Source organism: Catharus ustulatus, chromosome 15 (assembly GCF_009819885.2).
Source record: "Catharus ustulatus isolate bCatUst1 chromosome 15, bCatUst1.pri.v2, whole genome shotgun sequence".
Taxonomy (NCBI): Eukaryota; Metazoa; Chordata; class Aves; order Passeriformes; family Turdidae; genus Catharus; species Catharus ustulatus.
In genome coordinates, this window is record NC_046235.1 from 2,638,587 (window position 1) to 2,700,481 (window position 61,895).

General features: G+C 51.4%; 4 protein-coding genes across 5 annotated transcripts; 2 read left to right on the forward strand and 2 right to left on the reverse strand.

The window, feature by feature from the left end:
* Positions 1–15,385: 15,385 nt before the first annotated feature.
* On the reverse strand, positions 15,386–21,653 carry LOC117003317 (protocadherin-10-like). 2 transcript variants are annotated; one of them, XM_033073175.1, is made up of 5 exons: positions 21,025–21,653; positions 17,637–20,361; positions 16,481–16,539; positions 16,288–16,376; positions 15,386–16,081 (listed from the first exon to the last, which is right to left on the reverse strand). In XM_033073175.1, the coding sequence occupies exons 2-5, from the start codon at positions 20,109–20,111 to the stop codon at positions 15,834–15,836; spliced, it is 2,871 nt and encodes a 956-aa protein (XP_032929066.1). In that variant the 5' UTR covers positions 20,112–20,361; positions 21,025–21,653; the 3' UTR covers positions 15,386–15,833. The 2 variants fall into 2 exon arrangements, with proteins under 2 accessions (XP_032929066.1, XP_032929065.1); XM_033073174.1 differs by having other exon boundaries at positions 21,018–21,653.
* Positions 21,654–29,759: 8,106 nt separating this feature from the next.
* On the reverse strand, positions 29,760–39,875 carry LOC117003320 (zinc finger matrin-type protein 2). The gene is made up of 6 exons (XM_033073179.2): positions 39,773–39,875; positions 35,937–36,030; positions 34,968–35,091; positions 33,874–33,947; positions 32,024–32,169; positions 29,760–30,571 (listed from the first exon to the last, which is right to left on the reverse strand). The coding sequence occupies exons 1-6, from the start codon at positions 39,788–39,790 to the stop codon at positions 30,428–30,430; spliced, it is 600 nt and encodes a 199-aa protein (XP_032929070.1). The 5' UTR covers positions 39,791–39,875; the 3' UTR covers positions 29,760–30,427.
* A 17-nt stretch (positions 39,876–39,892) lies between these two features.
* On the forward strand, positions 39,893–45,410 carry LOC117003318 (histidine--tRNA ligase, cytoplasmic-like). The gene is made up of 12 exons (XM_033073177.2): positions 39,893–40,105; positions 40,185–40,304; positions 40,618–40,713; positions 41,481–41,606; positions 41,743–41,850; positions 42,297–42,395; positions 42,677–42,770; positions 42,907–43,034; positions 43,120–43,362; positions 44,015–44,131; positions 44,420–44,566; positions 44,764–45,410. The coding sequence occupies exons 1-12, from the start codon at positions 39,908–39,910 to the stop codon at positions 44,818–44,820; spliced, it is 1,533 nt and encodes a 510-aa protein (XP_032929068.1). The 5' UTR covers positions 39,893–39,907; the 3' UTR covers positions 44,821–45,410.
* A 91-nt stretch (positions 45,411–45,501) lies between these two features.
* LOC117003319 (histidine--tRNA ligase, cytoplasmic-like) lies at positions 45,502–57,721 on the forward strand. Its single transcript, XM_033073178.1, has 13 exons — positions 45,502–45,611; positions 46,196–46,285; positions 47,922–48,041; positions 48,195–48,290; positions 48,988–49,113; positions 51,063–51,170; positions 52,811–52,909; positions 53,908–54,001; positions 54,138–54,265; positions 54,351–54,593; positions 56,274–56,390; positions 56,699–56,845; positions 57,450–57,721. Exons 1-13 carry the CDS (start codon positions 45,534–45,536, stop codon positions 57,507–57,509), a joined length of 1,506 nt encoding a protein of 501 aa, XP_032929069.1. The 5' UTR covers positions 45,502–45,533; the 3' UTR covers positions 57,510–57,721.
* Positions 57,722–61,895: the final 4,174 nt, after the last annotated feature.

Genomic DNA, 61,895 nt, shown 5'->3' on the forward strand with positions numbered 1-61,895 from the left:
GCAGCACTAAAGACAAGGATAACTTCTGCTGTTACACCTGTAGCTTCTGTACACAAACCAAGGTTCAAAACATTATTAAATACGATTGTGCTACTGACCTGTTCGTGTTCCTGCTTCATTGATCTCCGCAGCTCCGCCGGTTCATATGGAAACTTGCTGCTGAAGGCAATCAGGCTTTCTGTGGATATAAATGTCGTCTTGATTCCTGATCCATCTCTGATGCCATTTTTGTCTGGGCTATGCCATCAATACAAAGATGAATTCTTCCTAGTGTGCTTTGTAACTTACCTGCATTTTCGTATCACAACCAGCAATAGGGTTTTCTCCCCGAGGAAGACATTCGGTTTATGTTTCATATCCCAAATCCTGGTGGAGTCAGGCTTTGAAGATAAAGAGTGGTCCTCCCCTCCAGTGCTTCTCTCGAGTGGAGCAGCCCACGATAAACAGCGAAAGGAGCCTCTGGCAGGCACTGCTGCTGCCGATGACACGGGTTTATTAAACCCATCAGCACATGCTTTTCTCATTCCTAATACACACACGGATTTCTTCTCTTCCTTGGATTAAGTTTGCAGATTCACACTCTCCTCACCACAAACCACAGCTAAACAGACACAGGCAAATCCATTCTATCAAGTAGAACAGCATTTGTTAAATTTTCCAGGTGCAGGCAACAGAATTGATCTTTTTGATAACAGAGGGCTGGCGAGAAAATCCTGCACAGCACAATTTTTGTCAGACATATTCACGAACTCGAGAGCTGCCTGGAGTTTTCGGGCAGTTTGTTTCAATTTCTGTAGCAAAAGGAAAGAATGGTTTGGGTACAGATCAGTGTCTTGGCTTGCAGATAAGAAGAGCTGCTCGGGATGATCTTCTATCAACAAATCAATCAAGCTTGCTCCATGTGAGCCCAGGATGAGACGGGTTTAAATAGGACGGATTTTAGCTTCTTTTTTTTTTTTTTTTTTTCTGTTTGTTCGGTTTTATTTTTTTTTTTGTGGTGAGTTTGTTTCGGTTGATTGGGTTTTTTTTCCTCCTCTACTTACCTGTTTGTTAAATTAAGTCACTTACCTGGAATAAGTAGGTCTTCTCTGGGAAATATTTCAATATTTCGTGCCGTGTTCATGGAGGTGAAAATGCAATGCCGATGTCAGCAAATTCCATCTACAAGTATCTTAAGAGTCGTACTAAGTTAGGATTGCTGTATGTAAAATGTAGAAGGATATTTTAAATCAGTAAAACAGCTGGTAATGAGGTGACAAGCACTGACGTCGAGGACATAGGACACGATGTCCTTTTATTTATCTGTCTTTATCATTTTCAAATCCACCAAGCAGCCTCGATAAATGGTCCCCAATGTCGGATATCTGAGCTTAGCTAGAAATAAAAATGGTTCTAAACGCAAAGACAGAGCCAAAGACTCCAAGATCACCTACAGGAAGAGTTGTTTCTTGATTATTCGGATCCAGTCCATGCGGGATTCTCACACTGATGAAATCCAAGCCATTACCTGAGTAGCAGTGGGTGACATTGGCGGTGACATTGGCAGATCCTCGGGTATTGTAGCATTGCATTACTACCACGGATGGACAATTAAGTGCTTTTTATACCACCTGCATCTATAAGGGGAGCCCACAAAGGTTCATAAGAAAAAGCTGAAATGATCCTGCAGAAACGAGTTGGTGGAAGGCTTGGTTTAGTAATTTCAACTTTGATCAGCCTCAGAGCATTCCCAGTGCTTCTGACTAAGCAGCGAGACCGAGACGTGAGGAGTGGTGATCCACAGCTGGGATCTGTAAAAAAAAAATCCGTTTAAACTATTCATTTTAACATCCTGAAAGTCCATCAAGTGTCTGAGCGTTATTTTGAGCCTCCCTCATTAGGCAGGAAGGGAAGAAAGCCTGGTTAAAGTCCTGAAAAATAATAACCACATGTTTCGACATCCCAAGTTCAGAGCATCCATCAGAGCTCACTGGACTCTGAGAAAAGCAAGTACAGCCCAGTGGCAAACACAAGTCAAAATGTTCACTTCTTATTGCTCTTTAAAGGGCAGAGAGACACACAGGCTTTTCGAGGGGTGTTTGGAATGCTCTATTTAGACCCGCGCTGAAATTAGATCACTACTCCAGTTACACTAGGAGACAAGAAATGGAGAATCGGCAAGAGAAGGAAAACCGCATCTCCAGCAGAATCGCTCCTGTCGCACAGGACACTTCCAGCTCCAGCACCCCAAGATGGGAAGTCCCGCAGAACAGATCCACATCAGCCTCAGGGCGACTGTCCCCATCCACAAGGATCCGGAAGGAAAAGCCCGTTCCCTCCAGAAGGGCAGACGAGTCCCGAACTGGCAGCGTCGGATTTGTCTTTGCGTCCTTCTCAGCTCTTTAGCGCAGTTCAGCGGGTAGAGCACGGCACAGAAAAGCCGGGTCTGGTTTCAAAGCATTCTGAGGCTTAAAGCCCTCCTACCATTCAAGAATACCCTAAGCACCGAGACAAGGACTGCTCACAGGGTCCTATCGGTCTTTTGCGAGGCATTCCTCCCCGGACAATGCGAGCGGGGGGTGAGGCAGGAGATGCAGTGGAGGCTAAGCGGCTGGAACCGCTTTAATCTTCGCTTCTGCACATCACCTCCAGCAGTCACTGAAGAGAAGGGGTCAGGCTCAGAAAGCAGGGAAGGCACAACAAAGCCGTCCCCTTCTCCCTCGCTGTCTTCGGGAAGCTGGCACAGCTGAAGTCCCGATCTTCTTCGGGAAGCTGCTGGCGATGCCGGCGACCGGACCCGCGGTCGGCCCGGAGCTGTCCCGCTCTCCCGGGGCTCCCAGCGCCTTGTCAGCTCCTCCATTGTCCCCTCCATGGCCCAGCTCCGGCTCGGCCGCGTTTCCACGCCTCAATCCGCGGAGGAACAGAAGAGCGACATCAGCCGGAAAGTGCGTTAATAAAATACAGAAACAAAAAGAAAATATATAAACAAAAAGAAAATAGAATTGAATAATAATAAACCATTAACAGCCTCTGCCAAGACTCTCCCAAGGCAGTGCATCCCCCCGGGTGCGCACGGAGCTCTCCCGGTGCCGGGGCGCTCCGAGGCCGGGCGGAGCTCTCTTCTCTCCGCCTCCCGTGTCCGCCCCGCCCGCCGGAAGCTCCCGGCGCCCTTCGCTCCATCGGCGGCGGCGGCAGCTCCGGGATCGGCGTCACCGGCGGGAGGTGGAGGTGGAGCCGTCGCTCCGAGCGGGTCCGGACTCTGCCTCATCCCCCGCTGGCAGCGGCTCTTCCCTCGCTGTCTATCTCCTGTCACTCGAGGTGTCATCCTCAAGCGCCCTTAATTTCAGCTAGAACTCCTCCGTGTGGGGTGTATGGAAGCCAGGATTTTCTCACGTGTTCGGAGTTTTAGGGATATGGTGGCTGCCTGCTGGCCGCTGCTGGATTCTCCCTCTAAGGGAAGGCACGGACTGCGGGCAGGCAGAGATGTCCTTCAGCAAGAAACAGTTTGGTGGCTTGTTCTGCCATGAGAGCTCATGCGATAAGCACTCCACGCTCCCAGCCTTGCTCAGTTAACATAAGTGGCATCCAGACATTGGCAGTAGCCCAGGGAGTCCCGAGCACCGGCACCGAGCCCTGGCCGCGGGCTGAAGGTGATTTGTTCTGCCGCCCCTTCGCTGCTCAGCGCGGGGAGCTGAGCTGAAAATCCTCCGAGAAAACACATGAAGACCCTTACAGGCGGAGGATAAAACGTGGAGAACAATATTTATGGACGGCAATTAGCACTGACCGGGAGGAAAAGCGGGAGAGATCGGGGTCCCCGCCCAGGGATGGGGAACACAAGGCAGCCCCTGGGAGCGGGGTTTGCCTGGAGCAGAATCCTTTGGAAAGGATCTCGACAAAGAGCTGAGTTCCCAGGCCGAGCCTATGAGTTTGAAGAGGTGATGCCCACGCTGGGCCTGGATCTCCGTTCTTTGCCTCTGGGGTGAAAGAACCTCCGTGTTGTCCCTCTCTGGAAAAGCCGTGCGGAGATCGGGCACTCCTGGAGCCCGGCCGGCCGATCCCGCTTCTTTTCATTTGCTAAATTCATTCCCCAGACACCATTAGAGCCACTCGGGAGCAGATGGTTCCCCTCCGTCCCGAGCTTCATCCCGGACAGATTGCATACAATTTATTAATAACCCAACAGATGCTCGGGCACTTTCCAGCTCCGATTATATTTCCTGATTGCTCAAATCCCGGCGGGGGGAGGGAGCTGTTCGTTTATCTTCCACCGGTCCTCTTTGTGCCTTACCAGCACCGACTCCACAAAGGGTGAAATTCTTATGTGTGTCCCCTAATTCCGGGTCTAAGTGTCTGATAACTAAACTAAAGCCGTGATGCTGCTCTGGGCTGTGGGGTCACCCAATTTTCCCCTGGCGCCCCAAGGACGGGGCTCTCCGGTGCTGCCGGTGCCCGACTCGCCAGTGTCCAGCAGGGAGTGACATGTCGTGACTCCCAGCAAAACATCAGGGACTTTAATTCCAAGGGTTGTGCTAATTGGGCCGTGAAGAGCCAGGTTCGCCCTCCCGGAGCTGCGGGGATTGCTGCATCCAGGTGAAATTAAAACATCATCATGAAAAAAATAATCGACACGAACTCCTCCCAGCCTTGGGCAGTTCGGTCAGCAGCACAGGCAGAGCTGAGAGCCGGTAACCTCTTCTCCCTCACCAACACAGGGTCATAAGAGAGGAGTATTTGTAATTTAAGGAGGGGGATGTACAAGGAGATATATAGGGCTTATGCCCTGTGAGACCCCTCCTGGAACAAGATAAAATGCTCTGAGCTCCAGAAAAAGCCATCACAGACCTTTCAGCAATGCTATGTTCAATTTTAATGTATAAAGTGGGCTTTTCTTTGCTCTGTAGGGAGAAGCACAAAAGCAGCAGGTTGTTTATCCTACTGAATAAACTAAATGCAGGTCTCTGAGGGATCTTATGCAAACCACTTACCTTGAAACACAACCCCACGGGAAAGTGAGCTATGGAGAGAGGCATAGTTAATGTTTTACATCTTCAAAGCAGCATCCGAGTGCCTGGCTCAGCACCAGCTACCATCAGGTATCATGGAAGGTAGAGGCTGTGGTTAATAAGGAATGCAGGAACCACTTTTAAAACATAGGTAAAAGGATATTTGGGGCTGGAGTTTATTGGAGTCTGAGGCAGGGGTTAACTCTAAAGGCTCAAGGCTAAAATTAAATCTTGAGGCTGAAGGTTAATTGCTAAAGGAAATGCATTTATTATTAGGATGCACGCCACTGTGTAGCTTTAAAATAAAAATAGGCAATCATTTCTGCTCAGTGGTAAAAGGCACTTCACTTTCTGTGAATGCAGGTGAGAGAGGCTCTCAGCAATAACAGCAGAAGAATATTAAAGTCTGTTACATTTTTCATAGCCCTTGACATTTGCAATATAATTCCACTTCCTTGCCTTCACCAAGCCAAACAGATTTAGTGCAGGGGGGAGTTTTCTTCATTTCAGCCTCTGTAAATAAAGTCAGAGAATTATGTGATTGCAGGAAAAATAGTTCCTTCCTCCTTGCTCTACACCAAGAGGGAAGAGAGGCATGAAATGATAGAAAGGGAAATCAGGGTATAAAAGTTCAGGGGGTTAAGATGGCCAGAGAAGAGATGCAAACAGGGGCTGTGGCTGTCAGAGACCGAGCTCTTTGCAGTTTCAGGCAATCCTTCTAATACCTTGCACCCAGAACCCACAACAATTTCATTTCTTATCCAGAGGTCCCCCTAATACCTCAGGTTCCCTGAAATGTCACCAGAAAGGAAGTGCAGGGAAATCCCAATGCTGGTACAAGTTTCCTGGTCAGATGGCAGTTTTTAAATCCAGTTTTTAATGCTTTGTCCATCCTTCTCTCTTGTTTCTATAATAACAACTACAAATATTATCCAGTGGCAGAAATTCTTGGAGTTGGTTAAATTAGACAAATCTCTACCCGTAGTTCTTTTCTTTCACTTTGCTGTACACCAGCTGTGCAGGTCCTGAAAGCCATCTCCTTTTTCTTTCACAGACCTTCCAAATACTTCCATCCTCAATGAGTTTTCCTAGGTCCCAGAAAAAAGCAGAGAATGAGAAAAACCTGCAACAGCAACAAATAATTTTCTGGATTGATCAATGTTCTTCAATCACTCAACATTTTCTGTCACTGACAAATTGTCACAACAATAAGTGAATCTTCTTAAGCCACACACACTTTTTAAGGGAATGTTGTAATGATGTGATCTGATGCTGATTTGCTTATTTCTGGTCCTGGCCTCCTCATTAATAAACTCAAGGAAAGGGAAATACAAGCACAACCAAAATAACAGTGTTGCAAAGTAGAACCCTGTGTCAAACCAAACTAAAATTATAAGGATTCACTTCCTACATTTTCCCCTTTGTTCCCTTTGTGAGTGAAAAACTCAGCTTTATTATTCAGCACTTGGAGGGAAGAAACATCCATAAAGACTAAATGGAAAGCATCCCCTGAAAGATCAGCAGGATAAGCTTGCAGGAGAGAACTCAATTGGGAACTTCAGCTCCAGAGAGAGGGTGTGTGGAAATGTTTGGGGAAGAGAGAAAGAGGTGGGGAACTGGGATTTGTGCAGCAGTTACTCCAAGTGGGAAAAAAAAGTTAATTATCTGCAGACTGCTTCTTCCTGTACAGATTTCTAAACAGGCAGAGGTAGTGATGTAGGGCCAGGCTCTGCAGGCTGTCCTTGTGCAGTTCGACAGGGAGACATTGAAGTTTTCTCTAAGGTACAAATCTGGTACAAACCCCTGTCTATATTCTAGACAGAAAGGATTGAATTATAAGTGATTGCAGAGACTTGGGCAGTTTGGAAAATTGCTGTGACCAGTTGGCCTTCTTCCACATCTTAAATCACACTGCAGTCTTAGCTAAAACTCCTCTCCTCTCCTCTCCTCTCCTCTCCTCTCCTCTCCTCTCCTCTCCTCTCCTCTCCTCTCCTCTCCTCTCCTCTCCGACCCTCTCCGACCCTCTCCGACCCTCTCCGACCCTCTCCATATTCCCAAAATTTCCACTGTTTAAACTCAGATGAATGGTCCTGGCAGTGTCACAGAGACACTTCCTTTTACTCAAGCTATACCAAAATTACAAAGCTGCCCTATATTTGGGGTGGGAGGCCAAAAATTTGGGTCAGTCAGCACAGCCTGATGGGTGTGCAATTAATTGGAGGCATGATTGGTGCAGGGCACATCCAGGCTTTGGGAAATTCCAGGGAAGCCTGGCTCCAAATGAGAGAAACAAAAAAGGGTTTGCTTGATAACTCTGCAGAATGTTACCCTGGGCTATGTGTTGTACACAAATGTGGTGCAAATATGGATATGTCCAAATTGCCTCATTTCTTGCTGTGGTCACAGCAATGTGTTTGGCTTTTTTGGGTTAATGAAAGCAAAAATCTGCATCACAGCACCAGAATAGTTGTGTTTAGAAGAGATCTCTGGGCAGTACTTTGTGCATCATGTTGTGTCCCCTGCCACTGCTCACAGCAGGTTCCTCAGGACTGAATCCAATCACTAATTTCACTGTTTGTTTCCTTGGGATCAGCTTTCAGCATTTGAAAGCTGAAAAAAAATGGATTTATTTGAAGGGTTTTGCTTGGTTTGTTTTGATGGAGATGTGTCCATATCATTCTTGTTTCAGAGGCCTTTCTGTGTACATGAGCTTAAAAATGTTCCCTGCCTTTGTCAAGCCTGCTGCTCTCTGCTCATCTTTAAGGCAACAACCAGCTGTATGTGTGCCAAAAGATTTTACTGGCAAAAAACCCATAAAGCAGCAAGCAATCCAGTTAAGCCAATGAATGACAGCACCACAGCCCCAGCCTAGAAAGCTCTGAGAGCTGCATCCAGCCTGATGCTTAATTTGCCTCCCAAATAAATAAATAAATCAAGCCTTAAGCACCCCGGGGTTCATCAGGGAAAACAAAAGCCAGTGCAGATTAGCAGATTCCTCACTAGTAACTGGGAGGAAAAGAAAAAAACCCAAAAAATTGGAGCCTGACTCACAGGCTCAGCCCTTGTAACAAATCCAGGCATTACTGTCCCCTATATTTTGCAAACTGCAGGATATCAGGGACTGCAAATTTCCATCAGCCACCTCAATCAGACTTGCAGCATGGAAAACTGTCCTTGGCCCCTCTTTTATTTTTTTTTTCTTCAACATTTTGGTCTCTTTTGGACAAAAGCACACTCAGGTCTGCCCCACAGGGCAGACCTCTCTCTGTCCAGGGTTTTAGTTCCAAAGGCCTCACTAGAAAGCTGCAGCTTGAGGGATTCTGCTGCTGCTTTATTTGTTCTGGAGAATATCAGACAATGCTATTTTCCCTATTTTTTTTGCTAATACAAATTTCTTGTCAGGCTTAGTCCACTGCCTCTTACCACTTCATGGCTTTTCCACTGAATCCCAGAAAGAAAGCAGACATACAATCCTAATGAAAAGCTCAGCATGTAAAGAGAGAATTTATATTTCAGTTCTTGCCTTTGCTATTGGGTTTACAAGTGATTGCTCATCAGAAACCAATTACCCCAGAAAGACTTGGGTTTGGGTCCCTACTGATGTTAGCAGGATGAATAGCCTCATTTACAGTCTCTCAACTGGAAAACAAAAAGTAATGATAACAAAAAAAAAAGTATTTTCTAATTCTCTCTGCCTCCATTGTAATTCACAAGAAAATTAAACTAATAACTCTCTCTGTGAGCGTGTTATGCAGATGCCAGGAGTCAGGGATAAATATATGAAACTATCCCAGGGAAAGTCCCCCGGGAAGGAACCTCTGAGCAGACAACTATTATGCCTTGCAACACTCAGAGCTTCTCCAGCAATGCAATCTGTGCAGAAAGGAGCCTGTTCCAATTTCCTCTCTTCTCCCTCCCCCAATGTTTGGTTGAATTCCACTTGCAGGCAGCAAAAATTTCCATGATTTTTTGCTGGGCTTATTTCCCACTCCATCTCCATTTCCCATTTGCATACAGAGGCCCCTTGATGAAAAAAAGTTCTCCATGCCCACAGAGTGGTTTTCCTTCTTAACACCTTCAGCAGCCAGGCTTGGGGGGGTGACACAAGGGTCCCCACTGTGCTGTGGCTCATCCCTGCAGCTCACATCCAAGTTTTTGGTTCATTTTAAAAAAAATGGTTTAAAGAAGGGATAGCATTTCAAAAAAGAATGTGTAATTTGCCTCTGCCCATCTCCAAGACAGAAAGAGCAGGGACAAATTTTTAGCTCCTCCCTTGCAAGACTGGGGGTGTCTTGCTGGTCCCTGTGATTCCCTGCATGGTTCCAGCCTGGATTTTGGATACCACAACCTGGGCACAGCAGGGCTCAGGGGGAACAAGCACAGCAGAGGGGATGGTCCTGTCCCAGCTGGGTGCTGGTGGGGCTGTGCCTCATGTGGGTGACATGGAGGGGACACCATTTCACCAGGGTTTGGGCAGTTTGCAGCCAAATCTTCGCGGATCTTTACGGATACACAGGAAAAGCAGAGCGAAATGGGGATACCTGGCAGTGATTGGCTCAGGCTTCTGCTCAAAGCAGGGTCAGATTTGAATGAAACACACTCAGAAGCTACAGCAGATATAAAATTTGGACCCAAAAAGAGGCAGAAAAAAGGCCAGAGGGTGGACCCTGCTATGACAGGAGGAGCCTGCTGGAGTCTGTGCAGACAGCAAAGGAGCACAACCATCAGGATGTGTGACATCTTATGGCAGTGAGGGGGTTAAATGGTTCATGTCATGCGGCACAAGGAGCAAGGGGGCTCTTGGAGAACATAGGAAAAGGATTGAGCCCCAGATGATCATCCTTTTGATGATCTCCTTACATTCTGGGGCAGCTGCCAGACTATTTTGCAGGGAGAGGTAAGAGGTGGTTTAGGTAAGCAAATTAATTACAGCTTTGTATTTTCTGGAAACTGGGGAAAAACGCTTTTGTTTTAGGAAATAATTTCAGGATTACATTCCTGAAGTTTGGTCTCTTAGGGGATACTCAAAGCAAATGGCAAATCTTTTCCTCTGGTCTCTGGTAAAATGCTAATGTCAGAGCTGCTGGGCATGTCTCCTCTAAATGATGTTAAAGGAAGATCAAGAAGGAAAGTGGGGACAAGATGGAATCTTACAGGTGGGATTCAACCCCTGATTAAACTCCTTACGTTTAGATCCCTGTGTGCATATGTTCCATCTGTAGTCTGGGGAGTTTTGGAGATTTAGTCAATAGAGACTGAACAACTGTGGAGCAAGAGCAGTGATAAATTAATCCTCGAGTCCCCAGCCTTCACTCTAGGCAGTATGAAAAAAATTCCTGTTAGCTAAAATACCAAGAAATATGGGCATGGGCTTAAAAGTAAACTCATCAAACCAGTGAGGCTCCCCTGTGATGCTACAGCCTGAGCTAACCTCTGAATTTCAGATTTTCTTGGGCTGAAAAAGTCCCTGTGTAGGGATCTGCATTATTGTCTGCACCATGCTGAACTCCAGGGCTTTTCAGAGGAACATTTGGATACAGAAATTGGGTGACTCACTGCAATAGAACAGAACAAATTCAGACAGCTCATCTTTTCTCTGGGTTCATGTAGCAGTTTAACCCCAATTTTTCTATTTCCCATGCAGCCTGCTATCAGAGAGGCTCTGCATCCTGGCCTATCAGAAATCCTACAAATGCTCATAATAATTTTCTTGATTGATTGTTGCTTTTCCTGCTTCTATTTCCTTTGTGTGATTTATTTTCTGTGCAGGCAAAATGTATGATAAGGCACTTCTGGAGCTATTTAATGATATTTTCTCTTGTAGGCATTATTGAAATGGACGGATTGGATGTGAAGACCTTAGTGAGCCCTCTGGGAATCTTCACTCTCTCTTAATTTCTTCTGATACATTTTTTTCACCTGTTGTTGCAGATATTCCTAGCAATAAATTAAAATAAATATCTCATCAGGAATGCCTGCAGATCCTCTGAATGTATTTCTGATAGTTGACTGCACAAATGTTTTATTTTTCAATCCGTTTAACATGAACTTGTTTGCCTTGCTTCCTGGAGAAGCACTCTGAATTCTGAATGCTGAAATAAAAACCCCTGCTATTGTTTAAAACATGCAAAAATGTATCATTTATTCAAATGTAAGATTTGTAAGTCATTGAATTTCATGGGAGACGAATCATTAGTCAAAGTGCAGGCTGCACTAGGGGTCATATTTAATTTATTTTCAAAGCCTTCATTCGTGCTTTTTGGTCCAGTGTGTCATAAGTTATTCAATACACAAAGGTGTCTACTTATGTCTCAAAGTAATTAAGCTGATTAAGTCATATTATCACTAACAAGAAGCATTAATTCCACTTGAGTGAATGCTGCAAAACAGAGCCAGTGACATTTCCACCACTTAAACTGAAAACACATTACAGGCTAACAGGGAAGCAAAAGCTTCCCTCAGCCCTGGCCTGTTCTTCCATCTGATCTCTGTGGAGGATCTGATGTTTTCAGAGCAGTGAAAAAGGAAAAGGTGCAAAGGAGCAGAGAAAATCAGCGCGTGACAATCATGCAGAGGTTTTTCAGTGTGGCAGAGGCAAAGTTATTATGATAGAAGTTAAAGGATATTTATTTCTGCAAAATATCTACCGAGATCAAAAAGAAGACAGGAGGAAGGGATCCAGCCAGGAACAGGCTGCTCTGTTGGTGGGTTCAGGGAGACATTTGAGAGACAGTTTGAAAAGAAGTCTGAATGGATCTTGACCCAGTCTTGAATAAATCAGGGTGTGTTTTAACATCATAGAGGAGAGGAGAGGGTCAGAGAGGATCGGAGAGGGTCGGAGAGGGTCGGAGAGGGTCGGAGAGGAGAGGAGAGGAGAGGAGAGGAGAGGAGAGGAGAGGAGAGGAGAGGAGAGGAGAGGAGAGGAGAGGAGAGGAGAGGAGAGGAGAGGAGAGGAGAGGAGAAAAAGAAATCCCTATCATCTTTGGAGGATCTAATTAACCACTGAGTGCCACGGACTGGGCTGGATCCGAGGTCCATGCAGAGGCTCCAACTAGTCCTCATGGATTTTGGCTCTGTCCTGCCCTCTGGGAGCTCAGACCCTCCTGTACCCGTGGCTGTACCAGCCTGACCCAGCTGTGTAGGGTGCTGTGTCCATGCTGAGGCTTGCTGGGGAGTTTGCTGGCTGCTTCTTGATTCTGTGCCTGGCAGACGGGAGTGGAACTGAGCATCAGCCCCTCTGGGTCTTTCCCTCTGGCCTCTTTTCTCCCTGCCTCTGGATCCGTTTTGTCTCTCTGGGATACATTTTCGAGTGGTTACAGAGATACAAGTGATGTTTCTGTCTGAGCAGTCTATTCAGCGGCAGCAGGAGCACAGCCCCCTGTTTGTGCTGGTGCCCAGAAGCTCTGTGTGCCTGCCTCGCATGGCCTGGAGCATTCTGCAGCCAACTGCACCACATGGCAGCTTTCCCACTGTCCTAGAAGCAAATCTCAAGCTGGCTGGCAGGTCCCTGAAAGCCAAATTTGCCTCTGGATCTCTGAGAGAGCTGGAACATGTGAGAGGGGCATCCAGAGAGTTTCTGCTGAGCAGATCTCCAAAGGAGCTCTCATGCCCAGTGCATTACCAGGCTACAGAAACCAGCTAATGCTCATCGGCTGTGCAGGAGTGTTAGCACAGGGAGAGTTGTAAAAATAACTAGTTGTAGGGCAAAGACCTTGCATTTTTAATGAGATCCTGTCCCTGTGGGAGATCTTCAAAGGAGATCTCATCTATTAGATGGACGATTCTGACCAGACGTGCCCTTTGAAGAGGGATAGTAATGTGGTTGAATTAGATTTATGCAAGTCCTCTCTCCCCTAAAGCAAGTCCCCTTTTATTGTCCTTTTTATCAATATGGTGATTGAAATGAAAGATTTAAAGTGAGCTCTTGTCTGTGCAGGTTTTCCTTCAACTGGGCAAAAGCAGATACTGGGGGAATGTGGGGTCTTGTGGGCTGAGTGCTGTGTTGCTCAAATCCCTTTTGGAAGATGCCTGAAGTGAACAGGCCAACCTGGGGGTCAGCAAGAAACACAGATGTGTGTGTGTGTGTGTGTATGTATCTCATCCCATGGGCTGATGGTCGGGGTAATGGAGAGAACATGGAGACAATTCAGTGGGCATCAGTGAGCCTTGGTAGTAGGGATTAAAGAATGACAAGGGAATACACTGGAGAGTGACAGGGAGGCAGCAAAACTGTCCCCTTGTTTGCTCAACCCTGTGATTTTCTGGAGACAGAGATGCAAAATGTCTCTGTCAAATGCCTGTGTTTTTTGGGGTGTCAACTTTGAGACCAATTTTCCTTTGGGAAGCCACACCTGGGAATGAGACAGAAAACACCACTTTTATGTTTTCGTTCAGCTCTTGGATGCCATGAAGCACAGGGTGTGCTGAGGGCTTTTGCTGTGTGAGTGGAGCACAGGGAGCAGCTCAGCCCTCCTGCAAGGGGCTCAGCTGAGCCCCCACGAGCTCTCTGCAGAGGGGCTGCAGTCCTCTCCCAGTGCTGACCAGCACCACCTAAAAATGCAGGGAGGATGCTGCCAGAGTTAATCCATGAGGGGGAGATGCTGGCTGCCCTGCAGGGAGCCAGGTCCATTTGATGCTTTTATTACTTCTTCAGGCTGTTATTAATCTTATTGTATCACTTTACATAATTCCCTTGTTCTTGTGAAGCAGTGGAACAGGCTAATGCTGTACAGAGGTCTCAGGCAGTAGCTGTTTGGGGTTCTTTTTTACCCTTAACACTCTCTGGAGACCCTTGAAGAATGCACTTGGCAGCATAAAATCCTTCCTCCTACCGTCTAATTGGGACAGGGAATATTTCATCTACCCGCAGTCAGGCAGATGTGAGCTGGGACTGAAGTCACCAGAAGCAGCCAGGTCCCTTTCATGTCCCAAGCACTGTCCTCCCGGGCCCCTGACTCCCACGAGGCCCCTTTGAGGGCTCTCTGTCCCCTGCTTCCACTCAAGAGCACATTGCCCACTTGCAGACAAGGACTTTTCTGGGTTAATCCCAAAAGCCGCATTGCAGCCTCCCCACGCCAGCCACCAAGCAAGTTCAGGGTATGAGAAGGACAAGCACAGCCTGGCCACCTCAGGGCTTCATCTGAAAGCCAAGTGCTTCCCACAACAAGCCAACAAATCCAGGCTTGCCTATGCCCAGGGAGCTGGTCCTTACACCTGGCACAGACCCAGGTTATCTCTGGCTCCTGAGGCAAACTGCTGGTTGCCTATCCAGGGAAAAGGGTAAATTAACCACAGAAAGCACCCTAAAAACCACGAGTTGTTCTGCCATTAGTGCCACACCCAGCCCCTCTCCCCAGCAGCTTGTGGATGCCCACACCACGGTGCAAATTCCCCTCTGCCCGAGTTGGAGCATGGAGCAAGGAGCTGTGTGACATCTCCAGCTCCCTCTGGACATCACCCCAAATTGCTCCTGAGTCCAGAGAAGGAGGGAAGGGGACCTTAAGCCCCCAGACTGCAGGTGAAGTGAATAAAATGAGTTCTCTGCATAAAAGCAGCTCTCTGCTCCAGAACTCAGAAGGACAGACACATTTTCTGGAGCTGGGAGTACAGCTCCAAGAGCTGTGCAGCAATCCCTGCTGTTGGGTGCAACTTGGGGACAGCCAGGAGCCAGGGTGAGCTATTAAAATACAATTTATTGGTACAAATCAGACATAGTGAAACAAACTCTGTTTAGAAAGAGCTGTCATGTTCTGCACAGATGGATTCAAAATGAACTGTCCCATGACCAGAGCAATTGGCAATGCTGACAGACAGACTGGTGGACAGGTGCAGGGTGCACAAGGTAGGGGAGAGACTGTTCTGGGACTGGAGTCCTGCCCTTGGGGGCTCCTGAACGCCAGCTAAAAGTTCTCAAAGAGAAAAAGGGCACATTTGGAGATGTTTGTCCTGTGCAGGTGGGGCCCCCAGTGCACCAGTCAGTGCAGGGGTTCCTCCAGGCATTCAGGACTTGGGGAAAACAGAGATCTGAGTGAGGGCAGGGGCTGGAGGGAAGAGAGTGTCACCTGTGCTGGGGTCACTCCAATGGTTGGAAACTGTTTTTCTTTCAGATGATGTTGCCTTGGGCTAGAGAGCTACCCAGCAGGGCCTCACCTTGTGCATCTCTCAGGTGCTTAAGCTAGCAGTTCTGGCCATCCAGCCTGTATGTGCACATGCTGTTCCTGGAACAAAGGCTGTCTCTGCCCTGGACCTGGGCTATGTCCAGCCCTGCAAATGTTGGGTCAGGGTTTGAAGAGAAGCACTCATGAGCTGGGTTTTGCACTCACTTCCCAGAGAAGACAGACACCAATTGCTGCTCTAGACATGCAACACATCCTGCTGGATCTCGGGGACAGCGATCACTGTCCCAGTGTGTAAGGTCAGGCTTGGTTGAGCCAGGCTTGGTCTGCACAGCTTTCCATGGGACAGAGATACAGGCATGCAGCTCAGTACATTCACACAGCCAGACAAGACAAAGAAGTGACAATGTTTACAGAGATGAATGGTCCCTAAGGGGACATGGGAATGGACAAACTCAAGGCAGATTTGCTTAAATCTGGTCATATGGACCTCAAACAGCACCTGCTGCCAATACAGCTCTGCAAGATGAGATGGGAGAAATTCCCCTCTCCACCACCCCCCAATCCCTGTAATTTTCAGTCTCTTCCTCCTTAAATTCTTCCCACGTGCTCTGTTGAGCCACTCTCCCAACAATGCCAAAAATCTTGAGTGGTCCATACATGGAGGTGTGTGCTGTGGGTGGACCTGGCAGCTGAAATAATGCAGAAGATTCCAAGGATAGAGCCATCCAGGCTATTTCAGGTCGTTGTTGATAACCACACTGTCATGCATGTCACAGTAAGTTGTCATCTTCTTCCTCTTGCCAAAGGTGGAGAAGCTGTTTTTGTTCTCCCGGCCTGGGAAGAGAGGTCCATCCTTGCTGGAAAGCAGAGTGGGGGTGCCTGGGATGTAAACGTTGTGCTGATAATCCAGGGCTGGGTACAAGGGGCTGTACTGGGGTGTCCAGATGCTGTTGGGACCTGCTGAAGCCTTCTGAAACTCTGGAGAAAAGATGAGCATAAGATTGGCTCGGGTCACATCCACATCCCAGGATGCAAGTCCTGTGTCACCAACCTCCATCCTGGTGCCTGGACACCCCTTCCACCCACAAAACTTCACCACTGCTAGGGACAGGGATGTGATGCCCCCCACTGCATCTCCAAAAGTGACCAGAGGGTCTTCCCAGCCCCAGTATCCCAATACTAACCAGAGACAGGGGTCACCAGTGTGCACAGCCTCTCATGTTCCTTCTGAAGGGCTCTACGGATTTCCCCCACATCTTCCAGGCTCTGGGAGCTAAAGAGAAGAGGCTGGATCAAAGCTGTGTGGGATATAACCTCCCCATTCCCATATCCCCTTTCCACCTGCTTCCTCTCTTCCCCCAGTGCTGGATTCTGTACCTTTTCAGGGCAGCTCTCTGTGTGCTTGGGGGCAGCCAGTCAGTGTTGGGCTGCTTGGCCTGGAAAACACAGGGAAGAACAAGGCTGGTTACTGGGACCCTCTGTCCATCAGCCCTGGGACCCTTTGTCAAAAACCCAGCCCTGCCAGCACAAGGCTGCAGCAGGCAGGGATGCAGCACCACATCTCCACTTTCCCTGGGCCCTTTACGGAGAAGCAAGCAGCAGAAAAAAATCCTGGTTTGGGGAAACTGAGAGAGTATTGAATCAGTAGTTCCCTTCTATTGGGGTGGTTTTGGGCTTGTCTTCTGCCTCTGGGAGTTTTCAGCCTGTCATTCTGGGGAGAGACAGGTGGTTTTCCTATTCCTGTTAATTTTCAAAAGCCTGTTTTGCATGTGCAGTGTTTACTTAGCCCAGGTCTGAGAGGCCAATTGATGAGAGATGCAGAAATTGGCTGCATGCTCAATGTCCCAGGAGGGTTGCAAAAACTGCAGGAAAATCTAATGAAGTGTCAGGGAAGAGAGTCCGGGGTGCAAGGAGACACGTGGAGAGACTCTCTTGGCAGAGAGAAGGGAAGGGCTGGTTTATTAAAAATCAAATGTAAGTGGATTAGACGCCTCATCACTCTCCATCCTTGTAATCGTGTTTTGGAGAGTCTTTCATTGGGAAAATTAGACATTCCTCACTTCAATACCTAACAAATGTTGACATCAAAATCCTGCCCCGAAGACCCCACTCCCTGCCTGCTGGCACAGCCTGCTGCAGAACAGCAGCCAGGCCCGGGACACTGCGGCCAGCACAGGGCAAGCAGAGCAGCAGCGATGCTCAGGCTGTCCCGGTGTGAATTCCTTACCCACGCGAAGGAGAAGCCACCCTCACCATCCCACCGCCCCAGGGCACTGGAGCATCTCTGCTGCCTCTAATGGGTACAAAAGACGGTGAGAAGGGATTTCCTCTCGCCTCAGCCGAGCCTGGCGCTCCCCCGGTAATTAGACCCGTCGGGAAGCTCGGTGGAGATCCCGCTGCCTGACGGCTCCTAATTCCCGCACTGATCAAAGGCTCCGGTTATTCCCTGCCAGAAGCCGTGCCTGGTTTCCCTCGTGGCAGAGGCTGAGGGAGGGGGCTGGGGGGACCTGCGGAGTGCTGGGCTTTATATTACCTCTTTGGAGACCTGGAGATGCTGGTCTGGTCGGGATCTCTTCCCGGGATCCTTCTCGTTGTTCCGTGGGGGACTGCAGGGTTTGAGGAACATGAAGTCGCTCTGAGCAGACTCAGGACCGAGGCAGACCTTGTAGCAGTAGCCTGGGGGGCCGCCCGCAGGCACATCAAGGCAGGTGGCAGCCGCGGTCCCTGCAGGGGGCTGTGCCGTCAGGTTGGAAGTCTTCAGGCCGTCAGAGGAGGGTCTGGACCCGGGACAGCAGTGGCAGCGAGGTGGCGAGCAGCTGTTCCCTTGGCGGGAGCGCCGCTCTCCGCGGCAGCGAATGGCTGTGAGGATGAGGATGGCGAGGAGGAAGGTGAAGGAGATGGAGCCCAGGGAGACGAGGAGATAGAGGGTGAGTGGGGAAGATGAGGAGACCTCTGGAGGGAGGCTGAACTCGCTGAAGTCAGAGAGAGTCTGGGGCATGGTCTCCACCACCGAAAGCAGGAGGGACACGGTGGCAGAGAGGGCTGGCTGCCCTCCATCCCGCACCTGCACCACCAGCTGCTGCCGGCTCGCGTCCTGCTCCAGAAAGGACCGCAGGGTGCGCAGCTCGCCCGTGTCGGGCGCCACGCTGAAGAGGGTGAAGTCAGTGGCCTGGAGGAGCTGGTAGGAGAGGCGAGAGTTCAGCCCCGCATCCGCGTCCACCGCCGACACCGTGCCCACGAGGTAGCCAGGCCTGGCCGATCGCGGCACCAGCTCGGTGGCGACGGAGCCGTTGCGTGGCATGGGGGAAACGATGACGGGGGCGTTGTCATTCTGGTCCAACACAAAGATGTGGACGGTGACGTTGGCACTGAGCGGGGGAAACCCCGCGTCCTGTGCTTGCACCTGGATCTGGAAGCTGCGGATCTGCTCATAGTCGAGGGAGCGCAGCGCGTACATGTGCCCGCTGTCTGAGTTGATGGACACGTAGGTGCCCACGGGCATGCCGTGGATGTGCCCATCGGCAATGGAATAGGACAGGTAGGCATTTTGCTGGCAGTCAGGGTCTAACGCACTGACGGAGCAGATGGAGGCACCCGGTGCGTTGTTCTCCATCACATAGACGCTGTAGGAGGGCTGGAGGAAGCGCGGAGCGTTGTCGTTCACGTCAGACACGGGGATGGTGAGGGTGCTGCGGGTCAGCAGGGCAGGCGAGCCCATGTCCCGCGCCGTGATGCTGACATTGTACTCAGGCACGACCTCCCGGTCCAGCGCTTGCGTGGTGACCAGCGTGTAGTAGTTCCGGAAGGAGGAGCGGAGCTCGAATGGCACATTGGGGCTAACCTCACAGCTCACACGCCCGTTGTCCCCAGAGTCCCGGTCCAGAACGCTGATGACAGCGATCACAGTGCCTGGCGGGGCATCCTCCAGCACGGGTGTGGACACAGAGGTGAGCGTCACCTCTGGCGCATTGTCATTGACATCAAGGAGGTGCACAAGCACCCTGCAGTGCACAGCCACAGCTGAGGGCCCGCGGTCCTTGGCTTGTACATAGAGCTCATGGGTGCTGGCCCGCTCGTAGTCCAGGCGGCCCTTCAGCAGCACCTGCCCGCTGCGGGGCTCTATGTGGAAGAGCTCTCGGACACGAGGCGGTGCGTGCCCACTGAAGGAGTACTCAATCTCCCCGTTGGGGCCCTCATCCAGGTCAGTGGCATTGAGCTGGATGACCAGAGTGCCAGCAGGAGCATCCTCAGGAAGGCTCACACCATAGGAGGGCTGGTCGAAGGCAGGCACGTTGTCGTTGGCGTCCAGCACCGTGACGAGGATGTGCGCTGTGCCCGAGCGCTCGGGGACGCCGCCGTCGAGAGCGGTGAGCAGCACCCGGTGCACGCGTTGCTGCTCACGGTCGAGGGCACGCTCCAGCACCAGCTCTGCAAATTTGCTGGCATCGCTGCGTGTCTGCACCTCGAGTGAGAAGAAGCCATTGGGGCTGAGGCGGTAGGTGTGCACAGAATTGGTCCCCACGTCAGGATCCTGGGCGCTCTCCAGTGGGAAGCGGGCGCCCAGCACTGCAGACTCGGCCACCTCCAGCACGTATTCTTGCCAAGGGAAGGTGGGTGCGTGGTCGTTGATGTCCAGCACCTCCACCTCGACACGGTAGAGCTCCAGAGGGCTCTCGACGAGGAGCTGCAGGTGGAGCAGGCAGGTCCCCCCGGCCTCGCACACCTCCTCCCGGTCAATCCGCTCGTTTACAAAGAGGATCCCGTTCTCCAGGTTCACCTCCAGGTGCTGCCTGGCCCCGGCCCGTGACACGATGCGGAATCTCCGCGCTGACAGGGTGGACACATCCAGTCCCAGGTCCTCACCCAGGTTGGCCACGAAGGCTCCGTGCTCCAGCTCCTCCGGCACGGCGTAGCGCAGCTGCCCCCGCGCCGGGGGCTCGGCCAACAGGAGGAAGAGGAGGGTGCGGAGGAAGAGCTGCCCCCGCCCGGAGCCTGCCCCGGCCCCCATGGCCCCGCGGCAATCCCGGGGACGAGGAGTCGCACCCGCGCCCCCGCCTCCTCCCTCGCCTTCGCTTGCCTCTTGCACTTTCAAAGAGTTTAGGGCTCCCGGGGGCGGCGGAGGAGGGCCTTGCCCGGAGCTACGGGGCCGAACCGCGGCCACCGGCAGTCGCTTAACCCTTTCTTTGCTGGCCCCCGCAAGGGGCTGCAATCCGGGTCCCGGGGACTCAGCAGAATCTGTTTACCGGAGCCGGACGCACCTGGGGAGGAGACCACCTTTGGGCAGATCCCGTTAACGGCGGTGGGAGCTCCAGCGAGACCGATCGCTGCCCGGGGCACCGGTATTACCCCACAGATGCTGCGTTCGTCCCCGCGGTAGATTAAGAGGAGCCCAGATCGCGGCTGCTGCCAAATCCCCCGGCCGCGTCCCCCGCCGTGCCGGTCCTAACCTTTACCAGATGGTTAAGCCCCTCCAGACTTGATTACATTTCCCTGCACACCGTTTTCCTTGTAATGCGGAGTTTTTAATTACAGGAGCAAGGGGATTACAGCCCTGGATAAAGCTGAGCCCATCAGCGCGGAGGCACAGAGACCCCCCCCCCCCCCCTTCTTTCCCTGCCTCCTTCCCACCCCCGACACCCCGCTTTTGCCCACAGCTCCGCGTCCCAAATCCCGCTCCCCCACCGGGCACCCCAGTGTCAGCCCCCTCGGGCTCTCGGAGCGCGATCCTGCCCAGATACCCCGGGATCTGCCTCCCCACACCCCCAGCGGTGCCCCCACCGCGGGCACAAACTTTCGGCCCCCCGCGGAAGGCGAGGGGGAGGCGGGAGCAGAGCGAGCTGCGGATCCCCCGCCGGCACCCAAAGCGCGACAGACGCCGGCCCCTGCGCCCCCCTTCCCCTCCCAGCCCCGGTACCGCTCACGGTCCCTCCGCTGGCCGATCCGTTCTCCCCGCAGACCCGTCTCCAGCCGCCGCCGCGCCCGGGCAGCTCCGTGAGTCGCCTCCCACCGTCGCCGTCCCCCGGGGCGCTCGGTAACGGGACGGGGCGGCCGCTGCCCCCGCCCCGCGGCTGCTCAGGGTGCGGATAATCCCCTAACGATCTAGTTAAAGGCTCGAAGGGGCTCGGAGCCGCTTTAGCCGGTCACTGATATTTCACCGCCTTTGTCTCTGCTTACCGGTCCCCGTTGGGAAGGGAACCGCCGGCCCCAACGCTCCCCCCACCTTGCTTCCCCACGGGGACCCGAGTGGGAAGCAGGATCCAGAGCCGACCGGGAGACCGGAGGAGGCAGGAGGCGGCGGAGCTGGAGGGGTTTGTCGGGCTGGGAAAAGGATTTGGTGCCTGGGAGTGCAGCGAAACCCACGCGGGACGTGCCGCGCTCGTGGGGTCGGCGGTCGGGGAGGAGGGCAGGCAGGGGCGGGCAGGTGGAAGGAGGGGAGCGCCTGGGGCTCGGGCCGCTCACGGGTGGGATCGGGACAGCTCCCGGTAAGTGAAGCCCAGCCTGCATCGGCAGCGCCGGTCACTGCCAGCGAGTCCCCCGCGCCATCTCCCACGCCAAGACCACCCCTGGCGGCGTCGTTGCCACCCCCGCCCAGATATGTTTCTTTCTAATCCCCCTCCAATCCCCGATTTGCGTCCCCCTGCCCGCCCCCCTCTCCTTCCATCACCGCCCAGCCCTCCCGGGGCTGGGACTCCGAAGGTGGGATGGAGCGGGTCGCGCTCCTCCGGGAGCCCCCTGGAGCGATGCTCAGGCCACAGGGGGATTGAGGGTGGGGGTGAGACGGGACTCAGAAATTTTCGGGGGTCCTATTTCATTCTCTCCAGTCCTTCCCCCGTCTCCGACCAAACGCATTCTGCAAAATCATTGGAGCGGCTCTGGTCCTATTGTTTGATTTAGAGTAAAATATTCACCACCACCTCCTGCTCCCCCAGGTGCACCGGCAGGATCCGAGCCCCCCCCGACTCCCGCCCTTCTTCAGCTCTGCTTCGTAATGCAGCCCCCATCCCCGCACATCTTGATCGCTGCTTCCTTCAGGGGGGAACCGTGTCATGCTTCCCTCCCCGCTAAGGGAGATCACAGAATAGTCCCAACCCGTTCCTGTCCCTCATCTCCCCAGACCCTGTAGCCTCTTCTAGCTCCCCTCCCAGACTCCACGATTCCAGGGGACCAAGGTCAAACGGGGTGTGGGGGGGTGGGAGGGGTTGGGAAGAACAGACTTGTTCCAAGGATCCCTTCCCTGAAAGAAATGGTTCAGGATGGGGGTGCTGCAGAGGGGTGAGGAATCCAAAGAAAAGCCTTTTTGGGGGGGAACATAGCAGAGGAGGGTGAGCAGCAGGATGGGGGGATGTGCACCACTAACACCTCACTTCATACCCTGTAGATTTTAAGACCCCTCTTGTGGTGCAAAAGAGTGTTCAGCTGCCAGCCCTGTTCTCTCAGGGTAGGGAATCAGGATGCAGCTAGGAGCTTGTTTTTGGAAAATGCTGGAAGCTAGAAGGGGGCATGTCTCTCTGAGATGTCTTGGCACAGGCAGGCGGGTGGCCAGTTGCCGCAGGTCAGCACTGATGTGCCTTGGCAAGGCCAGCCGGAGAGATCAGGGTGGGATGCAGCAGGAGATGCCGCAGGTTGAGCTGCCTTGGAAAAGTCACGCAGAGAGCAAAGAACCGGGGTGGGGGGGACCAACATTCAGCTGCCTGTGGGCACTAAACCTTCCCCAGCCACCACTGTCAGTCCATTTTCCTGCCTGCTGCGTTCTGGGGCAGCAGAAGGGGCTGCAAGAAACGCTGTCCCTGCCAGACCACACAGCCCTTCCCCCAGCTCCCCAGGGCGCCCGTCTGCCCAGCCGTGCATGTGGCTTCACTGCTCCCTCCTCGCTCCAAGCGGGAGCAGCTACAGTTTGTGGTGCCCAAGAGGGCAAACACAGTGGAAGGAGGGGGATCTCCTGGTGGGAATGAGAGCAGCCCTGCCCCTGCAGCTGGGAAGTCACTCTGGGGTTGCTTCTCTAGGGTCGGGTGCTGGGGATTTTGGGAAGCCACAATGCTCTCTGCAGCAGGATGTCCTGATCAGTGCTCCTTCCGCTCCAAAGCTTTGGTTCCCTGCCTTCCCTTGGGAGGAAAACCCATGCCCTGAAGGGGATGGTGGCCCTGTTTATCAGGGCTGGTGGGCACTCTGCCTGCCCTTGTGTGCTGGGAAGCAAGATGCACATGCCCATCTCCTTTAAGGGAGGGATGGGATGAGAAAGTAGGGGCATGAGCTGGAGAAAGGAAATTCTTATTAAGGAAAAGATCTTTAGCATGAGGGACCAGGGACCAGACTGGGGCAGGAATTGTCATCCTGGAGATCCTCCTATGCTGCCAAATCTAGTTCTGAGTAGGGATGCCCCAGGGTCCTCCAGCTGTCCTGACAGAAAAAATCCCTTGTGAACTTGGGAAGTCCCAATCTCTGAGCAGAGGTGAGTAGGTCACCAAGGCAAGGGAAAGAGCTGCCCACAGAGCCCAGGCTTCCAGAGCACAGGTCCCAGGTTTGTCAGGAGCCACCTCTCTTCCCAGGCACCATGCCCAGGGGTGGATGGAACGATGAAGGAAACCAGGACTCTATTCCCACTAGAAGTCCTTATCCATGGGCTTCACTCTGCAGGGTGTTGGAGTTGCTTACCACCTTCCTCTTCCTCTGCAGTGGTGCAGGAAGAGCTTTTCACCAGGCATGATGTGTTCATGAAGTTCCAGGGGGTTTGTAGGTGAGAAGATGTCATTGAAGTGACCAACCCAAGGCTCACTTCTGGCTCTCTTGGCCAGCCACACATAGGGACAATTCCCCCAGTCCCTTTGCCTGGGACTGATGGAAAACTGAAACAGGATCAGCTTTGAGCAGACCCTCTGTAGCTGTCACCTCCTTTTCAGCATTTTCAGGACATGGGGCCCAGTCCTGCTCAGCCTCTGAGGGAGGCAGTTCTGCCTCCCTGTAGGAGGACACAGACTTCAATGGCAGCTCAGGAAGCCAAGGCTCTCCTCCTGCTCTGGAGGGAGGGAATTTCTTGCAAACCCAAAATGCCAAAGGCTGGTATCTTACACCACTTGAAGTAAGAGACTTGGGACTCAAAGCAAAAGAAGGGGTGTGTCCCCATTATCCTGAGGGCTGGGATTACTCATTTTGCTGTGGACATCCTCTCAGAGGATCTCCCTAAAATGTCCTGAGGGAATGTCTCCTTTCTGCTGGGAAGGACAAAGGAGCAGTGAGCAGGAAAGAAAGGTGGGCAACAGTGTGATGATTGGGGCAAGAGCAGAAGCTTTGTGAAAGAGGAGGTGACATCTCTCCTCCTCAGGCACCAGTGTGACTGGTGTTGGAATATTATGCACACTTGTGCATGAAGTTCTGAAAGGTTAAAAAAAAACTGATTTAAGGCTTGGAACAATACCTGACAGGGAGAAGTGTAAGTGAAACTGCCTGAACTCTATGGAAAAAGCAACCAGAGGAGAAATGATAGTAGGGCCAGGGAGGTGTTACCAGGAGGAAATGCTTTAGACAGAAAGAATGCAGAGCCATGGCTTGAGCCTGACAGCTTCATGTATTGGGCAGTGAGAGGGAATCAAGCTGTCAGGACTTTTGGTGGTGTCTATGTCTTTTGGTGTCCACACATCCACGTGGAACAAAAGACACTGGGGAACTTGGGAATATTATAATGAAGTGGGAATAATGGGCCTGGGAAGTGTGGCTCTGATTGATCTCACTTCCTCCAGCAGAGAAACCATTGCAGCTCTTCCACTCATGTTGAAGCTGGGACCACAGTGAGGAGGCCAAGGGGCAGAAGCAGGAGTGGATGTTTTCTCTCCCCACAGCCCCATGCATCAACACCCAAACAAAAACTGTGTGCCTGCAGTTCCTGTTGAAGTCCCACATCCCTGGGATAGGTTTGTGGTATCAGAATGGAAAGGCATGAAAAGGATGTTCTCCTTTATCCCCATTTCCAAAATTCTAATTCTTCCAGTTCTGGACAGATATGGGGGTGTTTCCTGCTTCCCTATCCCTTCTGTCACTTTATTTCTCTGTCTCCATTCCTAGGATAGGGACCACCTCTCCCCTGGCCCGTGCCAGGGACTTTGTGTCCCTGAGACACCCCCCACCATCCCCATCTCCTCCGGGGAGCTCTGCAGATCCTCCAGGCCTCCCTTCTCTCCCCCACCAGCCCTACTTCTTTCCTCTCTGTCTGAGAGATCAGTCATCGAGGGTGTCAACGCACACGCACCCGACTCCCCCGGGAGGATGGGGAGCTGGAAGCTGGGGGTGGTGTTCTGCTGCGAGAAGGCAAAGCTGCCATCAGCAGCCGCTTTGATCTGGAGACAATTACAGACGAGTGTAGGACCCTGCTCAACTCAGCCAATAAATAATGGAATCTGTGTGTTGACACAGACAGATTTCCCCCAAACTGTCAGAGAAGGGGAGACAGAGTGAGTGAACGGGAGCCCGAGAGGCTGGAGGGAAGGGGAGAGAAGCAGGAAGGGGAAGGAATGAAGCGGGCCTGTGGGAAAACAGGGAGAAGGGAAAAAAAATAAAGAAGTTTGGGAAGGCAACACTGATGAGGGGAGCTGGGCAGGGAGGAGAAGGAGCCTAAGGAACACATTTGTAGAGGGGAAGGAAAATCAAGACAGGAACTGTGGGTGGAAAGGCGGGGGGGAGCGCTGCATACGCAGCTGGAAGCAGAGGGGAAAAAAAAATAAATCTGAAGGTGGAAAAGAAAAAGAAGGAGGAACAAAGGCATGGCAGTGTCCCCGGGGCTCCCCGGCTGCCTGGCAGATCACACGCTCTCCGAGCAGGGACCATATTCCCGCAGCCCTCCGCAGAGCGGCCCTGACCCCCCCGAGGCGCTCGGCACTGCGGAGCTGGCGATGGGGAGGCACGCATGACTTGGTGAAATGGTGCCACTGGTGTGCAGCCAACAGCAGAGATTTGCTCTGAGATCACAAGTCCCTGAAAAACCTCCTGCGGATGCCCCTGTCCCCATGCTCCCCCTGCTCCTCCCCATCTCCCTCTCCCTGCTCTCTCTCCAGCCTGGAGCTGTTTGTTCTCTGGCTGGTGATGGTTTTGTACTTGACTTACGACAAAGCAAAACCTCCCTTGTGCTCAGGAGCCCCACATGGAGCTCAGCAGAAACCATCCAACCTGGATGTGGCAACAGACCTGTCAGGGATGGGGGAGGCACTGGGGTTGTCTCCTTCCTCCCAGTTGGGAACACTCTCTTGCCCTGTTTGTTCCCTCTTGGCCCCATCTGTGGTCTGAACTGGCTCAGCCCCAGAAATTGAGTGTGTGGAGTATGGCCCAGCTTGCCAAGGTCTCCAGGCCAAGCACCACTTCACTGTGAGTGCCTCCAGTTCCCAGCTTGATCCTTTTTGCAAAAGTTGGCATCCAAGTTGGCTCCAAATACCTCCTAGCCCAGTCATTCTCCCCTCTATAAATCTTCATCTTGCCCTGTCTCTGCTTCTCACCCCTTCCTCAACCAGTGCCCAGTGGCTGCTCCATCCCTGGAAATGTCCAAGGCCAGGTTGGATGGGGCTTGGAGTGACCTGGTCTAGTAGAAGCTGTCCCTGCCCATCTGATCTTCAAGGTCCTTTCCTACCCAAACAATTCCAGGATCCTGTGATTCCTGTTCTCTTTTGTAGCAACCTCAGCTCTAATCAGTGGCTGAACCTTTGTCTTGCACAGATTCTCTCTTGAGGACACCTGGCTGTCCCCACTCAAGGAAAGCAGGACAGGATACAGATTGGGCCAAGCATTGACTGATCCAGGTGGCTCTCAGTTCACAAGGTCTCCACAGAGCTGGGAGGGGACAGGAACACTGGCTCTGGAGCTGTGTGGGATTGTGCCACATCACTGATGGGAGACCCAGGAGCCTCCACAGAGCAGGGGCTGGTGGCACAGACTCCCAGCACCACTGTAGCAGGTAAAAGCCAGGCAGGAGGGGGGATTTCTAGGGGGATGGCCTATGGATGTTGTTTAGCTTTAACACTGGCAAATGGCAGGAATGCCTGCCTAACTGGGGCAGCAGTAGCTTGTGGCCTGAGCAGTGGGAGGACTGGAGCTCCTGCCAAGCACTTAAATCTTTCAGGATGTAAAACTGGTGTAAATGGCTGAAAAAACAGGTCTTTCTGCTAATAAAGTCACAGGGGATGATTCAACTAGCCCAGAAAGGGTAACACACAGGGTCAGGCTAGGCTGGGACCCCTTCTCCAGAATCACTTCAGGTCTCTGCTTCCAGTAATTTACTGGAATGGTGGGAATGCTGCTGCTGCTCATCTAGAAGGGAAAGTGGATCAGCAGGAGAGGGCAGGGTTGAGGAAGTGCCCAGAAGCCTTCCAGGGTACCCAGGAAGGAAAGGAAGGAGAGCAGCTGGGTATTCATGCTCAGCCTCTCCATGAAGCCTCAACCCTTCATCCCAGGATGAGGCCAGGGAAGATATCTGGGAGAGAGGAAGTGGAGGTAGCAAGACAGATTTATGTTTTTTTCTGGAATCTGCTGTGATGCCTGAGCTCTCTCCAAACACTGCCATCAATGTTTAGTGGGATGGAGATGAGGGAGGCCAACTCAAGCTGAGCACAGTCCCCAACCTTCCTCCAGGTGCTCTAAGCCACAGGTCATGAGGAACTTACATCTCTGCCCAGGCACTGGGAACAAGCACCAAGCTAGCTCCAGGCACCTCAAAGCACTTTCACATTGAGAGCAGGCAGGAACACCCCAGCCTGAATGAGCAAACCATGCAGAATGTCTCTCCTTACTCCACCAGATCCCAGTTTTAACATGTGGAAGAGCTAATGAGAACCAGTAGGGACAGAGCACCCCAGCCTTGTTCACTGGTGAAGAGAAGAAAGGGGGCTGCAGAGCGGGATCTTCTCTCTCTCCAAGTAAAACCCCAAGTCCTGACCCATATGGGCACATCCAGCACCTTAAATTCAACATGGAGACAGCAAATGCTAACAAGGAGTCATGGAGCAGCACTGCTCCAGCACTGGAAGTTAACACCTCACTAAGCAGTGGTGGGAGTAAAGGGTTAACATGGCTGGTACAGGGAATGTTATCTGTCTCTTCTCTAAATATTATTTCCTCCCATGAAACCAGCTTTTCATCCTTGGCTAGAGGCAGCTCCCGCTGCTGGGAATCCAGCAGGAGCTTGTATCTGCTGCTGCACACACCACTGCTCCCAGCAAGCTGCCGAGACAAAGAGCTGCGCTCCCCCGGCGCCAGCAGCCCCAGCATGGGGAGCTGGGGCTGGGGCTTTGGCCCCCAGGGTACAGGTGGCCTCGGGATGGGCTCGGGGATGACAGGCTTTACACCAAAGAGGAATCTCATTATTGAAAGCACTGCGCTGTGGAGGGATTTCCTCACTGTCGTGCAGGGACAGGCAGAGCTCAGTGGCAGGAGGCTGTGCAAACCTCACCACCACCCCAGAGAGGTTTCTGTGGGGCTGCTCATTTCACACCTCACCCCTTGGGTGTGCCAGGATGGACAAGAAGATCAGGATACACCGTGGGAAAACCAAGACAGCAGTCACTGCCTCCAAGGTCACAAGCTGGTAAAGATGGGGGGTGCGGGGCAGCCTCTGCCCCCTTCTCAGCAGCACCAACTGCATTGAGGGGCTGGGTGTCTGCAAAGCTGGTGGCTGGAATAAAATGGCTGCTGCTAAATCTTCTCTGAAACATCCTAAACTTTTAATGTGTATGAAAGCACGGCAGCATCCCTTTCGCATCCCGGAGGGCACAAAGGCGCGAGCGGCTCCGCTCTCCCATTCAGCCGGAGCCACGTGCTGCAGCCTGAACAGCGCTAGGAACGTGGCTGGAATGAAAGTTGCCCTCCCAGCCCGTGTGCTCAGAGAGCCAAAGTCAAAGGATTGCCAAGTTAAAAGGGTCAAACCTCCAAGGACAGCTGTATCTGACTGGCTATATATCATTTCAATAGCATCTTCAACGGGGATTATAATCTGAATTGAAGCGGAAAGACCTGAGGCAATGAAGCTGTCAGCAGGCTAAGATTAAGGAATTAAAACAGCAGCACAACATTACAGGATTTGTTCTAGATGTATTAGAAAGAGCAGGCTAAACACTGCAGCCTTCCCCAGGCTGGAAATTTCATACGAGCACGGAGAAGGGCAAGCACAAGGATTTCATCAATATACATAAAAAGAGAGAGGAGAGCGAGACAGAGCTACGAAAACCCAGCCATGCAAAATATAAATCCTAACTGCAGACGGAAATGAGTCACACAAGGTTTGACTGAGGTAAATAAAAGCAGAAATGAAGTGGATTTAGGGGAAGGCAGAGGTGAAAAGACACTGACAGCCAGTAGACAGGAAAAAAATGGCCCTTAATTTACTAAGGCTGGTAAAATCTGGAACTCAGCCCAGCCTGTCTTGGATTGCCTGATGGGAATGAAGGTCCCCAGCCCTGAACTCCCTTCCCCTTCCATATTCCTACACCCATCTCCAGAATTACTTCAAAAAGCCAAGAATGATGGCAATGGCCTGCCTAGGGCAGATGGGAGCTGAGCCAGGAGAGGAAGGCACACACCTCACCTTTGCCACCAGTGGGGTCCCCAGAAGGCCACCCCAGCAGCTCTTCTTGGTGGGAAACAGAAGCTCTCAAAATAAAGAAGGCATCAAACCCCCACCAAAGGGCCCATTAGAACATTCCATTTATTTCTGGCAAATTGTACACACCTTTCTTTCATTGGCTCTACCCTAGACCAGTCATGGGGAGCAATTTCTCCCCTACCTTAATGATACTGAAATTATGGGATAAAACACAAAGAAAAGGAGGGATGTCTCCCTTGCAGATAAAACAGAAAAGTTTCAGCAACCCAGACTCCATGCAGCCACCAGCTCTGCTCAGCATAAGCCATAAAGATGCACTTCTCACACTGCTTGCTGTGGCACATTTCCTTCATTATGAGCCTAAAAGCAACTGAATCCCTCCCAGCACCTCAAACACAGCTTGGGTGACAAGTAGGGCCTGGTTGACAACTAGATTAATCCTGAACCAGGCCACCTGTGCAGAATGTGCACATTATTGACAAAAAAATGTACCCAACAGAGCACTTCCCTGCACACACACGGCCACAGAGCAGCTGAGCAGCCAGATCTAGGACACACAAGGAGAAGGGAAGCTAATGAGAGGCAGAGCTTGATCTGCAGCACAGGTAGAGCATGGAATCGCTTTTCAACTCTTCCAGCCAACTTCTACTGGGAGATTCACATACAAGTCCTCAATCAAGTCTTTGAAGAGTTACCCGGAATTCCCTGGGTAAAAACAAGCTGTTTAGAGAAAGAGGAGAGTCCAGAGCTGTTCAGTGGCTCTTTTTGGTTGAGCCAAAACCAGAGAAACCCATCACAGCTGCCATTTCATCATCCTCTTCAAAGGTCAAATCTTCTTCTGCCCGCCTCTTCTTCTCTCTCTGCTTCTCCTTCTTGTAGGCTTTGGCCTTCTCCTCCTGCAGCAAGGGACACAACAGCAAAATAATTTGCACCTCCTGAGCTGAAGGAGTTTTGAGACACCAGGTACTGCACAATTAACACCAATCCTGCCCACAGCAGCCAAGCTGTGCCTGAGGAAATAAATAAACAGCAGAAATCCTGGCCTGCAATCTTCAGGGAGGAAGTTCACCAGCGACTCCAGACCACCCCATTTCCCAGGCCAAGAGCAGAGCCACACACACAAATCAACAAAATGAAGCGTTATCAAACTGTCTTCTGAGCAAACATCACAAGTTTTGCCTGGACTCAAGGCTGAGGCAAGAAGGAGCTGGTTGGAAAGCAGGAGGCCATTCCCTTGTCCAATGCTTCGTGGCAGTGGCTGTGATGCCTGCTGGCTCTCAGCCTGGCACAGTGACAGCTGCTCACTGCAACAGAAGCCGGAGCTCTGAGCGGCTTTGAGGGGGGTTTTGGCATCAAAGAGTTTGCGCTGCTCTAATCAAAGTGCTTTGCTCTGTGAGGATCACGAGCCCTGGAACAGAGCCAGGTTTGTACTGGGTGACACCAAAGCATGGCTTCAGCTCCCAACTTAGCAACTGCTCCCACCATTCTCATCACTGTCTGCTGTACTCCTGCAGAAAGCTACACCAGGAGTTGCTGCTGATTTCTTTCTTACCATCCATTGATTGGCAGCAGCTTTTCAACCCACAGCACTTCCTCTGCTGTTGGGGCACCTCCCTCCTATCCCCCAAACAGATGGGGCTCAGCAGCATCACAGCCTGGCCAAGAGCAGAGCACAGGGCTGCTCTGTGAGCAACCCAAAGAGCTCCCCTGTGGTGAAGCAAAGCTCAGGTCTTGGGCAGGGAGACTCAAACAGGCAGTGATTTGTAACCTTGTGGTTGCTGATAGAGGAGAAGCACCCATAGAAGCTTCTCAGCTGTCAGAACTTTGTTGGGTCTTCAAATAACTGATTTTCATGTTTATGAACACCAAAACTCCAGTTTGAGAGGAATCTGCTGTCTTTTATCACCTCCTCACACATCTTGCACAACAGCATGCTGTTCACAAAACCCTTCTACACTGAGGGAAGCCACACAGAAGCAAATGCCCTGTGGAAGGGAATTCCAGCAATCCTAAGAGCTGTGGAAGATAATGGATGAAAATGCAGTGCACTACCAGATCACAGAAGTTCCAACACAACTAGAGGGAGACAAAAAATGGACTTGTACTGTTCTCAGTGGAAATCTGAACCATCAAAAGTTATTCTCACACAGAAAGAGGGGAAAAGAGCTTCCAGGGACAGCAATACAAACTTTTCAAAAGCAGAAAAACAAATCCCACTCATTGGAGCAGATGAGAAGCCCATGCTACCAAGAACAACACTTCTGAGGAACCAGAGCAGGAATCAGGGTTGATTTTCTCCCAAAATGTTTCTGGAGAGCTTTGCTTCATCAGTTGTTGCCCAGACTCACCTCCTCACGGAGTTCCTTCATCCTCTCCTCAAAGTCATAATCCTTCTGCTTCTCCTCCATCTTCTTCTTGTTCACCTCAAAGCGTTTCTTCACCTGGTCCAGTGTGGAACGCTCCACCCGCATGGACATGCCCAGGTTCCTCTGGTCTGGAGAACACAGTGGAATCAGCAACACTTCAGGGTTCTGCACCAAGTCTCTCCATCCATGATCCCAATTTTAACAGCACAGCACCACCTTCCTGCCTGTCATCCCCCTCAAAGTACCTTCCAGGGCCAGACTAAGGATTTCCTAGGTTGGGGAGGTGGGCTTTAGGGGGATACCATAACCCACAACAATCCAAACACTACTTGCAGCAAGACCACAGACTATTCTTTAAAGGCTCCTTATTTGGATACTCCCTGTCATGTTGGTGCTATTATGCTTCAGGAAATTTAATCTTGGACCAGTGGAATAAAAAAAAGAGTTGGAGTGTTGAAAAAGGAGTCAGAATAAAACTGACAGGCTGGCATCTCTCAGCTGTGGGCAATGCTAAACAAGACATGAGTGGCACTCAGAGATCCTGATTACACAGGACATTCCTAGCTAAAGCAGAGAATATAAAGTCAGGCCTCTGATTCAGTGGCTCTTCAGAGCAGAGTCACAGTTTTTCACTTGTGGGTAAGCCTATGCTGATGGGGCCACCCCCAGAAATGCCTCCAACCCACATTCCTGAGTGGATCCAAACAGCCTGTTCGCTCCAGCAGCCCTGCACATGTTTGTCCCAGGGATGCAGCAGCACTTGGAAGCTTAAACTACACACCAGGAATTAGTGAGAGGGCTGCCAAGAACCAGCAGGTTTGAGCCAGACTTACTGACTGGTTTAAAAGTTCCCAGACATACTCACACTAAGGTACTGTGACACCAGCCACATTCCAATCCCAGCTCAATCCTACAACTCATGCCCATCCACACAGCCATGCCAGGATTTTTGATTCCAGATTCTCTCATATGAACTTATTGCTCATCTTCCAACGTGTCAAACAAGACACAGCACCTTCCTCCCATTCACATAAAAGCCCAGGTTTTTAAAACACTGTTTTCTTTTCTGAGCTACAGAAAACCAGTCCTTGGGTTTCTTCTGAACCTGTTCTCAAACAGCCCTGTGTGCAGGTCCACACATCCCTGCGTTTTTGTAAAGGGGTGATTTTCTGACTTCCACAAGGAGCCAAAAACACCTTCATGAGTAGGAACAACATGCAAAGTGCGTCAGTGTCCTGCTGCTCCTTTACTTTCTCCACACTCCCCACTCTCTGAACAAGGAGAAGCAATACCCACAGTCAGATCAATAAGGGTATAGTCCTGATCCATACTCTGGAGCTCAGGTACCAACAGTTCTGAGCTTTATACTCAACTTCTACAGAGAGGTTTCTGATCCAAAAAGGGCCAGTCCCAGACCTGTTACATATCTAAGTACTTCTTCACAGTTCCAGTGCTCTAAAAAGCCTCTCTCCAGATTTACAGAGACATCATGATTTGGGGGGTGGACTAGATGACTCTGAGGGTACTTTCAAATCCAAACTATTCTAGAATTTTCTGACCCTGGGTTTCTCACAGCACTGAGATGATAGATAGGGAAAGTATATCCAGCAAGCAGAGTACACCAGTCACTGCTTCTGCTGTTCCATGGAAGTGATGCAGCACTCTGGAAGGTGTCAGGAGATAAGGGCAGCACCTCCACAGCTCTCATGATGAGCTTCTACATCCTGATCTCCTAAGCTCCCTGATCCATGGGTAAGTGTTCATGCCTCAGACATGAGTGATGCACAAAAGGAACAGTCCCTCCAACTCAGCCACAAAGAAATGGTCCTTACGTTTTTTGCCGTTGATGTGATCCAAGAAGTTGATGGAATCTTTCACCACACAGTCACACACGTTACAGTAATACCTGTCAGGAGACAGAAAAAATGAACCCCAAAGCATGGCACAAAGCTCAACCCACAGAGCAGCTATTTGAGACAATCTGCATGTCACTGGGGATACAGGACACTTCTCCAAGACAAGAGGGTCCCAGGGAAGAGCACACCCAATGGACAGGGTTGCCATGGAGGCACCAACCTTTATACTGACACCCCTTTGACATGATAAAAACCAAATTCTGAGCTGCTCTGCAAGATACCAACCACAGCAGCTTCCCCTTGCAGTCACACCCCACTGGGTGAGATGGACTTTGTGATACAGTCTGCCTTCCCCCAAGGCAGGGCTGGTGAGAAACCCAGATTTCCATTCCACAACCTCTCACCTGGCTGCAAGGTAAGTGCTACCATCCCTATCACCTCACAGTGCAACTCCCTGAGGAGTACAGCTGTGCTTTCTGCCCATTTTAAGAACGGCTGCAAATGTCCAGCCAGGGGCTGAAGTGCCATCCCCAGATGCTGGTCAGGGCTGCACATCTCCCTGGCACTAATGCCCAGGGAGACTAAAAGGTTCACTCCTGGGGTGACATCAACTCAACACATCCTTTTCATGCTTTTGATAGTTTAGGGTGAGCTCAGAACCCTTTCAGACTTTGGTGGGACATGAGTCACACAAACAGTGGCCAAACACCATTCCTAAGAACAGCTATCTGGATGTTTCTCCCATTCCCAGTGCACAGATACCCAAATCAGCAGCAGTCCTGGCCTCAGTGCAAGCAGACCTGGTTAAAGACACTCAAGCAGGCAGCAGAGATCCTACAGGTGGACCACACTGATACCAAGGAATAATGTCCAAAGAGGCTCAGCCTGCTGGGTCTCTTCCAAATGTTACCCCAGGAGACACAGTTTAGGTGTAGAAAAATGCAGCCCCACCATCCCAGGCTCCAAACCCAGGAGAGCAGCTCCTGGTCCCCTGTGAGGGGTCCCTGCTGTGTCACAGCTTCCCAGTCTAACCAGCATGACTCTGAGACTTCAATAAGACCACAACCTACCCTCCCATCTCTGACTGAGGGGTAGTTTTGGTGATGACAATGGTTTTCCCCAGCTTGGATTCCAGGTCCACTTTGTAGTCTCGGTGCCGCAGAAGTTCCCTTTTGACGGGCTGAGCTGGTTTGCCTAAAACATAAACAAAAAGTCAAGCTTGACATGCTGGATTTCATGTTCCTCTTGGTACAGAGGGGCCTGCTGGGTATCTGGGACTACCTGATCCATGCAGAAAACGCACCTTTGTTTTTAAAGCAGTAAAGAATATGATTTCCTCCTCACTGTTTCCTGGTTCCTATTAGAACCAGGTACATCTCTGAGGTATCTTCAGCTCTGACTTGAGTCATATTCTGAGATCGTGTTTCCAGCAACTGTTCCCCTCCTTCCCCAAAGAGTCAGCCCCTGGAAAGGTTCTCAGTGATTTCTTTTGTAAAAAAAAAATGTTGCTGTATTGCTAGGAAGCAGTGAAAATACACCAACATGGTTTTTCTTGCTAGCAGTAAGAAAGAATGATTTATTGAAGAAAGCTATGGACTTACATAAAGGAGATTGTGACAAACGAGGTAGAAAAAACTTATTGGTTAAAGAGGGCAACACCTCTTTGAAAATATGTCATTTGCAAAATATCATGAGACACTCATGGGTTTGGTGGTTAACATTAGGTGTCTGTTTGTGTAGTTCTTTCATTTTTTCCTTGTTTTGTCTCTTAGAAAAATCCCCAGCCTGGGAAAGATCCAGGCTGGAGCTAAGAAAAGTTAACAACTTGGGAAAAAACCAGATTAGGTTTCTCTACGAGCCTTCAGTAGTGTCCACAAAAAATACACTCGGTGACAAACAAAGCAGAAAGGGGAGGAGCAAGCCAGCTCTTTCCCTTTGGGATTCAACTTCTCATTGCTCTCTCCCTCCCAAAATTCCAAGGGTTTGGGAGCCTCAGAGCCAATCCAGCACAGCTTGCCTGGAGCCAGCACACTACTCACCATCTTTCTTTTCCCTCTCCTCTGTGAGCCGCTTCTCTGCGAGTTTCTCATATTCGTCCTTGTCCCACTTCCGACGGAAGTCCAGGTTCTTGGTCTGGGAGGGAAACAAAGTTCATGAACATTTATTATGCAGTCTGATCACTTCTGAGGGGGTAAAGAGGTGGAATCACTAGGCTCACAGGCAGCAAATTAGGAGAATTATATTATATCCCTCTGTCCTCTGCCTTCCATCCAGGAATTAGGGATGTGGTTTAAGATAATCACTCTCAGCATGCCTCTAGCTACTACTAGAGTAATTTCAGAGCACTAAAAGAAGAAATGAGTTGATCTTAACAGCTCCTGAGACGATCATCCAGGCTTTTGCCTTGAAAATCAGACTCAAATGGGATTGAAAGTGATGGATCTCAAGACCTGGGAAATGCCCCCTGACAAACACAGCAGCAGGATTACACCTCCTTCTTCCATAAGTCAAAAGGATCCAACAAGCTGCAATGTCACACAAGGAAGATGCAAAACACAGCCCAAGCTACAGAGAGTTTGGTCACACTGCAGGAGCAGGGAAGGCTGTGCCTGTCTGCTCTCAGCAGTGTTTATGTGTTGCAGGCATCAAAGTGCCCAGCTTGCCATGGAATCACAGGCACCAGTGTGGGATTTCCAAGTGAGCACATGTACAAACAAACCAGAACAAGCTCTGAAACTCTGTCTTGGAGGTACCAGGGAAGCACCTGTACAAAATCCACAGGTTTTGCTGTCCTGCCCCTGCAGTTTCACAAAGGGAAGGGTAGAAACACCTCCAAGGCATGCTGGTCCTTTGGGAGCTCCACAGAACTATGTAGCAGTGACAGGATACTTTACAGAGTCCTCGAATGGTTTGGGTTGAAGGGACCCTAAAGATCATTTTGTTCCGTATCCCCTACCAAGGGGCACTTTCCACTTGTTCCAAGCCCCATCCAACCTGGCCTTGCACATTTTCAGGAATGGGGCAGTCACAGCTTCTCTGGGCAACCCGTGCCAGGGCCTCACCACCCTCGCAGGGAAGAATTTCCTCCCAGTACTCAATCTAACCCTGCCCCCTGGCAGTGGGAAGCCATTCCCCCTTGTCTTGCCACTCCAGTCCCTTGTTCAAAGTCCTTCTCCAGCTCTCTTGGAGCCCCCTGAGGCACTGGAAGGTGCTCCAAGGTCTCTCTGGACAGAGACTGGTGTTCAGTCTTCCCCAGGATGAACAGCCCCAGCTCTCTGTTTCCACAGCAGAGGGGCAGCAGCCCTTGGAGCATATCCATGACCTCCTCTGGGCTCACTCCAACAGGTCCATGTCCTTCCTATCCTGGGGCTCTGGAGCTGGACACAGCATGTGCATGAAGATAGGCTGAATTCAGGTGAAGCTGGCATTGAAGAATACAAAGAATACTTTTTTGGGGTGGACTTCACTCAGTCCCCAATGCTGAGGGTAGAAGTGATAGAACAAAAATTCCTATTCCACTCACATCCACTCTGACCAGCCCAGCTCAAGCTCTTCCCAGTATTTGCCCCATCTGCAGCTCAGGCCCCCACACCTGGGATCAGTCACGGTTTCACTCAGCCAGTTCCTGAATTTCCTGAGCAGATAACCCCCCTTTGGATAGAGCTTTTCCCTCAGCGTGGCAGGGAGAGCCTCTCAGTTTCACATTAAAGAAAGGACAAGATGTATTTAAAAACACCTCTGGGGGAGAAGGAGCCCCCATCCCCCCCAACCCACCGCCTTCTCCGTTCAGCCAAATCAAGAATCCAATCACAATCCAAAGGACACAAATCCCATTTGGAGCTACAGCAGCAGCACAGCCATTTAAAGTTCTCTCCTCTGGCAATCCTTCAAATGGAACGAACAACTACTGATAGGGATGAAAATGCCTTGGGGAGGCGTAGAAAAATTCTCATTTATTCCCAGAGCTTCTTAAGCACTTTAAGGATGTCGTAACAGGTTTTATTAACCACCCTGAGCAAAAGAAAAGAAAATATCACTGAGTGTAAATTAACGTTTGGGGGTATTTTCCAGACTCTCCTGCATGCCAGGCATTATCACAAATTGTAGCTGGTGGGAGCCTGCAGAGGGGGAGGTTTATTAGCTGCTTTTCTCTCCTGTTGCAATAAAAGGAAAAGAGTCTTTTGCAGCTCTTTTAACAATCTGCCTCATCCAGGCGTGGGGAAAGAAATTAAACTAAACTGCGTGACAAGATCTGGGTTGGACAATATTCGAAGGGATGTTTCTGAATTGCTCTGGTGGAGGCAAGGGGGCTGCAAGCCCCCAAAATCTTTATCTCAGAGCTGTTTTGGGTGACAGACAATACTTCCCAAATTAATAACAAATACTAATAACCAGAAGTGCCCAACAATCTCCTGTTCCCTCTGGAGATGGACACCAGATGTGCTCAGTATCAGCACCAAAGCCTGTTAAACAACACAAGAGTCTCAAGCCAGGCTCAACCCAACAGCCTCAGCTGACAATAAACCACAGGCTCCAGCCTCCTCACAGACAGACGTCCTACTCCTGACCTCCCCCACTTTATGGAAACAGTCCTGGATTGGAAGGAACCTTGAAGATCAGCCAATCCCACCCTCCTGCCAAGAGCAGGGACACCTTTCACTATCCCAGGTTGCTCCAAGCCCCATCCAACCTGGCCTTGAACATTCCAAGGGATGGGGCAGCCACAGCTTCTCTGGGCAGTGCCTCGCTTCTCAGTAAGTGACTTCAAGGAAGGAAAGATGGGGCAAAACCCCTCAAAAACACAGCCCCTATGCTGCTGGCAGCTTTGGGATGTCACTGGAGGTGTTCAAACAGCCTGGCTCTCCAGTCAGGCTACACCTGCAGCATCTACCTGACCCATCCCATTTTAACACTCACAGAATCATTCAGGTTGGAAAAAACTTCCAAAATCATCAAATCCATGCTGCAACAGATCCCCACTGAACCAGAACACTGGGTGACACATCCAGTCAGACCTTGAACACCTCCAGGGATGGTGACCACCACCTCCCTGGACAACCTTTTCTGGGAAAAAAATTGCTCTTGATTTCCAATCTAAACCTCCCCTACTGCAACATCTCAGCCTGCTCTCTGACAACCAGCGACAAGATGAGAGGAAACAGAGTCCAACCCACACCTGGCTGCACTCTCCTGTCAGGGAGTTGCAGAGGTGTTTCTCCATCAGGACAGGAAAAAGGCAACCCTTTTCCTGGAGGGAAGGGAAGAAAGCACCTGCATGAGCCACGGCCCAGCCGCTGCAGAGGGGTGGGGGTCGCTCCCAGGGGGCTGCAGGTGGGTGGGGACCCCGGAGGCTGAGGCAGCTCAATCTCCTCCTGCTCCCTGGCTGGGACAGGCGGAACTCTGAACGTAGAGTAGGAGGATCATAGAAATACAGCGATTGGAAAAGTCTCGGAGATCATCGAGTCCAACCTGGGACCCAACACCACCACGTGAACTAGAGCAGGGCACCGAGTGCCATGTTCAAACACCTCCAGGGACGGTGACTCCACCACTTCGCTGGCGGGCGGGATCGCGGTGGGGCCACCCCACTTCCAGCCCTGAAAGTATCGGGGCGTCTCAGAAGAACCTCAACCTTCCACCGCCCACACACGGCAAAAGAGCAGGATGAGCCCCCTCCCATCCCGCACACACCCGCGCACCGTGGCACCCCCGGCCCCGCCACATCCCTCATCCGCGGCCTGGCAGAGGCCCCGAGCGCAGCGCGGCGGGGCCCTGCCCCCGGCCCTGCCAAGCCCGGTACGAGCAGCGGGAGCGACCGAGGGCCCACCCCGAGGGTAACCCCGGCCCCGGGGGCAGCCCCGGCGGCAGCACCTACCCCGCTGCCCGACGCCATGGCGAGCTCAGGGCACACACCGGGAACTGTCGCGCGGCGCCGTAAAGCGCGGCTCCCGCGCGGTCACGTGTCCCGCCGCGGTCACGTGCTCGCGCTCCCGGTGTCCCGGTGCCGGCCATGCTGCGCCTCGGACCCTTCGCCGCCGCCGTCGCCCGATGCCAACCGGCAGGGCCCAGCCTCGGGCCGCTGTGCCTCGCTGGGAGCCGCGGCAGCTTCGCCCGGTCCTGGCTGCCGGCTGGTAACTGCGGCGCCCTGTCCCGGCAGGTGCGGGCGGCGGCGGGCGGCGAGTGGGTGCCGGTGCTGAAGACGCCCAAGGTAAAGGCGGGGAGTGGGGAGCGGGTACCGGGTGTTTCCCCGTGCCCTTGCCGTGACGGCCGCTCTCTGTCCCGCGCAGGGCACCCGCGACCACTCACCGGCGCAGGTGGCGCTCCGTGACCGGCTCCTGAGTGCTGTCGTGTCCTGCTTCAAGCGGCACGGGGCGGCCGCCATCGACACCCCCGCGCTGGAGCTGCGGGTGAGGGCGGCGGGAGCTCCGTTCCCCCGGGGGCTGTGGGCTCCCCTCTGCTCCCTCCTGTGGGATCGGGCAGCGCCCCCTTCTCCCAGGGCTGCAGGACGGGTTTGGGATCTTCCCCAGGTGGGGAGGGCAGCTGGACGTTCACTCCTGGTTCTTTTTTGGGGGGTAATGGAGAGGTGGACTCAGGGCCGAGGGGGCTGGAGTGGGGATGTGTGTAATGCCCGCTTCGTGCGGACCGAGCTCTGTGCTCCATCTCGGGGGAACCCTTCACCCCAGAGCCACCCTGATCACCAACCCCTTTGTTCTTCCCCAGGAGATGCTGGTGGGGAAGTACGGGGAGGGCTCGAAGCTCATCTACGAGCTGCAGGACCAGGGAGGAGAGCTGCTGGCCCTGCGCTACGACCTCACCGTATCCTGTGCTCCTGAGGGGATGGTGGCACCCTGAGGGCATGGTGGCACACCAAGGTAGTAGCCACCTCTGCCTTGAGGGATCACTCTTACCCTTACCTGCCTGCAGGTCCTGTTAGGGTGATGGCAGCTCCCTTGGCCGTCCCAGCTGATCTGGCTGTCATTGTCATGACTCCACACCATCCCCCAGTCAGGCCAGTGCCCACAGCGAAGTCCCTTCCTGCTGTCACATGCACCAGTATGCTCCACTGTACTGGTTTTATCTCCTCCCAGTTACAGGCTACACCTTTGCTGTGCCCATCTGGAAAGGTGTTTGCTGCAGTTGTCCATCCCAGGCCTTCTCAACCTCCACATCTCAACAAAATCTCTTTCCTTCAATGTCCATATAGCTGTGCCATGCATTGAATTCCCACTGATCACACTGTGAGAGGCTGGAATGATGAGAGAGGGTCCTTGTGTATGTGATGTTGTCACACTGTGGGTCTGGAGGAGGAAATGGAGCTGTCCCAGCATTGAAGGAGCTCAGGTGGTTCCTCAGTCTGGGGCATGATCTCCCCAGAGGTTATAGTTATAGAATATACAAGTTGGAAGGGATCTGCAAGAATCATCAGCTCATGACCCTGCACAGGACACCCCAAAAATCTCCCCATGATTGTGACAAAAATTGGGAAGCAGCTGGCAAAGGGAACGGGCGATGGGAAGCTTTGAGGTTCAGCTTCTACAGAGCTGGGGATCTCCATGTTTTTATCCTTAACTCCTTGGGCCCAGGTGCCCTTTGCTCGCTACCTGGCCATGAACAAGATCACCAACATGAAGCGCTACCACGTGGCCAAGGTGTACAGGAGGGACAACCCTGCCACAACCCGGGGCCGCTACCGCGAGTTCTACCAGTGCGTGAGTGTTGTGGTGGCCGCAGTGCCAGGAGAGTTCTCCCAGCTGGAGTGGCTCCAGCTGCTGCAGAGCAGCAGTGTGTGCCTGGCTAAGGCCTCTTGGCTCTGCCAGGAGCTTCCATCACTTCTTCTGCCCCCAGGACTTTGACATTGCTGGGCAGTTTGACCCGATGATTCCTGATGCCGAGTGCCTGAAGATCGTGCATGAGATCCTGAGTGACCTGCAGCTTGGGGACTTTGTCATCAAGGTGAGACTGGGTGGGTTCTCTGTGCCACAGTGAGGAGAAGGTCATTGTGCTGTGGTTTTACACAGCAGTAGCTCTGCCTGCTGTAGGGCCTGACCCAGAAGTTCATCCCACCTCTCGGCCTCCTCATGGTGAATATGCAAAGGGTGGACTTCAGCTTGGACATGCCTTGAGCTGGGAATACCAGGAGTTCTCCTGGGGCTGCAGTCAGCAGAGTTCTCTCCACACTGTGTTCTCTAACCACAGTCTTCTGCAGAATTCCAGCATCTGACTAGACCCATAGAGACACAGGATGGTTTTGATACCTCTACACCTCCTCTTCCCATGGAATTTGGGTGCTGGGGAAAAGGCATGAGGAAATGCAAATAGCCGCAGCTTCACACACACTAGGAAAAAATTCATGACATCAGGGGGTGTCCTCAAGGTCAATGTGCTTCTCCCTCCATCAGGTCAACGACCGTCGGATTTTGAATGGGGTGTTTGTTGTCTGTGGTGTTCCAGAGAGCAAGTTCATTCCTGCCTGCTCCACCGTGGACAAGCTGGACAAGGTCAGCTTTGGGCTCATGGGGACACACTTCAGGTCTTGGGATGGATGTCTTAGGCTGGGTACTGTTGTGGCTGTTCTAAGATGGGGTCTGTGAAGGATTTGAGGAGTTCTTTGGCCTGGTTAAGAATAAAGCATGGTGATTTGTTAAAAAATCCTGTGAGAGAGAGGCATGATTAGTGAGATTGCTGACTGTTGTTCCATGCAAGTTGTGCACATCTGGGCTGATGGAGACAGAGGGTGAGGAGAACATCCTGTAGCAGTTGATGCCCTTCTCTCCTACAGATGCCGTGGGAAGAAGTGAGGAGTGAGATGGTGGGAGAGAAGGGGCTCTCTCCTGAGGCTGCCGATCGCATCGGAGAGTATGTCCAGCTCCGTGGTGAGCACCATGGGGTCGTGCCCTTGGCCTTGTTCTGGGCTGGGGATGGAAGGTGGAGGGCACACACCTGGCTGCCCAGGGCCCCATGCTAGGTGCTGCTGCCCTGGCACACCTGAGGCATGGCTGGTCCCCACAGGTGGGCTGGACCTGATCGAGCGGCTTCTCCAGGACCCAAAGCTATCCCAGAACAAGCTGGCCAAGGAAGGGCTGGGGGACATGAAGCTGCTCTTTGAGTACCTGACCCTGTTTGGCATCACAGAGAAGGTGAGGAGCTGTGGGGGCAGCAGGGGGTGCTGCCCTCATGGTCCCCCTGAGCAGCTGGTGATGGGGCCACCCTTGTGCCCTGCAGATCTCCTTCGACCTGAGCCTGGCACGGGGCCTGGACTATTACACAGGGGTGATCTTTGAGGCTGTGCTGCTGCAGCAGGACAATGAGCACAAGGAGGAGCTGGTCAACGTTGGGAGCGTGGCTGGAGGCGGCCGCTACGACGGGCTGGTGGGGATGTTTGATCCCAAGGGCAGGAAGGTGCCCTGTGTGGGGGTCAGCATTGGGATCGAGCGCATCTTCTCCATCCTGGAACAGAGACTGGAGGTAGGTGATGCAGGAAGGCTCTAGGAAGCAAAATATTGTTTATTAGCAGTCTCCAGCTCCGCAGTGCTCAAGGGAAAGTAAATCCGGGGGAGAGGGTGGCTCTCTGCCTTCTGAAGACAGAGTCCTTTTCTGCAGCCCATCAGGATGCAGGTGTGGGCAGCTGAGGGCAGCATTCCCTAGGAGATGTCAAGATGTCAAATGTTAGAGACTGCCTTGAGCTCTGGGCCTGGCTGTGAGCTTTGTGCCCCAGTCACTTTGTTCTTGCGTCTTGAAGTTTTCTGTTCTGGGGATTCTGAAACAATGGATTTGGTAACAGCTGTGAGCTCACTCGAATAAACCCCAGGAGAGCTTCTGTGGAGATTCATCATTCTGTGTTTCCTAGCAAGTGAAGCTGAGGCAAAGTGTACCTGAAGAATCAAAGGAAACATTGGAAAGCTGTCATGGTCCCATCCAGGAGGTTGGCCAGGGTCCCCTAGGAACAGCAGCACACAATTAATTAGTGTGACACTATGCAGAATCTCTGAGGGGCTCATTAAAGGTGCCCAGGTTGTCAGTGACTGAGTTATGGTCTGGAGATAGATGAGGTGAGGTGGTGTGAGCTGCAGATTTCCACAGAGTCACTCCCATGGATGTCCCATGTCTGTCCCTTCAGGCTTCTGGGGAGAAACTTCGAACAACTGAGACCCAAGTGCTGGTGGCTACACCACAGAAACACCTGCTTGCTGCCAGACTGAAGCTCATCTCTGAGCTGTGGGATGCAGGGATCAAGGTAAAGGAATGACCTGGGCTTGGCACCGTCCCAGGTGAGGGAGGGAGAGCCTGAAGGGAGCTGTAGCACATCAAGGGCAACTCCTTTGGTTGTGTGCCTCTCTGATATCAGAGTCATTCAGGTTTAAAAAGACCTCCAAGATCATCAAGTCCAAGCTTTAGATCTAGGCAGGCGCAGAACAGCCCAGAGCAGTGAAGTGGTTGCTGCAGGGTTTGGTATTGGTGCTTTACTGCAGTATTCATTAGAGCAAAGTTGGGTTAGTTATTCACCCTTCCCACTCCCTCCTAGGCAGAGATGCTGTACAAGAAGGATCCTAAATTGCTGAAGCAGCTGCAGTACTGTGAGGACACAGGGATCCCCCTTGCTGCCATTGTGGGAGAGCAGGAGCTGGCCGATGGAGTTGTCAAGCTGCGAGATGTTGCAACAAGACAGGAGGTGAGAATGGCCTTTTACACCAGTTTTCCAAACTCTAGAGATTACTGAAGAGCTCTGGGTTTTCCCTCAGTGTTCCTTTAGGAGGATCTAGATAGCACAGAACTATGGTGTGACTCCAGAAAACCAGTCACAAACTGCATTGGTATCCTCAGCCCTTAATAATGCTCTTGTCTAATGCTGTTCTGTTTGCTTTGCAGGTTGATATTCCCAGAGAAAAGCTTATTGATGAGATCAGAAGAAGGCTGGAGCCCTGAGATTTCTCTGGCTGGAGCAGCTTGGCTGAACTGCTGCACAGCTGGAATGCTCCTCCAGCCCCTCAGCCATTCACTGCCAGCTGCGGTCTGGGTGACATCCACCAGCATAGGGCTCATTGCCTCGGCTAAGGCAGTGAGAACAGAGGAGTAAGAGGGTTTTAAAGCTATGGACAGTGCAGTCACCAGGTTAACCTTGTGGGTAGCTTCTCTGAAGGTCAAGTTTGGGTTCCTACAGCCCCTGTACCTGTACAGCCATTTCCATCACTGTAGGTGGCAGTGGCACAGATGGATGTGGTGCGGCTCGAGCAGGATCAGGCAGAACTCCAGATTTGGGAAGGGGAATCCGTGGTGTGTTGGGCACCTGCAGCTCAGGCCGTGGGGCGAGGGGGGCGGTGGAAGGGGTGGAAAAGGGTGGAAGGGCACCGGGGCTGCGGGGCCGCTCCCAACCCGCAGGCGGGCGCGGAGCTGCGGGACCGCCCTGGAGGAAGCACCTGTCCCATCACCGAGGGACACCGAGCGGCTGGAGCAGCCACGCGGGCCGGGGCGCGCGTGGAGAGGCTGTATTTTTATATATTAAATAAAACCCCCAATAATAAACCCTTTAAATAAACCCAAACCGCGGCCTCCGGCTCCTCCTTCCCGCGGTGGCCGCGCTGCGCGTGCGCGGCGGCGGTGCGTGAGTCGCGCATGCGCGGCGCGGGAGAGGTCTCGCCATGGCGGAGGAGGCGGCGGTGCGGGCCCAGGCGGAGACCGTGAGGAAGCTCAAACAGGACAAGGCCGATCCCGACGAGGTGCGGGGCTCCGGTGTCGCTCGGAATGGGGGAGCAGCAGTAGGGCTGGGAGCGGCACGCTGGGACGGGCGGGGGATGAGGAGTGGAGCGCCGTGTTGGGATGGGGACGAGGGGCTGAGGGAGCTGAGGGCACTGGGGCTGCGCTGGGAGAGCAGCTGGGCGGAACTGGGAGTACTGGTGTAGAGGTGACTGGGCTGAGGCTGGCATTGGGAAGAGGGGTGTCGGGAAGGGCTGAGGGTGCAGGAGAGACTCGTGGTTGTGACAGCGGTGTTGGATTGAAGGGAGAGTTAGGACTGGGAGGGGGATGCTGGAAACTGCTGGTGCATGGAGATGGCAGTGGGGAGATAGCTGTGAATGGAGATGGAGGTCGTGGGAGTCAGGGAATGGTGGGGGTGTTTGCTTTCTGAAATAGGGGTGCTTGTATGAGAAGTACTGGATAGTCAGGGAATGTCCTCTGGTTGCTGAGAAACTGGGAATAGTGGGTGTGTTGAGGTTGTGGAGTCCAGGTGCACTGGGAATGCTGAAGGTACTGGGGAAGGCAGTGAGTGGTCTCATCCCCAGCTCCCTCCTTGCTCCATCCCCAGATTGCAAAGGAAGTGACAAAGCTGCTGGAGATGAAGGCACAGCTGGGGGGAGATGAGGGGAAACAGAAATTCGTGCTCAAGACCCCGAAGGTAACTCCCCACAGCACACTCCTGTGCCCCTCTGTGTGCATTTCCTCCCCCCATCACACACCCAGCACCCCCCTCACATCTGTGGGCAAAAGTCCAGCATGGCCACACCTGTCATTGTTCGCATTTCTGTTTCCACTTTCGGTTTTAACCAGCAAGGGGGAGAGGAATGAAAACATCCTGCAGCATTTAACCCAGAGACCCACCACCTTAGAGACTTCTGGGTGTTTCTGTGACATTCCAACCACTGCTGTAGTGGTCAGGAAATTCCCTTCTTATCAAGCTTTATTGTTACTGCCCACTGTGAGAGGGCTCATATCTGCCCTTACTCTGAGGGGCTGAATAATCCAGTTTACTGAACAGGTCTGGCCAACTGCTGCAATTTCTGTGTCCTCTTGTGGAAGGACCTTCCTTTAAAAGTAGTTTTTTAGTCTCCCAGCCACTGAGAATAGTGTCCATAATGCAATTTCTGCTGAAATACTTTGTAACCTGGATGTTTCATCACTGGCAGCTGATCAGAAACCACCTACTTCCATGCTATGGTGTGGACAGTTATGAGTATGTTCACAAACAAACCAGGCTATGGTGATGCCACATAGGAAATCATAGAAACATGGAATGGTTTGGGTTGAAAGGACCTTAAAGCTTATCTAATTCCACCCCCTGCCATGGGCAGGGACACCTTACACTGTCCCAGACTGCTCCAAGCCCCGTCCAACCTGGTTTTAGACACTTCCAGGGATGGAGCAGCCACAGCTTCTCTGGACAACCTCACAGGGAAGAATTTATTCAAAATATTTAAATGTCTCTTTGTCCATTTACTTTATGTTTTGTTGAATGTAGTGGCAGTGTGATGCCTGGAAAGTGGAAGGGTATTTCACTGTTTAAAAGTGTGGAGAAGGGGATTTTGCAGCCCTGTTGAACACCAGAGAAACTCAGTTGAGTTTCCAGCCCATCTCAGACTTCTCATTGACAGCTGAAGGCCACCTGAGTGATGTGTGAGTGGGGGTGCTTCCTCCTGCCTAACTGGTTTTATAAAGTGGAATTTGGAGGTCTAGCTAATTAACAATGATTTATACATTACTGAGAGCATAAAGGTGGCCACTGAAATAATTCAGTGATCCTTGACACCAGAGAAACGGAAAGAGTGCATGGCCCTGTGAATTGTAGACAGACATTTCACAGGTGTTGCATTTTGAAAGATGTTTTTTCTCTTTGTTTGGAAATTCAGAGCTGATGGTTGTTCCACAGTTTCAGAGCATGTCTGTCCTCTGTTTCCACCTTTGGGCTCATTGGGCAGGGGTCTGTCTAATAGGTCTGAATCAGAGCTGAGGACAAGTCCTGGTTGCACTGTCAGGCTTGAAAGCACTGAACTCTGACTGCTGGATCTGTTTTATCTTCTTTGTTTCCTGTACTGTGAATCTCCTGACTTATGTTTTGCTCTGCAGACCATGGCAGACACTGTCTGAGCTTTTGTTTTCCAACGTTTTTAGTGCTGTTTACCAGTATCTGGTGTCTGGACCTGGTCTGTCTGACTTTGTTAGGAGTGTGGCAGCTTCTTCATATTGCTTCTGGCATATTTCTCATTTCATGCCTCTAACCCAAAGTGTCCTTTGCTCCTTTTCTTCCCTCATGCCAGGGCACACGGGATTTTGGCCCCAAGGAAATGGCCATCCGTGAGAGAGCCTTCAAAGCCATCATTTCATGCTTCAAGCGCCACGGAGCCGAAGTCATCGACACGCCGGTGTTCGAGCTGAAGGTGGGTGAGGACACAGCAGGTTGGCTGAGCTGGGGAGGAATTTCCTTCTCCTGTTCCTAGGCATTGTCCCTTTCTCTCCTTGTTTTCTCTGTGCTCCAGGGCTGATCTCCTGTCGCTGAAGGTGCTGTTTGTTTGTGTGTTGTTTTGTTGTAGGAGACACTGATGGGGAAATACGGTGAAGACTCGAAGCTCATCTATGATCTAAAAGATCAGGGAGGAGAGCTGCTGTCCCTGCGCTATGACCTGACAGTATCCTGCCACAGCTGGTGCTGAGAGGCCTTGTCTGTTCTCCTTTTGGGCAGTGCTGTCCTGAGGGGGAGGGAGGACCCCAAACTGACAAGGAGAGCATGAGCAGGCAGTGTGGTTCAGTGGGTGCAGAACCCTTGCTCGGTTATTTACTCGGCATTGCTTCTGTTCAGTGAAGGAATGTCTAGAATCATGGAATACCCTAAGTTGGAAGTGACCCCAAGGATCTTTGAGTCCAGCTCCTTATCCTGCACAGGACACTCCAGCCAAGTGCCTGAGAGGGTTTTCCAAATGCTCCTTGAGCTATGTCAGGCCACAGCCACTTCCTTGGGGAGCCCATGCTCGTGCCCAAGACCCTCTGGGGGAAGAACCTTTTCCTGATACCCAGCCTGACCCTCCCTGACACAGCTTCATGCCCCATGTGTATGGAAGTACAGAAGGTCTGTACTGTGTGGTTTCTCCCAAGAAGGGTTCTCAGAGCAGGCTGCTGCCCGCATGAGACAGATCCAGCCTGATGTGCTGCTGGGAGAAGTCTGAAGCCTTGCAGGCAGCATGTGTCCCACCCTGGGGAGCTGTGATAAGTCCAGCTGTCCTTGGCAGTTCATTGCCCCAGGGAGACAGTGAGGACCCAGCACTGCCTGTGACTGATAACTGGGGGGGATGATCCCTTCTTGTTGCCATCCTTAACTCTCTGTCTCAGGTGCCCTTTGCTCGCTACCTGGCCATGAACAAGATCACCAACATCAAGCGCTACCACATTGCCAAGGTGTACAGGAGGGACAACCCAGCCATGACCAGGGGCCGCTACCGCGAGTTCTACCAGTGTGTGAGTCTGGCTGTGGGCAGGGACACGGCTGGGACAGGCTGGGGGCTGGGCAGCACTGGCAAAATAACAGCTGTGTGACCCTTCTCTGTGGGTGTGGAAAGCTCTGAAGGATCCACTCATCTCCTTGGTGTGTCCTTATGGGTGTGAAGAACACTGGAGAGTGGGGGTGCCAGCTGTGACAAGGTGCTGGCTGGTGTGGAACTTTGTCATAAAGCCCCCAGGTATCACCTCCTTTGCTCTGTATGGGAGGGCAGCTCCTTGCTCCATGCCACAGTGCTTGCTGGATGGGTGGTGGTGAAGAATTTCCTTCTGATCCCAAATCTGGCAACAGTTCAGCTCTGGGTGTGTTAGCAGGACGTACAAACCAGGCAAGGCAGTAGCATAGGCTACTTCCCTTCCATGTTTAGTCAATTTTAACTTCAAAGGACGGGAAAACCCAGAGGCCAAATTGTAGAACACGTAACAAGTAATTTCCTTCCTGGCTTTCTTGTAGTAGCCCCAAGGAACAGCTTTGCTCTGCTCTGCTGGTACACTCCCCAGGGACTCATATTGCAAACAGTTTTTTTGTTTGAGAATATTCCTACTTTGTTATACAACCCCTGGGAATACCTTCCAGCTTTGGTTTGGTGATTCCTATTTCAGATGATATGGGGTCATTGCCTCCTGTCTCATCTCCTACTCCAAGATCTCACTGTTAAGATAGCTGCAAATGGTCTTCTAATATCCAGGCTAAACTTATGTGTATCTGATTGTTTCCTTTCTCTCATTTAAAGAGTTCAACTATTAAAACAGCAGGTATGATCCCTTGGTATTTATTCTTCCCCTTTCCCAGGTAAACATTTGGGAAATGTTTAGAGAAATCTTCCTCTCTTTAAACCATGTAAATCAAGCTCTGCTATGTTTTTCACCTTCTCTCCTTGGAAATGTTTTCATTCTTTTCTCAGCCTAGCACCTTTTCCTGCAGCTTTTCCTCAATACAATTCACCAACATTTGTTTTTATTTTCAGTGAGATTTAATCTGTGCCATTTACAGCGTTATCATCACTTTCCTGACTTCCTGTACACTTCCTGTACTTCCTCACCTAACTTTCCCAGGGATTGCATCAGCCCTTTTTGCACTCAGCTAATCAGGAATAAACTATATGATCCCATCTCCTCCCCCAATGCCCCAGTTTATTTTGAGAGCTTAGTGAAACCCCATTGAAATATATCCACATAATGAAAATTATTCTTGTCCCTAAAATCTCAATTGAAGACTTTGCATTTGGGAGTAGAACAAGGGCTCTCGTGTTGCTTCTGTGTTTTATTTCTCTCTGAACACTGATGTTGTTTCCAATTGTGGGAGACCAGCCTATTAAAGCATCTTGTTGTTGGGCTTTGGTTTTTCTGTGTGCTAGTTCTGGTGATTTCTGGTGGGGACCATTCAGGGTTCCTCATTCCTTTTTCTGTCTTAGCACTTGAAACTCTGGTTTTCCTTCTCTTGTCCTCCCTAATCATTAACTTGAATGTCATGTGTTTTAAAAAAAGCACTCTAAGAATCAAGGCAAAACATTTGGCATTTAGTAAATATGTTAGTAAATTTAGCAAATGAGAAGCAGTTTTTTCCTTTCCTTTCTAATTCCTTTGTTCTGTGTATTTACTGCTGCTCCCCCTTTCTGTTGTTTTTTGAGGATCTCTGTTTCAGAGACCCAACTGCTGGGTCAGGGGAGCAGATCACAGTGTACAAACTTTAAAATGCAGTGGACAAGAGAGCACTGGTGCCTTCCATGGTAGAGGTCCTTACCCACATCCTGTCCCTTCTGGATTGCATCTGTAAGGGATAGTGCTCCCTCACATCCCAGTTCTGTTGGGTTTATTTACAAACTGCTGTTACCACTTGTATATTGAAGCTATTTTTCTGCACCATGCTGTGGTGCTGAACTGCTCACTGCCTTTTCCTCTGCCCCCAGGACTTTGACATTGCTGGGCAGTTTGACCCAATGATTCCTGATGCTGAGTGCCTGAAGATTGTGCATGAGATCCTGAGTGACCTGCAGCTTGGGGACTTTGTCATCAAGGTGAGACTGGGTGGGTTCTCTGTGCCATGGTGGGACGCAGTGGTCACTGTTCTGTGGTTTTACACAGGAGTAGCACCTGTTCCCACTCTAAGGCTTACCCAGAAGTTCATCCCTCCTCTCTTCCTGGAGGCAAATGTGCTCCCCCTTGTGCTAAAGATTGGATCTCCACTTGAGCTGGGAATGACAGGAGTTTTCCTCAGGCTGCAGCTGATAGTGTTCTCTCCAGAACTAGCCTAGAACTAACTAGAATGGTCTGGGTTGGCAGGGATCTTAAATATAATCCAGTTCCATTACCCTGCCATGGGCAGGGACACCTTCCACTAGACCAGGCTGCTCCAAGCCCTGTCCAGCCTGGTCCTGAATACTTGTAGGAATTGGGCACTCACAGCTTCTCTGGACAACCTGTACCAAGGCCTCACTGCCCCAATAATAAAATATATCTTCCTAATATCTATCTAAGCAGTGATTGTCATATTCACTACCTGCAGTAAAACAGGTTCTGTTCCAGGATTGCTGCCCTTATCCCAGCTCCTGATATCTCCTTAGCAGGCATCTGGCTCAGTGTGTGTGGTGTTCACTGCAGAATCCTGCCTTTCCACCAAGTCTGTTTTGGAACTGAAGCATTTCCTAGACCAGGAGTTGTGCCCTACTGTAGGCTGAGCTTGCTGTTTGCTTCCAGATACCTCTGTTCCCTTGGGATGGCAGCAAATGGTGCTCAGATCTATAGGCGAGGCAGGATGGGAAGGGTGCACAGGAGCAGGAGAGCAATGGGTAGGAGTGCTGGATGCACAGAAAGGCAGTGGGATCTGTGAGGGACCTGGAGCTGGGCCATTCCTGGGCACTGCAGGCTGGATGCTGTGTTCCTGTTGCAGCCCCATGGGACAGGGGTCAGGTACTTCCCCTTGAACCTGTCTGGGGTGAGATGAAGGAACTGGGTGTTTGGGCAGTGGTAAAAGTGGGGCTTTGAGGATGAAGACCCTCCTGCAGTAGGGAGCAACAGAATAACCTGCTTGTGGTTATTCTTGTCTCCCACAAGGCACTTTCATGGAGATGCTGGATTCCAAATTCCTGTACAGGTTCTTTATTTCTGACTAATTGTAGATATTCTCATTACCCATGGAAATGTTGAATCCAGCTGAGTCTTTGGCCTCAATTACATACTCTTACAGAGCATAATTAAGCTACAGAATTCACTATACTATCATTTAAAAAAAATCCTCTTTGAGGATTTAACATAATCAGATGTCCCTTTATCTTATGCTGATAATGTAGGGTAATACTCTCAATTTATCTCATTGGCTGTGGTCTGTTCCTGAGCTGTTTTTACATGTCCACATGAGGGGACTCATAGGCCCTGATGAGGTTTTTTTTCTCTATTGAGTGGGGGTGTCTGTGGATCTAGAATGAAATTTGATGGCTCTGCCCAGGCTTGGTAGATGTCAGTTGTGCTGTTTGGTCTGCTCTGGGAAGCTCAGCTCCCCAGGAATGGGAAACAGAAATTACAAAAAAAACCCCAAAAAAACCTTGACAGACATCTGCTATGTTCTCTTCCATGCTTAAAACTACAGGGAGTGAAGCAGGACCCTGCTGAAGCATCTGCTTGAGTTGATAATTCCTGATAATTCCTCCCTTTCTCCCAGGTCAACGACCGGCGCATCCTTGATGGGATGTTCGCAGTTTGTGGGGTCCCGGACAGCAAATTCCGAACCATCTGCTCCAGTGTGGACAAACTGGATAAGGTATGGGCTGGAGCCCCAGGCTGCATCAGCTGCTGGAGTCTCAGGGAATGAGCCATGGTCCATGAGAATTGGCTGGAAAATGCTGATAAGCATGGAGTTGTTCCCACCTTTCCCTGGAGGGGATACATGCAGGGCACAGCATTCACAAAGGAAATTTGTTTTGTTATCCACTATCCCATGAGGTCCTGATAAAAGGAAAGGTGGAAAGAGAAAAATGCTCTTCACATAGGAGGTTCAGTGTCCCAAACCTTCACCTGCTCAAGGTGCTGCTGCTTATGGACCAGGCTCATGAAAACCTGCACCAAATTAGATTAGGGCATGTTAAAAACAGCAGCTTGTGGTCATGGTTCTTTGTTGAAAGGTGAACTGCCTTTTCCTGTGGAGGAATCATGAAATGGTCAAATGAAGGACACTAGAGGAGGTCTCACCTGTTAGCAGAGAACCATTGCAGAGGCATGACCAAAGTTTGGGGTTTTGGGCTGTGTATGTGTGGAAAAGCAATGGGAAGGGAGCATTGGGCTTCCTTCTGATGGGATCACCTCCTTGTGATTTATCTCAGTGCAGCTAGATGTGATCAAGACTCTGGTTCTCTTTGACCCCAGGTCAGTGGGAAGATGGCAGCATATTATGCTTACATTGGGTTTTTTCCATTACCTAAGCAGTATCTCACATCTTTCCAGGTGATTCCATGAGCAGCAACACTTTCCTGGGTGGTGTTTATGACTAAGTACATAACCAGGGAAACCACAGCAGCAAGATGGCTCTCAGACTTGGTGGTTATACTTGAATCTGACCAGAAACCAAACTAAAAGTATTTTTATGGGGCTGGGATACAAACAGGCTGTGCAGAGATACAAGAAATGGAGTTATGCAGACATGGCTGTGCTCTGAGAGCTGCAGCTTCTCTCATGCACCCATCCCATGAGGATGGAGTTCTGCCATGCAGAGGAGAGCCTGTGTCCCTGGTGCAGTGGCTGATGCCCTTCTCTCCCCTACAGATGCCGTGGGAAGAAGTGAGGAGTGAGATGGTGGGAGAGAAGGGGCTCTCTCCCGAGGCTGCCGATCGCATCGGGGAGTATGTGCAGCTCCATGGTGAGCACCACGGGGTCGTGCCCTTGGCCTTGTTCTGGGCTGGGGATGGAAGGTGGAGGGCACACACCTGGCTGCCCAGGGCCCCATGCCAGGTGCTGCTGCCCTGGCACACCTGAGGCATGGCTGGTCCCCACAGGTGGGCTGGACCTGATCGAGCGGCTTCTCCAGGACCCAAAGCTATCCCAGAACAAGCTGGCCAAGGAAGGGCTGGGGGACATGAAGCTGCTCTTTGAGTACCTGACCCTGTTTGGCATCACAGAGAAGGTGAGGAGCTGTGGGGGCAGCAGGGGGTGCTGCCCTCATGGTCCCCCTGAGCAGCTGGTGATGGGGCCACCCTTGTGCCCTGCAGATCTCCTTCGACCTGAGCCTGGCACGGGGCCTGGACTATTACACAGGGGTGATCTTTGAGGCTGTGCTGCTGCAGCAGGACAATGAGCACGTGGAGGAGTCGGTCAGCGTTGGGAGCGTGGCTGGAGGCGGCCGCTATGACGGGCTGGTGGGGATGTTTGATCCCAAGGGCAGGAAGGTGCCCTGTGTGGGGGTCAGCATTGGGATCGAGCGCATCTTCTCCATCCTGGAACAGAGATTGGAGGTAGGTATTAGTGGCTAGCTTTTTTTTTCCCCTCTGCCCTCAGTCAATCAGGATTGAAGTATGAGAGACAGGATGTTCAGACTTAGTTTTATCTAAGTACAGTGAGTTTTACAGCTCTTCTCGTTAACAAGCTAAAAGCAAAATAATATCAGTGGATCTAGCTAGTTACAAGGTCTTTTAAAGGCAAACAGTCCAATTAAAAGCTAACATCTGTATTATTTATACTTTTGATCCAATGACCAAACACCCATGACCCACACTGTGATACTTTCCATCCAACCAAAAACTACTACTTAAAACCAAGAAGAAGGAGGAGCAAGAAGGATGAAAAAGACACTGCACTAGAATGTCCTTCTTGTCCCATACCTACTACTATATTCTAAAACCCTAAATTCCAAACCCTTCACCATGTGATATTACACACTTTTATCCAAACTACACACCAGTGATCCCAACTCCATCACTCAGTTTTGGAAGCCTTCTCCAAGGCCTCAAGTCAAAAGTAGTGTTTTTTTGGGGATCAGTGCCAGAAAGCACAGAAAGTTCAAAACTCCCAGGCTTCAGGGTTCCAACAAGTAGGTGCCTTCGATGCTCAGCTAAGCATGGTTAATCCCCCACTGCAGCAGATGCTGAAGTGATGTTCCTTGCCCCTGCCTTTGGAGAAGGCAGCCAGGCTTCTGCTGTGCTCTGCACCAGGAGTCAGAACCAGGGTCTAACCTCCAGTTCTCTCACCTGGCCTGGTGGTATCTGGGGCTCCCACTGAAGATGAGACCCTTCTTCCCACAGCCCTCAGACATGGCTTCTCCAGCTGCAGCTTTAATCCTCAGCAAGGGCAGCTACCTTAGTGTTCCCCACTACGTAAGGCATCCATGTGAGCCCACGTCCTCCTTGGTGAGGCAGCATTGTCCTGCAGGGAGGCAGCAGCCTCATACATTTATTTTCCTGTCTATGGTACTGCAGAGACCAGACAGGGATCACATGTTCCAGGGCAGGAACAGCTGTGCCTCTAGGGGTTTCCCAGACAGCTTTTTCCTATCACCCCTCCGCAAAGTTGTATAGTTCTTCATCCCAATCAATGGGTGTTAAATAGCTTTTTGTAAGCTCCCAAAATGTGCCTATGTGTTCCCCTCCCCCAGAAATCTGGTGTTGGTCCTCTCTTGGCAGCCAGACACAACTGGAATTTCTAAATAGAAACTGAATTCCTCCCCCATCACCTCCAGTCCTGGCCAGGTTTGTTCCTTTGCAGGTGACCTTTTAAAGGCTGCTCCCTTCAAGGCAGCAGGGAAATGCCACATGGAGTATCCAGCATCTGCCACAGGGGCTGGTGGAGCATTCAGCTTGCTGCTGTTTAACCCATAGTTAGAACCTCAGCTGTAGAGCAGGCAGCTGCCTGTGTCCACCTTCTCCTGGGTGTGTTGCTTCTGGACTGCTTGGAGCAGATATTTAGGAGGCCCTTGGGTGTGGAGAAACATTTGGGAGGCTGTGTTAAGCATGCATTATGGAAAATTTATTCTGCTCTAAGATGGGATCTGTGGGATCTCCCTGACTCTGAGTTAATGCTCTTGATCCCTCTGAGCCCAGTCCTCTTCACTGCTAGATTGATGGAGCTGAGTGGTGACCCATCCTGCTGGTAGAATCTCAGGTGTCTGTGGCATCTTTTGGGTCTTGTCCCCACTCTAGGCCTCTGAGGAAAAGGTCAGGACAACAGAGACACAGGTGCTGGTGGCCTCTGCCCAAAAGAAGCTCCTTGAAGAGCGACTGAAGCTCATCTCTGAATTGTGGGATGCTGGAATCAAGGTATGACTGGGTGATGGCAAAGTCAAGAGCTGCTCTCTGTCCAGGAATGGACCAGATCTGGCTTGGCTTTGGGAAGGAGTTGTGGGGAGCAGACTGCCTTCCTGAATGCAGCCTTTCTTTTCTCAGTGTCCCAAATCATGGGCTTTCCAGCAGGATTGGGTTAGCCCTGTAACTGTAAGACCTTGTTGAACCTGGTGCCCAGGCTTCTCCATGAGTCCATCCTGTCTCAATCACAGACTGGCCCAGGTTGAAGGGGTCCAGTAAACATCCCAGTTTGGTGATGGTGCTGTGCTCTGGCTTTCTCCCAGGCAGAGATGCTGTACAAGAAGAACCCCAAGCTGCTGAATCAGCTGCAGTACTGTGAGGACACAGGCATCCCTCTTGTGGCCATTGTGGGCGAGCAGGAGCTCAAAGATGGAGTCGTCAAGCTGCGGATTGTGGCAACCAGGGAGGAGGTACGGCCTGTGGCACGGTGGGGTTGGCTATGTCGCCCTTCAGCCCAGCTCACACCAGACCTCCAGACCCAGTGGTGTTTCCAGCAACTTCTGTAACACCCCATATGCCAGTTCCTTGCTGCATGCAGCTTCCTGGGGTCATGGAATGCTGTTGTCTGTAGCTCTGGAGAGTTTCCTATTCCATGGTGTCCTTGAACCCCTCAGTTCAGGAGCCTGGAGCATGATGGAGGGGTGATTCAGTGGCGCTTTGCAATGAGTGAGACTGAACAGAACTTAGTTAGCCCTGAACTGCAGGGTTGCTCTGTGCCTGTTACCTCAGGACAGCTTCTCAAAACAGGCAGCACTGGAATCAGTGCATAAGTCACATAGATCACCTCGTGTGGGAAGAGCATTGTCCTCCCAATCATTATGCAGCCAAGGACTTAATGGGGTTGCTGGTGCATGCCTGCTCTTACAGGTTCAGCTCTGTGGCTGCTGCAGCCCATTCAGTCTCTGTAAAGAGACTGGTGACACCTTGGTGTGACCTCCTGAGACACAGGGCCATGTGGTGACATGTCAAGCTGCTGGATTTGTATTAAAGCAACTTTTTGCTCCCCCTGTGTAGGTGAATGTTCGCAGGGAGAGCCTGGTGGAGGAGATCAGGATACGAACGAGTCAGTGTTAACCACTTTGAGCACATCTATTCCTCTGCTGGATTCCAGCTGCCAGATTTCCTTCTGTAAATGCCTTCACCAGGCTGTGCAGCAGTGGGTGGGCTGTCAAGGTGACTTTGAAAGCTGTATTTATTCTTATCTTATGCCCTTCCTTCCCTAGTGGGAGCCAAGAGGCTGCACTGACTCCTGTGCCTTGCCCTGGCCCTTGAGAATGTTTTTGGAAAGATGTGGAAGTGGCTCTGTCAGAGGCCAGCCACACATCTGCCACAGTGGCCCATGGAGCCCCATCCTGGCAGCAGATCCCGGGGGTTTGGCTGCAGCTTCTTGTTCCCGTCACTTTGAATAACCATCCCACCCCACCTCTCTGCTCTGGCTGCAGGGGGTGACCTTATCCCCAGCAAAATGTAATGGCACTGCTCCCAGATACATAATAAATCTGTCTGTCCCCTGCTGTGACTCCTGTCTCTGCTTGCTGCTTGGGGCAGGGATTTGCTCACCTGCCTGGTTGAGCCAGAGCTGTTCTTTAAAGGTCATTGTTGATGTTTCTGCAGCAGCTCCCTCTGGATACCCCTGGTGCTGCCAACCCCTGTGACAGGTGCAGAGCCAAGCCCCCACAGCTGGGTGGATCTCCATGAGTGACTCCCAGTCACAGGTGTGACAGGCCCCCCAGTCTCCTGTGGGTAGCTTGGGGTGCCCCCAGCTCCTTTTGCTGCTGAGCCACACATTTTCCCTGATGTCCACAAACCACGTCAGTTTTTAAACCTGTGGCTCCCTAAACAAGGGTTAGACATAATATAGAAACTGTACATCTTTTCTGTGCATAAAAGGGCAAGATAAGACAGGAGCATGGCAGAGAAAGCAAGGTAAGAAAGGACTAGGAAAAGGTAGAGCAAGGAGGCAGAATAAGGTAAGGGGAGGAAAATTAAGGCAAGGAAGGGGTTGGCAAGGCCGTACCTTGCCAAGCCCTGCTGTGCACCTATGGGCTCTTTGAGGGGCCTTGGGCGCGGCGCTGCAGCTCCCGCCTCCAGTAGCGTCCGCGCCGCCGCACTGGCATCGCCCTCACCTGTGCACCTTATTTATAGCCCCTGGCAGCACAGCGCGGCCCGGCGCAGCCAATCACAGCCCGAGGGCGTGCCGCGTCTAGCCAATCACAGCCCGAGGGCATGCCCGGCCCAGCCAATCCCGGCCCGCTCCCGCCGCTCCGGGAGTCGATCGCTCCCGCTCCCCTCGTTCCCTCCTTCCTCGGGGGAAGATCTCCCTGCCGGGACCTGAACGGGGAGCCCCCACCGGCCCTTCCCGGGCCCCAGAAGCACCAGCCGTGGCTCCGCTGTGTCCCGGAGCCGCGCCTCAGGCGAACGGGGAGACGGGGCCGGGCTGAGGGGCCGGGCCGCCACTGAGCGGGCAAATCTTGGCGGGACGGCGCGGGATTGAAAGAGCGACTGTGATTGGACAGAGCGGAGAAAGGCGGGCCGGGATTGGCGGAGTCCGGATGGGCGGGGCCCGGACGGGCGGGGCTTGGGCTCTGTGAGGGCGGGCGGGGGAGCCGGAGGTGCTGAGGCGAGGGCGAGGCCGGGAAGGGCTCGGGAAAACGAGAATAGGCAGAAAGGGAAGGGGAGGGATAATCAATGAAGGGACAAGGTACACGAGGCAATGCGAGGGATTGGTGCAAGGCACGGCACACGGCTGGGGGCAGCACGGCTGCAAAGCTGCCCTGTTGGAACAGGCCTGGGGAGTGCTGGCCCACAGCGGCTGAATATGAGCCAGAGTGTGCCCAGGGGTCAGGGCCAAGGGCATCCTGTGCCTGCTGTGGTGTCGCCAGCAGGACCCGTCACTTCCTCTGTGCCCTGGGTGAGACCACACCTCGGGTGCCGCATCCAATTCTGAGCCTCTCAAAGAAAGACTTGGAGCAGCTGTTGCGTGCCCAGAGAAAGGAACGGAGCTGGGGAAGGGTCTGCAGTGTCAGCCCTCTGAGGAGCAGCTGGGGGGCTCAGATTGGAGCAAAGGAGACCCAGGGGAACCTTCTTGCTGTCTGCAGCTCCCTGAGAGGAGGGTGGAGATCAGTCTCTTCTCCCAGGGAACAAGGAGCAGGAAAAGAGGAAATGGCTTCAAGCTGCACCAGTGGAGGTTCAGGTTGGATATCAGGAAGATTTTTTTTCATGGGAAGGATGGATAAGGCTGGAACAGGCTGCCCCGGGCAGGGCTGAAATCACCATCTCTGGAATTGTGCACCAAAAAAACAGACCCAGCACTCAGTGCTCCAGTCTGGTTGCCAAGGTGGTGATTGGTCACAGGTTGGATGATTCTGGAGGTATTTTTCAACCTTAATGATTGCATGATATAAAGGGCAAAGAAGAGGATTGGAAACTGCCTTTGCTGATCTTTTTCATTTGGAGTGTTTAATTACATTTTTAGACATTCATTTCTGTTTGCAGTTACACTTTTCTAAAAGTTGTGCATGTCAGCCTCAGGCTGTTGAAATAAAAGCTTTCAACAGGGTTAAAATTGGGACCACAGATAGTAAATATGAATTGAACATTTTTAGTAAATGAAGCATCTATTTTTATCATTAAAATGAAAACAAACACAGATTTTTTGTTGTTGTTGTTGTTGTTGTTTGATGGTTCTGGTAGCAACCAAAGAAAAAAGAACAAACCTAGTGCAACACAAAATATGGAACTGTGCAGTGATTTCAGACGTTGCCTGAGTGGGCTGAGTAACTGTTTGCAAATGCTTAAACTTGTGGAAATGTAGGTGATAAAGTTTTTTACCTTCACAGTAGCCAGTGGAGCTCTCTTCATGAACTGCTGAATATAAGTATATTGCATATTCTTCAATGTAGAAAATTAAATTATTAAAAATTAAATAGTAACACCAGGCACTAATTATTATCTGGCTTAAATCAAAAGATATTTCTGTAGTTGAAGTTTGATGCTGATGTAACATTTCCCCCACATATTTATACAGTTTAATGTTTACGTATTTCCTTGTGATGCTTTTTAGCACATACCTCAAGTCTTTACTCATCATTACTATCAGGTGGTGGAACTAATTAAAAAGAGAGCAGCACTGCTGCAATGGAGGTCATTTAGATTTTAGTTTAAAGCAGCAAAAATATGCTTAGAACCTCTTCATATCATTTCACATCACTAGAATGAATCCTGTGAATTAGCAAAGGAAAGCAGCCAATGCTGGTGATCCAGTGGTTAAAGAGTTGCAAAGTTCTGATTAATTCCTCCACTAAGAGGCAGCTAAAGCTGTCTGCTGGTTCTGGGAAGCATCAGAACTCTCTCCAAGAAATCAGATGTAGCCAAGAGCAGCATTTACTAACACTCAACATTTTAGCTGCTGATTTTAAGTTCCTTTGAGAAGTACTGGTTCCTCAAATTAATTGTTTGTGTTCCAGAGTTGTGTGCTTCAAACTGGCAGGGAATTGATTTCCTCATCCTCAATCCCCACCCCCAGGCTCTCTGGGATGAGTTAGTTGTGGGTGACAGCAAAATTTAAATGTGTTAGCTGAGTGTGTGAGAGGCAGCTTGAGAAATTGGAACTATGGATACTTCTGCACTCTGTGTTATAAGAGAGGTGTGAAATGATGAGAGGATATTAACAGAATTTCTTAAAAAAAACCTTACAGAAGAGGCAGTGCTCCAGAGAGCTCTGTGGGATATGGGATGGAACTGCATGTACCAATTAAATCCCTAGTGCCAATAGCTCTGCAAATCAGGGCTGTTTGCAGGAACCAGGCAGTAAAACAGAAAAAAAAAAAAAAAGCTTATTGGGATTACAATTTCAAATGTGACACTCTGGGATTTTTTTCTGCTTTTCAAAGTCTTGATTCCACATATTTGGAGGGTTGATTTGGACCTGTCTTAGTTCATCTTGTGGCCTCTTCCTTTCTTCTCTGCTTGACTTGCACAGCTGAGGTGGAATAAGTGATGGTGGAAGCAGAGAAACAGCTTAAACTGTTTTTTTTTCTGCCAGGTGGGGTGTTGGGACAGGGATATTTGATAACTACAGATAACTGAATCTGGGCTGCATAGCCTGATCTTGGTTTTCCAATAGCTGGGAGGAAGGTTGTGGAAAAGCAGAATTGCTACCTAATATTTCACTTGATTTCTTTTATGAAGGGTTTTCATAACCTGAAAATGATTGATCTGTCACATCAGAAACCTCCTTCTCCAGAGTGAATAAACACATGAACCAGAAAAATTACCTAATGGAAAGTGGATATTTTCTTGGAAGGAGATTGTCTTTTGTCTTAGGAGCAGTGCAGAGAGAAACCTGGTATGTTTATCCCCTGCAAATAAGGCATACACAAAAGAGTCAAGTTTTCTATTTTATCTTAGGTAAAACTGAGCTGGACCTGCTGAGATCTGAATCTGATTTCAGCTTTGGAG

Bases quoted from the DNA above. Each gene is read 5' to 3' on its own strand.
- LOC117003319 (XM_033073178.1), top strand. From the start codon at position 45,534: ATGGCGGAGGAGGCGGCGGTGCGGGCCCAGGCGGAGACCGTGAGGAAG. The intron at 46,286-47,921 runs GTAACTCCCCAC...CCCTCATGCCAG, and splicing joins TCGTGCTCAAGACCCCGAAG to GGCACACGGGATTTTGGCCC. The intron at 54,002-54,137 runs GTGAGCACCACG...TGGTCCCCACAG, and splicing joins GGAGTATGTGCAGCTCCATG to GTGGGCTGGACCTGATCGAG.
- LOC117003318 (XM_033073177.2), top strand. From the start codon at position 39,908: ATGCTGCGCCTCGGACCCTTCGCCGCCGCCGTCGCCCGATGCCAACCG. The intron at 40,106-40,184 runs GTAAAGGCGGGG...TGTCCCGCGCAG, and splicing joins CGGTGCTGAAGACGCCCAAG to GGCACCCGCGACCACTCACC. The intron at 44,567-44,763 runs GTGAGAATGGCC...TTTGCTTTGCAG, and splicing joins ATGTTGCAACAAGACAGGAG to GTTGATATTCCCAGAGAAAA.
- LOC117003320 (XM_033073179.2), bottom strand. The intron at 33,948-34,967 runs GTAGGTTGTGGT...GTCTCCTGACAG, and splicing joins CCTCAGTCAGAGATGGGAGG to GTATTACTGTAACGTGTGTG. The intron at 30,572-32,023 runs GTGAGTCTGGGC...CCCTTGCTGCAG, and splicing joins TGAAGGAACTCCGTGAGGAG to GAGGAGAAGGCCAAAGCCTA.
- LOC117003317 (XM_033073175.1), bottom strand. From the start codon at position 20,111: ATGGGGGCCGGGGCAGGCTCCGGGCGGGGGCAGCTCTTCCTCCGCACC. The intron at 16,540-17,636 runs GTAATATAAAGC...TGTGTTTTCCAG, and splicing joins ATCTCCAGGTCTCCAAAGAG to GCCAAGCAGCCCAACACTGA. The intron at 16,082-16,287 runs GTTAGTATTGGG...TCTTTTCTCCAG, and splicing joins ACTGGTGACCCCTGTCTCTG to AGTTTCAGAAGGCTTCAGCA.